Raw genomic sequence first — 72,089 nt, 5'->3', positions numbered from 1 at the left:
ATTTATTTCTTAATTGCAACAGCTACTGTAGCTTCATGACTCTAGAACAGTAAAGCTTCTCGACAACTGAGATTTGTGACTAGGAAGAAACACTATGATTGATTAAAGGGAGGGCTAAACAGTCCAATTTTCACCTACTACTATGAAGGGTAAACACCACTTTTTTTTAGTAGCTTTATGAAATAAGGGAGTATAGCAATGGGAGGATAATTTGCCAGATGGTCCACTGATAAAGACATATTTTTCAATAGTGGTCTTATCTAAAACAGCATCTAAAGAATGGTTCGCTATATGGGTATGTTTGTGATTTGTCACATATAGATTGAAAGTAGGCATATTTTTAAAAAAACTCCAACACAAGTTCTTAGGGATGTTCCAGTCAAAAATGAAAATCCCCTAGCACAAGAACATGATGGTCACTGATACTAAAGTAACATATTTTAAAGGAACAAGGGTCCCTTGCATATGGCATTCATTAATGTTTCTGTGGTTGTTTGAAAGGGACGACAGACTAAACAGATATTGAAAAGAAACAATCCCCATTTTACTTTCCAACATGCACATTCTCCTGGTTTCACATCACTGAACGCTAGTGGGTCTGATGTTAAAACATTTCTAGTTTCAAGTTACTGTGACGCAACCTCTCGTTTGTTTGAGGGGCCCTTCCATATAATTGAGTAATTAGGTAGAACTAATGATTCAAGGGTGTACTCTGCTGTGTTGTGTAGTCAAATCTTAGTGAGGAATGGTAAATCTGAATTAAGTGTTTTAAAACAAATTAACAATCTCTGTCCTATACTTAAGCACAGATCTAGCACTGCAATGTAAGGCATTAATAACATTGTCTGAGTGTTTGGTGATTACTCGATTTTTAATGGGTAGGAATGAAGTGGTTACTGAAGGCTTACCGGTACACAGAGGATAGTATTAATGAAGACACTTTAAACTTGAAGGACTTAGTGCATAAGACTGTGTTAAAAAGGCAGCAGTTCTGATGAGCTACAGGGTGTGACTGGTGCTGAGTCTGATGAAGGAACACCTAAAATTGAAACTACTTAGGTTGGTAAAGGGTAAAGTAATGAAAGGACAATGTCCTCCTAATGGGTCACATCATTTCAGATTCCAGCACATTAGCTCTTTTACCATAGATCTGTCTGAACCCAGCCAATAGAAACTAGCTAACGGTGTGATAAAAGTGATAGCAGGAGCATCCAAATGCCACCACAACTCCCCTTTCCTCCAGACCCAGCACTGGTTCCCTATTAGAGCAAGAGTAGTGTTCAGAGACAACACATTGATGCGGAGATGTCTCCAGAAAACAGAGTCATATCACTGGATCAATGTCTTGATATCGCATACTTCCAATTGGAATTCAAGAGCCTCAGGAACACACAAGGCTCTAGCCCAGAGCCACTTTCGTCAGCAAATAGGAGGCAAACCTGTGGTGGCTGTCAGCCATAAATTATGGAAAAATTTGCTACTGTCTTTATGGTAAGGAATACATTATTGAACAATTTGCTTCTGTCTTATGGTAAGGATTAAATATCCGGCAAGTTAAGAGGTGTGTACAAACAGATCCATGACCTAATGACTCCTGGTTGACAAACCACATCTACCATGATGCATTTGAGTAAGGCACTATGCAAATGACTTTAGATTGGACAAGATCAAACTAAACTTTCATAACCACGTCAAAATAGAGCAATGTAATCAGCGTATAATTACATTTTAGACACAACCACTCATTGGCAAAAGACAAGGGACCTTATTTAAAGGTTAGTAGAGCAGGAGCCATGAACTGTAGTTCATTTGCCCTATTTCGAGTCAGGTGAATGGCCCTATTTAAACTAATGGAACACCCGCTGGTCTGGCTTGTGTAAACCTCTGGCAGTTCATCCTCCAAGGAGCCGCAAGCTTACGATGACGTGGTTCAACCCTTCTAAGGGTGCGGAAATCATCACTCATTTCCCTGCTCGTATCCACCAAACTTGGCATGGGTAATGTTGAGTGACCTCCACAAGCAGGGAAAAACGCCTACGCTTCAGGCCATTTGTTTTTGAATTAAGAAAACAACATCCTGCTTTCGGAGTTTATTTTCTCAATGTAAAAATGTCTGCGGAGTGAGTGTTTTAAACATAGCACTACTTCAGCAGAGATGTTCAGTGCTGTTAAGGGAGCTGGCACAATGGCAGCGATCACCACAGCACAGCGATCCCCTCAAGGCAAGTGTGGATCTCTGAAACACCTCCACCCACCCAGGGCACCCACAGACTGTCATCTAAGGTCTGAGCCTCAAAATTTCCACATTAGACGTAATCTTCGAGGTCTCCAAAAAAGTCTTGATTTTTTCCCAGAATCCCTCTCCAAGTTCATCTTTGAAGGGATGGCATAGAGATAATTAGAATGAATGAACCCAGCACAGACAGGTGTTAGTCCTGGCCTCTGTTTAGCAGTCACATATTAAGTCTGTTGTACAAACTCTTTGTGAGCAACTTTGAATGACAATTTAATTACTGAATAAAAACATAATTCATGGTCTACATCTTGATTCTAAATTACACATGCGCATTTCTCTAGTATGGGGAGAGCATATTTTGTGGTAATACCCCATCCAAGATGTGGAACAATCCTGGGGCTTATAAACAATGGACCATCCAGTACATCTTCTACTCAAGACTCCCATAAGGGCCTTGCACCTTCCCATGTGATAACCGCTTTATGACATGATCAATCTCCTTTTAGTTACATTTTGTTTCATTTTTATTGCTGACTCCCTGCCTGAAACTCCTGAATTGCTAAGAGGTAACAAACAGATTTTCATGATACATTTTCTCTAAATGGTTGTAAAACCCCTTCTTGGTCCTGCCTTAACTTGACTGGCCAATTGCAATTGCCATTCCTACCCTTTTTGGCCTGGTCACTTTTTATGTGGCAGGCCAATAACATGTCACTTGTTCCTCACCTTCAAAGCACTTCAGAGGATCGGATGCTTAATAACGCTTAGATCCTGATGGCTCTGCAGCTCCAGACCTTAAATTCCACCCCATGTGTCCCTAATTTCCAAACAATGGGCCCTCGCATAGAGATAACACTTCCCATAACTTTGGACCTGTGGTTGTAATTCCTTCAATCTTCTTCAGTCATTCTAGTTGAGCTCAAATATTCCACAGTGTGACATCTTAAAATTGCCATACTATAAACAAGGTTCCTAGTTTTCTTTTGTTTTAAAGATTTTTGTAGATAAATACAGGAAGAATACAATCTATTTTCCTGTCTGTATTTATTTTTGAAATGGATAAAAACATAAATTAGTTTGTTTTTGAATGATTCTAAATGCTGTCAGTCACGAATGCCAGACCAATCAATAGCTGTGTGGATTGACTGGTAAGGGAGTCCAAAAATAGATAAAGTTTCATAATGAAATATGAAAAACCATATCAGCAATGTGTGTAAGAGAGCTAACCACTTGATGAGGACACTTAGAAACATCAAACCATTCCTTCCACAAACTGATTTCAAGCAGGTGGTCCAAGCACTTGTCTTGCTGAGACTAGACTACGGCAGTGCTACCTTCTGTGGCCTTCCCAAATACACCCTGGCTCCACTAAGGTCATCACTGAATGTGGCATCTAGATTGGTTACAGGCACCAAAAGAAATGAGCACACATCCCCAGTCCTAAAATCTCTTAAATGGTTGCCCTACGAAGCTCGAATCCAGTTAAAGATTGCCGTTCTGGCGCACAAAGCCCTTCACCTCAAAACTCCCAGGTACCTATCACAAAAGCTTGAATTATCCTGTGGTGGTAGAGCCTCAAGAAGCGCTAACACTGTCCTCTTGAAACCACTAATCCTTTGCAAAAAGAGAACTTGTCACCGAGCCTTCTCCGGCGCTACCGCAAAGATATGGAACTCTCTTCCACCAGAAGTATGCAGAATCTCCTCAACAACTGCTTTCAAACTGAAAGCCAAAAGATTCCTAATGAATACATTCTTAACTTAATTGAGCTAAGTTTACCTACTCAAAGTTATCGATCCTACAACCATTCTACCATCATTTGATATTGCTCGTTTCTACAGCATAGTGTGCTCCCCTTCGCAGCCCGCTATATACTTGTTTACTGTATTGCTCGCCGTGACTCAATTGTCCTGTATTTATGTGATCATTCTCGTTTCTTATTATTACTTGTTATCGTTATAGCATTTATGTCCTTCCTTTCACCCTATTGTAAAGCGCTCTGATATCCTTCGGGATCATGTTCACGCTATATAAAACGTTATAAATAAATAAATAAATGAGGCTTAAACAGCAGTAGATGTGTACAAGGATGATACTAAAATGTACATGGTTTCATACAAGTGTATCTATTTATCATTCATGGTTGTTCATATATTTGAAACCTTTAAGGTGTTCAAGTATGCATGTGCATTTCTTGGTTTAATAAATGTGGAAATGCACAAGTTTTAGCTTATCTTTTCACAAAACCCAAAATAAATATGATAAATACAGATAAAATAATCAACAAGCATTGGCATAGCCAATAGGTCTCGCTTTTGGGACCTTATAAGTATTTAGTTATGCAGCACAATATCCTTGGTACAATAACATCAACTGTTGCGTTGCTAAAAACTTATAAGGTCCAAAAGCGAGACCTATTGGCTATGGCAATTCCTATTTTTAGAAGCCTGGCATGCAGTTTTAAATGTAGGCTTGTAAGATAGGTGCCAACCCGAGGGGCAAGGTCTAGAGAGAAATAAGATAGGAAGAGAGGTGAGTTATAATGAGATAGCACAAATAGAAAGGTGAAGCACAGAATGACAGGTCAGGTAAACAAAGTAGCTAGACAGAGATGCAGGTAGAGCCGGTGGGATGAAAAATAGAAAGATATGAGAAGTAGAGAGAAAACAGGTGCAGATGAGGTAGAGAGATGGGGCTAATACAGAGGAAGGGTGAGGGAGAAGTAGAGAATGATGAAATAGACAGAGTTAAGACAGATGTATTAAACGGGCGAGACATTGTAAGCAGAGAGAGTGAACGGAAACAGTTAAGGAGATAGAAAGAGAGATGAAAGCAGAGGGAGTGATAGATGGAGTGGAAGAGGTAGAGAGAGCATTGTAGAGAAAAATAAATAAAATAATGGGAAAGGTGAGGGAAAGAGGACGTCAATCAATCAATCATAGAATTTGTAAAGCGCACTACATACCCGTGGGGGTCTCAAGGTGCTGGGGGGGGGGGGGGGGTCGAGAAGCTGCTACTGTTCTAAGAGCCAGATCTAGAGAAGTCTTCTGAAGGTCAGAAGGTCTTCAGTCTGCCGCAGGTTGATGGGAGAATGATCTGCTGCCGGCGGTCACTCTTCAGATGCGGGGGACGGTGGCGAGGGCGCGGTCTGCGGAGCGGAGCTGGCGGGTGGGTGTGTAGAGGCTGAGTCTCAATAAAAAGAGAGCCATAGAAGGCCAATAGGTGAGGTCAATTGAGAGGCTAGATAGTGTATGAGAAGTGGGGAAGAGAGAGATGAGGCAGTGAGTTGTGAGGCAGAGAGAGAAATGAAAGAGAGAATGGTGAGGTAGAAAGAGGCATGCGAGAGGTAGAGAAAGGTAAGGTATAGATGGCAAAAATGATAGAAAGGGTAAGATAAAGAGAGATGAAATTAAGAGGGAGGTGAAGTAAATGGAAGAGAAATGAAGGGGGATGAGATGCATACAGAGCAGCAAGATGCAGAAAGATGAGAAAGTAGAGAGAGAGAGAGTGAGAGAGAGAGAGGCACTTGAGGAGAAGAGAGGGGCAGAGAGCTAGAGATCCAGAGGTAGGATCGGAGAGAGGTGGCAAGCTGAGGTCATGAGAGGTAAGTGCTGTGGGGCACTGAGGTTTACTGAAAGAGAGGTGTGACGTATAGAGCGAGTTTAAAGGTAGAGCAATAGTGTGGTAGGTATGTAGCCATGTATAAATAGACAACTAAAAAGGGAGTGTTTAGGTAAAGGAATGAGACATGGGACAGAAAGGTGTGACAGAGAAAGAACTGTATTGGGTGGTATAGAGAAGTGACATCTAGTCACAGAGTGTGGTATGTAGATAAGTAAGTTAGAGAGAAGGACAGGGATTTAGTCTCTGGTCAGGTAAAGAGAGTTACCTTACAACAAGGGAGGAAGAGGGAGAGATGAAGGAGGGAAATGTGAGTAGAGGTAGGAGGTAGAGAGGCGTGTCGTTGGTGTAATGTATGCATTTGCCTCAGAAGAGGGTGTCTAACTTGTCACTCTGCTAAAGTACAGTGCTATAGAATCAGCTGAATAGAGATAAAAAAATTGATAAGAGAAAGGGAGGAGCATTATAAGAGAATGAACTGAAGGGCACCTTGTAAAGACGAGCCACAGAATAAACAACAGCACGGGGAGGAGGGGGGGCAGAGAAACAATGGGGTGAGAGAAGCAGGAGAAAGGGAGTAAGGACAGGGACGTGCATGGACTTGGAAGGAGGGTGAGCGAGTGAGGGAAAAACAGAAAAGACAGAGAAAGGGAGGAAGCTCACCAAAAGGGTGAGAGAGTCGGTTACAGGAAGGTAGAGAGGGAAGACAGGCAGGAGGGCGAGAGGGAAAGAGAATGGGGGGCAAGAACAGATGAGGCAGAAAGATGGAGTACAGTGAAGGAGTGTGGGAGACAGAGGCACAAGGTTGGAGGAATGAGAACAGAGAGCCAGGAGAGATAAAGATGGGGGGAGGGGATGCGGAGGCTGACCGGGAGGAAGAAAGGGGTGGGGGCGCTGGAGGGGCAGAGAGACGGAAGAAAGAAACACAGTATCCATCTTGCACGCGCGGCTGCTCAGAGGTGTAGTCTGACTGCAGACAGTGGTTGCTGGTGGAACGTAGCATCATGGTAAGGGAGATAACAATGTCACATAGAAATGGTAGAGGCAGTAGTAATGTGTAGTCTTACACTGGCTGAAGTCCTTGTGACCTTTGCATTTTAGGCAGTAAGGAGTTGGCTTACTTCAAGTCTGGCCCTGAGAAGTTGTTTGACCCCAAGGCACTTCAGGCTGTTGGAAGCAGCCCGGAATACCAGGTTGTACGAAACAGTCTTACACGGAGAAGTCGTGATTGGGAGAAGCAGATTGAGGACAAATCAAGCTAATAACAAAGACCTCCTTTACAATGAGGAAAAAAACAATCAATGGACCATTTGGCTGTGAGAAGTCGGGTGACCTTAAGGCGAGTGCGTCTGTAATAAGCAGCCCTGAATCAAAAAGTGTGAGAAACAGTTTGACAGAAAGAACCCCCCTCTATAAGAAGCAGATTGAAAACAAATCTGATTGTGAACGGCAGACTGACACCAGAACACCTCTTACTGGTGGGAGTAATGCTGACGCCACAGCACCCCTAGAGGGGAGAAGCAAGCTAACTTCAAAGCTAGCTGTGAGAAGCAGGTTGACACCAAAGCAGGTTGTGTGAAACAGGCTGTCAGCAAAGTTGGTTGTGAGGACGAGGCTGAGGCTAAGACTGGCTTCCAGGGGCAGAGGGGCTCCGTGTACATCTGCAAGAATTAAGCTGGCAACAGCGTACCCTCGACAGCGAGATGCAAACCAACGCAAAATACTGCCTGGTTGTGGGAAGGACCCTGACACAAGGTACGTCCTGGTTATGGGAAGCAGTTTTACATCAGAGCTGGCTGCGAAAAAAAGGTCTGTGTCCAGGCTAGCTGTGAGAAGAAGGACTAGCCGCACGGCAGTAAAAGTAACGCCGCGCGGCCGTGAAAGCGAAAGTGATCGCAATGACGCGCTCTGTGCAAAGCACGCGAGGGATGCTGGGGCGCGTGACCGCAAGCTGGTGGGTGCTTTGGTAGCACTTTGAAAAGCGCTTACTAAATGTCTCGCCAGCGCAGTGCATGCGCTGGCTCAGGCGAGACCTAAAAATCAAATATGGATAAATACAGATGGAAATGTAAAAAATACTATAAAACCAGGAGCCCTAACTTTAAATCACTGTGCCTTGCTTTGATTAACTGCAGAATTTCACTTATGTTAGATTCTATGAACGCTGTTAAAATAGATCACCTGGTAAAAACTCCTACCAAATATTGACATAGTTCTACTGATGGGGAAAAATCAAGAGATGAACACAGCAGAGTGGTAAATAATGTATCAGAAGCGTTACTAAATAAATTAAAATCAAGTCATACTGAAGCCTAGATAAGTGCCTATTTGCTCCTATTTAGAAATCAATCTCTTCTTCCCAAGAAAGTTTGCGACTCAGATGTCAGTTACGTTCTAATCTGACCCCGATTGCTGGATAGCTGTGCTTACCAGTGACAGCCAAGCCAAGATAGTCCTTGCTATTTTGCTCAGTGTCACCAAAGGGGAGCTAATTAATTGGGCCAATAACCAGAGTAACTCACAAAGGCAAAATAGGTTATACAGGTTTAGCCCATAAGTGGACGTGTAGTCAGGTAAGCGTTTCACCTGTTATACTTTGCTAAAGGCCATTTGACTTTCCAATCTAAAATATATCTGGTAATTCTGAAATTACTAGCAGAACTTATCACCCTTGCTATAGAGGACCATATTTCTCATAATGAAAGGAGTGAGGAACTTCGATTTCCGATCGCGATCGAATCGACCCGCCATTTTGTGCTCCGCCGCCATTTTGTGTTGCCATCACTCAGGCAGCACGGCGAGCAAAGTCTATTCTGCTTTTTCTGCAGCTTCGTGTTAAAACAGCCCTTCTGCCTCTATTTGCAAAGCTGGTGTTAGGACTGGCCGAGTACACTAATCCCCGTCTGGTTTTCTAATCCCCGTCTCAACTATCTGTTGGTTCACACTATTCTTTTCTGACTTTATCTTATTGTCTGGCCTTCACTGTCCTCTGCTAGCATTCTCTCGTTTCACAACTGTCCTCCAACACACACAAATGTATCTCGCCACCTGCAAGTTAGTTACGAATCCGTTAATAAATTAGTTTGAGGGAGGGGTGACAAACATAGTTGGAGGAGAGGTTTCTTCGAGTCATCTGACACTTTGTTTTCCAATCTCTCCTATTGGTTCTGTCCTGTTTTCCAACTTTCCTTATTGGCTCTTTCTTGTATGTTCTGGGTGTATACTTGGTTAATGTATATGTTTCTATATGGTATAAAAGATTGTACGCCACAGAGTGAAGTGGCAGTCTCCTGAGAACCTACCTTGTGTACTTCTGGGATAACTGTACTAGCTGCAGCTAATAAATCTGATCTTCTAACGCCTAACAGAGTGTCCCGTGTCTCTGTGTAGCTGAGCAGGAGAATCCAGGAGATTAAGGCGTACCCTGCGCCGCCAGGCCCAAAAGGTTCTGGTTCTTCAACTGGCGCCCACGTGGGGCGGCTTCAGTGGTACCGGTTCTGCCCGAAGGTCGTGAGGAACCCCGCAAGAAAATTCTGAAGGGTTCGCGAGCCACGTTAAGCGACCCCTGTATGTCGAAAGTGGTCCGAAGGTCTTTTGCAGCGTGGTCACTCCTTCCTAACGGCTACTGACGACCGCTGCGCTGACTGCCGCCCTGCCTTGGCCCTTTCTTTGATGATGTATGGTAAGGCGAGACGATAGACGGGCCTCTGTTGGTGTAAGAAGACGTCTTTAGTTAAGTATCTTCGTGGGTCGCGCCCACAATTTTTGTCCTTTGTTTTCTTAGTATTTGTGGTCCTTAGATTCGACTATTGCAATAGCCGAAGCCGAGGGTAAGTGCATTTGTGCTGCGTAAACTGAGTTTTACCCCCTTGAAGTTTGTGAACAGTCCGGTGAAATCACGAGATGCCTGGTCTGACTAAGTTTGGAAAGTTTTGTTGTTTTGGTTGAAATAGGGATTCCCGACTTGAGGACTCTTGTCCGATTCCTTCGGTTGGAACTCCCACATATGAGCTCTATTCGAAACATGGTATTAGCCCCATTGCCTTTAACGAGGCATGGACCCGATACACAAAGAAAGATGGTGTTTTAAAATTGCCAGAAAATGGTAATTTTGATCCTGAAGTGTTAGACAATTTAGAAACAGTCTTGTTCAAAAGAAAAGCACGGCCGGCAATGTTTGACTCTTTCCGCCTTTGGCGTAAGGAAGCCAAACAGAAAGAAATTAAGCAAGTAAAACGAGCTAGAAAAGCACAGGGTATGACAATTATACAGGCTGCCCAACAATTCAAAGATGATGAAATTGATAATGCGACTGAAATTTCAGAGAGACAGCATCGCATTACGATAGCTAAATGCTATCCGGTTTTGCCTGTTTCCCCTTCTGAAAACAAGAAAGATATAGAAGAAGATCCCCTAATGTCCCATTTATTGAGGTTGCCTCCGCCCTATGCACAAAGTGCCAATGCACCCCAATTGTTACAGCCTGTTCAGCCGCCAGCGGTACCTCCGCCTGTTCCGGCTCTTCCGCATTTGCCTCCTCCAGTATTACCGCCTTTGCCGGTTTTACCATTAACTTCGACTTCTTTGCCCTCATCTCCTGATCTTAGATCTCCTTTGCCTTCTGCTCCTCCTGCAATTATCGGCTCTCCTCCTGTCAGTTCTCCTAATACTTTCTCTCCAATTCTTATGTCTAATTCTCCGTCTGTGCGTAAACGTCTCACAGACACTGTCACTGGTATTCTATCTCCTTTCTTTGGAGCTTTAAATGTGTCTCCGGCTTTTGCTCGAAGACAGTCTCGTAGTCAGTTCCCAGATTTTGAAGAACGAGAAAGGTTGGACTCTCTCGCACGTAAATGGATCAAAAAGGGTCCTCAATACAGTGTACTTGATATTATGTCTACTTTTTCACAATGGAATGCGCCTACACAAAGATATGTTTTTAATGCAATGTGCAATACTCTCATTAAAGAATGGGAAGATGTAAATTCGAGTCCGATCCCACAAGATCTGTTAGATGTTCAGACTGATTTTGATAAAGGACTTATTGTGGGTTCTAAGGTTGAGGAAGCTGTAAGGACACTTATTTCTTATAGATCCTTATTGTCCTCTCAGGCTTTCCTTCATTCTGATCCGTCGGTTAGGCTAACACTGAAAAATTATCCCATGAGAGAGGTTCCTCCAGTATGGAAGGAAGAGGTTCCAGCAGCAGGTAACGTATCACTTATTCCTGCTCATTTTCAACGTATATGGGTACATGTCCCTTGGAAGAGATCTGAAGTTTTGGCCCTTAAACAGACTCTACCGGATCCTCGTAAGAACCCTGCAGGTTATTATAAAGAATTATCACAGACAGTTGATGCTTGCATCATGAACCTAGCTGATATCGATATGTTAATGGGAAATGTAGTCCCACAGACAATATGGGCTAAGATTCGTAAGGAGAATCACGCACAGGAATTAGGAGCTACTTGGGATGTTATAACTGCCACAGATAGAGACCAAGTGGGTGGTGCAAAGCCTGACGTTTTGATTTCAGAACTCCCCGGTAGGATTATTACATTAATGAAAAGGATGATGCCTGCATTGAGAGTTAACTGGGATAAACTAGCAGCATGCAAACAAAAGAAAGATGAAAGTGTCTCTGATTTCTTCACTCGTTTCGAGGAGACATTTATTGATCACAGTGGTCAAGACATGGCTACAGAGGGTGGACAGCGATTATTTGTGGACAAATTCGTATTTAATTTGCTTCCCGAGCTGTCACACAAATTGAAAGATTCTGAAAGTTCATGGGCTGTTTCTTCTTCTGCCCAGATATTGGCTACTGCACAATATTATGAAAACAGGGATAAAGAAGAAAAAGAAAAGCAAGAGAAAAAGACGAAAGAATTAAAAACGAAGGTTCTCTTGCAACAAGCTTATCCTCCTCGTTATGCTCAGCCTCAGTTACAGCAGCCTCCGCAGTTTCAGAGGTTGTATCAAAAACCTGAGCCATACATTCCATGACCTTTGTTAGGACCTAATCAATGTGCCTATTGTAGAGAGGAAGGTCATTTTAAGAATAGTTGTCCGGTTTTATTGCAGCGCAATGGATCATTATCTGCTCCACGAGGTCGAGCTGGCCTCCAGTCAGCAAACAGAGGTAGAGGTCGAGGTGTGATGACTCAAGAACAGCGTGCCCTTCCTTCTCCCAATTCCATGAACTACTTTGATCAGCAAAATGTTAGGTCTACTCAGTACTACAATGAAGACCATTATATTGAAAACGGAAATGAAAGTCTTCATATCAACTAGGACAGCCATGGACAAAGTAAGGGAGTTGTATCGGTTTCAGTAGATCAGAGTGGTCCTTATGTTAACGTCACTACAATGGGTGTTTTAGAGCGATTTCTTCTAGATACTGGGGCGATGAGAAGTTCTATCATTCATTCCAAACTCCCTGGGGCACCTTTGTCTGGCTTAACGAACGTTTCTGTAGGATTTTCTGGCGCCCCTGTTCGCAATCCAGTTTCTTGCCCTTTGCCTATTTCAATTGGCCCTTATGATTTGGAAGCTCCACTTCTGTTGACGAATGGTTGCGGTGAGAATCTGTTGGGTCCAGACCTATTGAAAAGAATGCATGCTACGATATATTGTTCCCCTTCTGGTGTACATCTTACTTTTGGACAGAAATTGATTTCTCCAATGTATTTGTCCAAAGATCAGTTTCCACCTGAATTGCTTTCTCTTCCAGCAATGCTTTGGGCCACGGGTCCGAATGATGTGGGTTGTCTTGAAATTCCACCTTATGTTGTCACTCTCAAGCCCAATGTTGAATTACCGCCCATCCCACAGTATAGAATTTCCACTGAAGGTGAAAAAGCGCTTTTGGAATTCATTCAAGATTTGATTCAGAAGGGTGTGGTTGAGGAAACAAGAGGTAACACATGCAATAGTCCTATTCTTACTGTTCTTAAACGCACTGATCCTTCTCAGCCACCTGTATATCGTTTCGTAATTGATCTGCGGGAGGTAAACAAGATTGTTGTACCACAATTTCCTGTTGTTCCAGATATCACTGCTTTGTTGATGATGATACCTTCCACAGCGACTTGGTTCTCTGTTATTGATCTAAAGAATGCCTTCTTTAGTATTCCCATTGCAGAAGAGAGTAGAGACATTTTTGGCTTCTCTCTTGGAGGCTGAAGCTTCCGGTTTAAGCGCGCACCTCAGGGCTATTGTGAAAGTCCCTCCATTTACAGCCAAGCTTTAAAATGTCATCTTGATACTTTTTATTTGCCGTCTGGTGCAGCTCTTATCCAATACATGGATGACTTGTTAGTCGCTGCTGATTCAGAAGATGTTTGCAAAAATGTCACTGTTGCATTGTTACGCCATTTGTTTAATCTGAATCATAAGGTTTCACCTTCCAAATTACAATATGTCTGTAGAGAGGTTACCTACTTGGGTCATCTCCTATCAAAGGAGGCACGACGATTAACCCCAGAACGAATTCAGGCGATTACGCAAATGTCTGTGCCAACCACACAAAGGGAGGTACGTGCCTTTCTGGGTATCACCCCTTACTGTAGGCAGTGGATCCCTAACTTCTCTCTGTTGGCCAAGCCTTTGCTGGCACTTACTTTGAAAGATACGCCTCAGCCCCTTCCATGGACTGATGAGTGCCAAAAGAGTTTTACAGACTTACGTACTGCTCTGTGTTCTGCTCCTGTATTGGGTACTCCTGATTACAGTAAGCCTTTTACGCTCTATGTTCATGAGAAAGAAGGTTGTGCTTTGTCAGTTTTAACACAGCAATTCGGAGACAAACAGCGGCCATGTGCCTATTTTTCGGCTACATTAGATCCTGTAGCTAAAGCATTGCCTAGTTGCCTCAAAGCGACAGCAGCAGCAGCAATTTCTATTCGACAGTCTGCTGGAGTGGTATTGGATAACACTCTCATTGTCATGGTACCACATGCAGTGGATACTTTACTAAACAGAACGAAAACGCAGCATCTTACGAGTGCTCGTCTAACTGGATACGAGCTGACTCTTTTGGCTAGTCACGTACACATCAAACGATGTAATACCCTAAATCCAGCTACTCTGTTGCCCCTTCCAGATGAGAAAAGTGTTGAGGAGCAACATGATTGTTTCTTTCGTACTGAGGAAGAGACAAAAGGAAGAATTGATTTGAAAGACACACCGCTAGAGAATCCGGATGGAAATCTATGGGTAGACGGTTCTTGTTTTAAAATGCCTAATGGAGATACAGTTTCAGCCTATGCTGTCACTACTTTACATACAGTCGTGGAAACAGCACGTATTAGACATAATTCAGCTCAAGCAGCAGAATTGATAGCATTAACGAGAGCATGTGTACTGTCAAAAGGGAAGAGAGTGAACGTGTACACCGACAGCCAATATGCCTTTGGTGTAGCGTTTAATTTTGGACGTCTTTGGAAGGAAAGGGGATTCCTCACTTCTCATGGCCCTAAAATACAACATGGTCAGTTAGTGATTGATCTTCTTGAATCACTTGCCTTACCCACCCAAATAGCAATTGTGAAGTGTAGTGCGCACAAAAAGATTACAGATGATGTTGGTCGAGGAAATGCATTTGCAGATGAAGTAGCGAAAAAGACAGCGAGAGATGCAACAAGTCGAATGTATGTGGCGGGTCCTGCAAATTGGGTTAGAGAGAGAGGAATGTATGAGGATACAGTGGAAAGTGTAAGAGCGATTCAGAAAGAGGCTTCAGAGAAAGAGTTGAGCAAGTGGAGAGAAAGTACGGGAATGTTGGATGAGATGGGTTGTTGGGTGGAATTGTCCGAGCACCAGCGTTGGCTGTTACCAGATGCCTATGTACTGCCAGTGGTTACTATGGCGCATGGTCCACCCACTTAAGTGCAAAAGGTATATGCAAACTTCTGGCTCCAGTGTGGCAAAATGAACAAATCCCAAAATGCGCAGACAATATAGTGAAACATTGTATTGTTTGTTTAATGTACAATCCAGGAAAGGGTACCCCAACTCCAGCGGGTCACTTTGCTCCTCCGACATATCCATTTGAGGTGTTGCAGATCGATTATATTCATATGGAGCGATGCAATAACCTCAAATATGTTCTGGTGGTAGTATGCGCCTTTTCAAGATGGATAGAAGCATACCCTTTAAAAGACAACACAGCCTTATCCACAGCTAAAGTTCTATTAAAAGAATTCTTCCCCAGGTTTGGTTTGCCGCGCATTGTCTGGAGTGACAATGGGAGCGAATATGTTGGCCAAGTCATGCAAAAAGTTTGTGCAGGTCTTGGTATCAAGCAAAAGTTCCATGCAGCAAATCATCCACAGTCAGCGGGTTTAGTAGAATGCTACAACGGAACCTTAAAGTTAAAACTAGCGAAGGTACAGGCTAGTACAGGACTCAATTGGCCCGATGCCTTACCATTAGCTCTGCTGTCCACCAGAACTGCAGTACACTCTCGTTTGGGACTTAGCCCTTACAACGTGGTTTTTGGACACCCGGCTAATGTATGGGGAGTCCCTCGCCCTAAGAAATACTCAGACTTGCCATATCCAATGTTAATTGACTACTTGCATGACCTTACGACTAAATTGCGTGTTCTCCATCAACAGGTTCAGAGTGCTTTACCGGAGGCCTCCACAGACCCAGGTCATTCCATCCGACCAGGTGACTGGGTCTGTACCAAGAGTTTCCAAAGGACGAGAAATGTGGAACCCAGGTGGAGAGAGCCCCGAATGGTTTTGCTCACCACGAGAACAGCAGTTAAAGTCGAAGGAAAGAAAAATTGGATTCACGGCGTGCATTGTAAGAAAGTGCCTTTGCCTTTACCTTATGATCAATGGGTGCGCAGGGGCATTGGTGACACTGAGAGTGAGAAGGTTCCACGATTCGTACCTTTTAGTGATGCACGCCTGAATGGGACACTGTCTGAGAAAGAGGACAACGACATTCTGCAGGAAGCAATACCATCACATCGTCGCTTGGATACGACTAATCCACGAACATTGTTCCAAGATCAAACCACACCTGGAAAAGAACACTATAATCTAAGACCTAGAACAAAGAACACTTAAGATTTTTCTCTCTTGTGTAGTATTCTGTCCCGGTTGCAGGGTCACGGTAGGAGTCTTAATTGTGACCTGAGTAGTGGCAATAGGCCTGCAGGACTTGCAGTGTCATAGGACGGCAGATAATCATAATTGAGTGATCGAGGAAGATTGCCGTGAGCATCCATTAGAAAGATGGAAACTACACAAAGCAAAAGAGGGAGAAAGGATGAAATGAAGAAAGAATCCTTTAAACTAATGTACAGTCGTTTTAATATAACCTTATGTATTATTATATTATTGTGTATTGCTTTGGCGTTTATAGGTTGGATTATTTATGCTCTGCAGCAAAAAGTTGTCTCTCCTTCTTCCTCTTCGTCTTCTTCTACTGTCTCTCCACATCTCTTTCAAACCCTTCCTCAACATGAACTCATTAGAAGAACTGAATATTATAACAATTCCTTTGTCCAGTTGTTACATCAACACCAGTTAGTGGTCAATACGACTGACTGTTGGGTATGTGGACTTATGCCACATACCACAGAGAAGGGAATGCCATATTTAGTTCTCCCGTTTTCTTATGAGGGTTCTGCTTGGGCTTATTTTGTCATCTTCTCTAATGCCTAGCAAAGCAAATTCAGACGATCCGTTAGTTCACATGTTAGTGATCCGGATTTTAGTCATAGTTCGTTGATTAAGGGAATGGTAGCTATGGCTAAAATCATGGAAAATAGTAAGATCTCCATTGACGAAAAAAGGCGTACACTAACTGGAACGTCACCCAATATGTCATTAGCCTTAGTGATAAAGCTAAGAAAGGAAAGTCTCCACCAATTTGGACGATTCCTCATCAGGGAATTTTCTGTCTGCAAATTAACGATCGCTCTTCTGACACCATACAAAGAAATAGTTGTTCCCATACATATGTCTACTCCTCTCAAAACTCGCCTCCTCTAGTGCCGTCTCAAGGCACATATTTCATTTGTTATAATAGGGCTTATACGTGGTTGCCAACGGGTTTCTCCGGTACATGCTATATAGCTTTCCTTCTTCCCCCTACTTACACCGCTTCCGCAAATCATCATCGAAACAGATATGGCAGAGGGATTATTGATTCGAAGGACACAGCAGGACAAGAGGGAGGAGATTTCCTAAAAGGATTTCTTCCTTTTTGGGGTCCAATGGCTAACAGCAGAAATATAAGGCAACTGGTTTGTGTCGTAGAAACTACAATAGACATCACTGTAGGAGCCTTAAGTAATATCACGGCAGAACTACAGGCGGATCGTTTTATGACCTTACAGAATCGAGTTGCCTTAGATTTTGTTCTTGTAGATCGTGGTGGAGTGTGCAAATTGATCGGGTCAAGTTGCTGTATTTTCATACCTAATGACGCTCCAACAGTATACCAAGCTATCTCCAAGTTGCATATAATCTCTGAGTCGATTCATCAGGACGAAGGAGATTGGTCTTTTACGGAGTGGTTTTGGGGACTACTGTCCAAATGGGGTTGGAAAGCATTGACATTTCTTGGAATAATATTGACCATTATTTTCTCCTGTTGCCTTTGTATGCACTGTGGTCACGCCATCTGTGACCTTTGTGCTACTATGTGCATCCCTAAACCCAAACCACAAGTAACAGAAAACATTAGAATGATGTTACAGCAACAGCTCGATGACCTCATGGCTATCAACATTGACTCAGATTAACATGAGTCTATCTTGCCTGAGTTCTGGCAAAAGGAGGGTCTGAGGAACTTCGATTTCCGATCGCGATCGAATCGATCCGCCATTTTGTGCTCCGCCGCCATTTTGTGTTGCCATCACTCAGGCAGCACGGCGAGCAAAGTCTATTCTACTTTTTCTGCAGCTTCGTGTTAAAACAGCCCTTCTGCCTCTATTTGCAAAGCTGGTGTTAGGACTGGCCGAGTACACTCATCCCCGTCTGGTTTTCTAATCCCCGTCTCAACTATCTTCACACTATTCTTTTCTGACTTTTTCTTATCGTCTGGCCTTCACTGTCCTCTGCTAGCATTCTCTCGTTTCACAACTGTCCTCCAACACACACAAACGTATCTCGCCACCTGCAAGTTAGTTACGAATCCGTTATTAAATTAGTTTGAGGGAGGGGTGACAAACATAGTTGGAGGAGAGGTTTCTTCGAGTCATCTGACACTTTGTTTTCCAATCTCTCCTATTGGTTCTGTCCTGTTTTCCAACTTTCCTTATTGGCTCTTTCTTGTATGTTCTGGGTGTATACTTGGTTAATGTATATGTTTCTATATGGTATAAAAGATTGTGCGCCACAGAGTGAAGTGGCAGTCTCCTGAGAACCTACCTTGTGTACTTCTGGGATAACTTTACTAGCTGCAGCTAATAAATCTGATCTTCTAACACCTAACAGAGTGTCCCGTGTCTCTGTGTAGCTGAGCAGGAGAATCCAGGAGATTAAGGCGTACCCTGCGCCGCCAGGCCCAAAAGGTTCTGGTTCTTCAGGAGGTTACCATTAAGTGTAAAGGTTAGTATAAGTGTTAGAACTCCACTAGTTTCTAAAAGTTATACCACTGAAAAAACATGTACCACTTCCCTCTAAATTCACACCTGTGCTTTCAACATTTCAGGAACTGTAATTCCTCCATAGCAATACTTTGGAGCTGGCTACGAGAGGGCAAATGCCCAGGAAATAACGCACCCTCAACTGCTTTAATGTATTTGATATTTCTGACAATATTTTACAGTTTCATATTTTACTTCCCAGCCAGCATCTGTGCAAACATTTAAGCCATTATTAAACTTGGGTTTGCCATTTATCTATCCCAAAAATGATGGGCCTGATTTTCAAAAGACACTTGTCGCAGCACACTTTTTTAATTACTCTGAAAACTGCCTTCACCTATGCCGTGCAAGGGATGTTCAAAACCCTTGCACCATTAAGGGACTTTTAGATCAGAGTCGTACATTTCCTGCTTCATAAATATTAATGAGGCATGAATATTTGGATGGAGGCTTGCACTGGCCAAAATCCTCCATTCTAGCATTCAAAAACATTAAGGGCCTATTCACAAGCTGCATTTTGTAGTAGGCATAGTAATACTTCAATAGTACTAGTAACACAATTCAAAATTCTGTTCACTAAGTCACATGTTGAGGTCCGCCTCTCCTATCTTTTAAGTTCAGAGATGTCCACCCCAACCGTGGAGATCTCCACACATGTAAGTATACGTTTTAGTAGTAAATGTGATAGGGACAGGCAACTGGATGGAAAATGGAGAATACTTACTATTAAAGTGGAGGTGTTCCTTGAGTAGTAGGAGGTTTTAAGGAGAGGAGTTGGCCTAACGGCTAGGGCGGCCAACCTCGAATCTGGGGAACTGGGTTCAAGCCTCGGCAATGACGCTGAACATTCTGTGATTCTGGGCAAATCACTTAATCTCACCGTGCCTAACAAAAATGAATGTGTCCTCATGTAATGCAACTGTTGCTATGTAAAGCGCTCTGATACCCGACTCGGGTCAAGTTCGCGCTATATAATACTCTGTAAAAAAAAAAAAGGTAGAGAGCGGTTTTTGGAGGCACATATACCCATCCTCAAAAGAATAAGACCATTGCAATTTCACAAACTGCACTTCTATAGTTACTACTGCCAAAAGGACCCAATACAGTGTACTCAAGCAAAGAGCTGGAGTAAATCTAGCACCATCCATGACCATTTGCAGGTAGGGCCACACTCTCCCACAGAAAATAAAACACCCATGAGAAACAATTTTAAAATAAGGTAAATTATTTATACTTTAAAAAATATATTTTCATTTATTTTAGTGTTAAAAAAATACAAAATAAATTGTAGATAGATATTTTATTAAAATAGTTTAGTAACCCTTTTCAATTTAAAAAACAAAAATTAATGTAACTTTTTTAATCAAAAGAAATTAATTTTAATGAATTCTACACAACTTTTAGTAACTTTTAATACATAATATATATAAACATTTTACTTTAGGTGGGTGTAATTTTTTTTTAACTAAATCTTCATAAAACAATGTTAGATTAATTCGATATTCTTAAATTAATTACAATTAGAATTTAGTTACTATTGATGTAGTATTTAGTCTACATTTTAAATATATATTTCAAATTATCTTACATTAAAATTTCCGTACAAATATTTAAATTTTTTTAAAACTTGGATTTTCTTTTCAAACTTTTCCTGTACTTTACCATAGGGATATCTCTACCCCAATTGCTGAGGTCTCGGCCGGGTGTGAAGAATGTCAAATACGGTCATAAAGTCACTACTAGTAGTAACTTTACAGTCACAGTCATGTATGATGTTTTTACTGACTCCACCCCCTGTTTCAGAGGTAGGGGACATGCAAGTTTACACTTTTGAGAAACTTTATAATCGTGAAGGGTAAACAGCAAAAACTAGTAAAGTTACTCTAAAGTGTAAAAGTAACTTACAAGTGTGGATTTACTAATGTGTAACTTTACCTTTGTGTGTACACTTCCTAATGTTTTTACATTGTGGCTCCTGCGCCATAAGGGGATATGCTCCATAATAGTACACTGTGATTTAAACATCAGGGAGAACATGCAGTGGTCCGTATGACCTCTGTCTGCTCTGCCTGCGGAAGCAGAGTGTAAGCTGTAAAATTCAGGCAGATTATACTTTGAGACTGCTTAATGCCTGCCCTTGATTGGTGCTAATAACGGTTATAAGGCATTAGTGCATAACTTTGTGAACCACTTGTGAGGGTGGACACCACTGTTTCCCCTTTCCATTGCAATTCACATGAAATCACCATGTATATTTTCCAGTTTTCTATGCTGCCGGCATAGAGTCACGTACATGGACTTCAAATTGTTTTTTTCTGTTTTAAAAAAAAGTCTTGGAAAAAATGAAGGAAGAATTTGGTTTTAAAGTTGATAAAACAGAGGTGCATTTTCGAGATATCCATGCCTCACCCAGTAAACATGAAACTAATCAAGTACAGATTGAGGGTAGGCCCTACAAAAATTATAAAATTGATGCATAATGAATAATTTAAGACTTGTGGGTACTACTGAAGACACTGAGACAGGGAAAGACTTCAGACAGTTTCTGAATTATTTCTTTTAGCTACTGTATTGTGGTATTACAAAGGTATAAACATAGTTGTTTAGATAAAGAGATTTTTGCTTCCACCAAAGACCATCTAACTTGTCATCAAAGGTCTCTGCGATGACAGAGAATGCAACGGCAGCACTGACACAGCTCTTAGAGAGACGCTGTGAGTACAGCCAAGAGTGTTTAGGAGGATGATAGGCATGAGTGGAAGGATGCCTGGTACTTCATATTTTTAAATGTTTTAATTGGGGTTGTTGAGGTTGTGTTTGGGGCATTGGAGAGGGTGGGAGAACACTGGGTCCTGCTTTTTTCAATATCAGATAGAATGAGGCAAAGTGATTTGAGGGTGGTGTACAATGGTGGCAGAATGACAGGTTTTGAGGTCTTCTATATTTACTGGGATTAGGCAGGACCTGGTATTTGGAGAGTGGTTTGGAAGGATGGAAGGACACCAAAGTTAATTTTTTTTGTTTTTAAGAGTGTCTGTAATGTCCAACAGCATTGATGTCCCATGAACTTGCAAAAGGACCTTGAGTGGCAATGTCAATGAATGAGATTCTGAAAACATAAGGAATTTGAGTAATCTTTCTAGGGCCCAAAATCCGGTAAGGCAACTCTTCCCTAAAGAACATAATCAAGTAAAGGGTAGGCAGTAATGCTGACAGCACAATAGTTCCTTTTAGTTCTGTGAGAAGAAGAATGTAGTTGCAGTTACTGAACCATAGAAGATAGTGTTAAACTTTCATGAAGATATTGTTCATCCACCATCAGCAAAATAATAATCAACATTGTAAGCCACAAAAGGAATGGTATTATTGCATCAACAATCCAAATTGTGTGCCTTGGAGTGTGGATATGGCTTTCATGGCCTCAGGTAAAGTTCAGAATCAATCTGTAGCATCAACTATTTGCATAAGTGAATGTTTCCTTTTTTGGAGAGGCGACTGGAAAGCAGCTCACATTTCAGGATCTGGATTACGCTCATTTCTTGCATTGGTATCATTTCAAATGATGTAGATTCTTTTGCGGAGCTCTCTTCTTGTGGTATTTCTACAATAGGGATAGGATGTAGTAGACCAGCTTGGAAGCACTTTGGTGGCGAGCCACTGAACAGAGTAGCTAATCCATGGATCACAAGTCATCCTTATCCTGGGCAGGATGTCATATGAACACCTACAAACCCACGCCCACGTCGCATGTTATGGATGACTTCGACGAGAAACTGGCGCGCTCCCTTGATGCAGAAAAAGCGTTTGACCAGGTGGAGTGGTGCTATCTCTACCAAGTGATGGCCAAGATGCACTTAGGAGGCGACTCCATATCCAAGGTCCTACTCATCTACAACACACCTACAGAGTGGGGGCTTCCTTTTCGAGTATGTTTAGAATCCATAGAGGCACTCAACATGAAGTGCCCTCTCTCCCCCCTTCCTGTTACTTCTAGCTCTCGAACCACTGTCCCTGGCCATCTCCTGAACGATGAAGGTGTAGTGAATAACCATGGGAGAAACTATGGTTAAAGTAAACTGTCTTTCCCCTTCTTTCCCACATTGACTTCGCTGACAGCAGCAATGTCCATCAGCGACCGCTTCTCAGATATCTTAGGGTATAAGATCAACTGGGCAAAATGCGTGGCCCTCCCATTATCCAAAGGAACCAACAAAGCATGCCTTCGTGGCTGAAACATGAGATGGCTGTTGAAGGGGCTCCCATATCCTGGCATTCGGGTGAATGGCAGCTTCCACCAGATGGTGAAGGACACATTACTCCACCTTCGGGTACAGTCCAAACTAGACTTCCTCAACCGGCAACACTTAAATCTCTCCCTCTCGGTAAAAATCCCAAACAGTGAAGATGGCATTGGCACCTAGATATATCTAAATCTTCAGAATGCCGCCTTTGAGGATCCACTGCACGCTCCTACTGTGGATAGAAGTGTACATCAGGTCATATATATGGAGCGGACGCTGACCCCTGCCTGTGAGCTGCAGTACTTGGGTCCGCCACAGAGATTGAAAGTCTCCATTTACCCCACATGACTTACTACAAACTAGTCCTCCACTTCTCCCGACTTGCACCCTATCTATGCTCCAATGAAGAAAACGCTAACATGGGTGCAAATTGAATGGCACCTAACGAGCACAGCATATCCATTGCTCCTAAGCTATCACTGCCCCACAACCCCAGAGGGGACAACCCTGTACTACCCGCCACACACAGGGCATGAGACGTGGCTCATAAACGTTTGAGGAATAACCCCCGCCTTCACAGCATGGCACTGGTGTGGCATAACACAGCCCTGCGTATTGACGGCAAACCATTCCACTGGAAGGCCTGAAGCACGAAGGTTCTGCTCTATATTGTCTATTTTCTAAGTAAGGGAATGTTCAACCGTTCCCTGCGCTGAGAGAAGAATTCTTCCTCTCTCTGACTGACTACTGGAGACACCGCCAACTGACACATTGCCTCTGCTTGGCACTAGGACTCCTCCCTGTGGAACTTCCAACCTCACCGCTCCTACAGTAGCTACAGCTGTGGGCTAATTATAAGGGACTTGTCTCAGGCCTCTACTGAGTCCTTATCAAGACCATGAACTTGGATCAGACGCATACCCGCAACTACATCCTGTTGCAAACAACCCTGGACAGAGAATACACCCTGGAAGACTGGATGGCACTCCAAGGCTTTTACTGGACCCCAAGTAGGCTCTGCTGGATGAGATTACTGCCACACAGCTCTTTCTGGTGGAACTTAGAAGACAACAGTGACCTATATCACATGCTATTGGCCTACAAGGATATACAACCTCACTGAAGGCCCTATGGGCACATATACAACTCCATCACCATGCTGTGCTGCCCTTGGTCCTCTTGCAATCCTCCATGACACCACAAAAGCCCAGACCTGGTCACACACATGCATTGATGGGTAGCCACATTATCAGTGGCAAAAATATGCATCCTCCATCACTGGTGTCAACCTGCTTGTCCCACGTGACAAATAGACTGTAGAACTGCATAAAGTGGCATACACGAAAAATGTACGTACAAGCTTGTGGACAAATCAGAAGCATTCAAGAGGGCCTGGGGTCCCTTCCTGGCAGACTTCCCTGATCTTCCTTTGTCTGGATTGACCCGCACACCCCGTCTCCACCCTAGAAACTGCATACCCGCCATGCACCCCTACACCATACCCTGAAATAGAACATGGATATCTACCTGCATAGCTGCTTGTTGAGATGTCGCAGGACCACCCCCTGCTTGGTGATCACTGGACCCTAGTTGATACCGTTCCAGAAGCTTACCTTCTATCATCCCACTGTTTTCGCTGCTGCCCACTTTCACCCCCCAATTGAAAACATGTAGACCCTGCATTTTCCTCCGCTTCTCTTAACTTGCAAGCTATCTGTGCTAAACTACAGAAACACCAACATGGGTGCAAACTGAACGACACCTAATAGGCACATAGCATCCGTTGCTCCCATGCTATCACCGCTCCACACCCCGGGTAGGGTCAACCCTGTACCAGCTGCCACACACAGGGAAAGGGAGATAGCTCATAAACTTTTGAGGATTAACCACCGCCTTCACGGCATGGCACTGGTGTGGCATAACATAGCCATGTGCATAGGCAGCAAACCATTCCATTGGAAGGCCAGGAGCATGAAGGGTCTGCTCTATATCGACCATTTTCTCAGTGAGGGCATGCCCAAACTGTTCATGGCACTGAGAGAGCAATTCTCCCTCTCTCCAACTGACTACTGACACTGCCTACTGACACATTGCCTCAGCTTTGCACTAGGAGCCCTCCCTGTGGAACTTCTGAATGTGCCGCTCCTACAATAGCTACAGCTGTGGGGTAGTTATAAGGGACTTGTCTCAGGCCTCTACTGAGTCCTTAACAAGAACATGAACTTGGGTCATACTCAAACTCACACCCACATCTCATGACAGCCAACGCCCCTCATGATCACTGGACCCTTGCTGATACTACCCTCCCACTCCCCCCCCCCCCCCCCGGTTGAGAACAGACGGATCCTGCATTTACCTCAGAATGCAACTACTGACGATATGGCTGGACAAGACCCCAGGTTTGTTTCATCCAACTACGGTCTTTACATTACACGAGACTGCAACCCCAATGTCTGTGCAGGGTGCAGGGGAGCAGACCACTGACTCTCCACAACAGGGACAGTGGAGCCCAGCCACCCAGCAGATAATAACTACCACCAAACCCAAAACCTCTTTATTCTCATGACCACTAGCGTACTGCTTCACCCTTCCCCCTGGCCTACATATACAGGTACAGAACATACCTGCTCCTATTCCCCTGCCTTCCCCTCTCCCCACTACTCCCCACGCTTCTTTCCTCTCCACCTCTTAGACATTTTCAGATGCCACTAGAGATCAGCTCCCTCACTTGGATATTCCCTCACGGCACCACATGAGGAAGGGATAGCCAGCTTTGCTCCCAGGGCTCAGATGCCCCATGACCCAAGCCGGTAGACCCAAGCTCAAGCAAAAAAAAATGCTGGAACCCCTAATTGTATATCGATTGTTACCTGCTGTTATTTTCCTTTGTAATTATGTAACAATAAACGTTGTTTGTGGTACTATTTGTTGGAAATATCAATAAACAAATGATGCAAAAAACCAATGGCTGTTGGCAGCAGGGCAATATGTTGAAGGAAAAGATGCAGAATGTTTGGGGGGATAATGCAAGGGGATTAGGTGCTGGTTTTACGGCAATAGAATGCTTCATCTGTTGGCAAATGTTACATTGTTTTACATATTTATTTGCAGTCTTCTGTAAATAAGGCCACTCATATTGTTGCTGTATCAGGCATAATATGACATGGCAAAGTGTTTCGAGGTTTATGCCCAGCAGTGAGGCAAGGCGCTCCCGCTCCCTCTGTCCTCGCCAGATTTCAGTGCCACATATATTTCAAAGTGGGCCCATATATCTCTGGTCTAATTACAGCTTCATCAGGAGCCAGTATTCCATTAGCTGCTTCTGCCCATACACAACGTTAGTGATCCAGCTGTCGATTCTGGGTATGGCAGCACGCACCCAGTGCATGGCCACTTGTAATTTCACTAGCAGCATCATAGTGATAAGTTTGCACTTGGTGGATGGAATTTCTTTCATGTAGCCCAGAAGGGCCACAATGGGGGTTTTAGGTACCACAGTGTCAATGACTTCTTCAATATGTATAAAGACACTACTCCAATAGTCACTATTTTCATACACTGCCATGCTAGGAGAAGGGAGTCTGTGCATTCCACAGCACAACGCGCACATCTGATGCCATTTGTGAGACCCTCTTTGTACAGCTGAAAGGGTGTGTGGTACAACCTATGTAGAAATGTAATGTGTGTGAGGCGTAGCCTTTAATTTGGAGATAACGCACTGGTATGGGCCACAGCATTAGCCCCATGGACAGTTTGAGATGTCAGTGCTCAGCTTTCGCTGTCAGTGTGCACACGCCCTGGGAGTTGTAACAGGTGTGTTCGTTATTCCCCCAGCCATGGACAGGGGCAGCCTATCCAGCACATAATTTGCTCCTTTAACCAACCCACAGCCTGACCATAGTTCTCACAGCACAATCCCCACACATCTCCACTTAACCAAACCCCCAATTATTTGATAGGCCTGGGCGGAGTTCACAGAGTCATACTGTGTGGAACTCCACGAAGTGTAGAAAAAACTCCCCCACGCTCTGCGGAGTTCTGCGATCAACAGAGTCCAATACGTTCGCACTGAATTTTAGTGCCAAGGATTTCTCCCATGTTGTTAAATCAGCACGAACGGCATAATTTCATTGGCTATGTTAATCAGCAACTACTGCCTATATGAATCTCAGTGATTAGCAGGTTTGAGTACAGAAAACAGGAGTGTTACACTTACCATTGGGTACAGGTACATCGGCATATCTATGCTAGGTCCAGACCAACATCACTGTTGTGTGATCCAACAATGTGCGAGACATATGGTCCACTTCCCTGACCCAGACGGCATCCCTATTGACCAGCTAATAGGCAATGCGCGACCAGGCACCATGAGAGGTCGTGATACATAAGCCTTCAGTCCTCCTGCCATGACTTTCATTTCAGACATTAAGCAGCTCCAGATCAGACATAATTGCTGTTTTGCACACAAGTGCAGCCTACGCCCGATCTCAACTTTGTACCATTATGGGATCTAGTACCATATAAATGATTAATGTCTTCTTCCCAGATAATTATAGAACAAGAAAGACTAAAAATCTTGTGCCATACCAAAAAAAGAGGTCAGGGCAATCAGAGCTGGAGCCATATATGCCGAATAGGATGACACTCCTACCCTCCAGAATACCATGCAGGATGAGATACCATCCCTCACAGTCACCAATTCCCTGGAGAGCACACCTTTTCCTGATGACAATTGAAATCCCCTAACATAAGCAGAGTATGTGGTGACATGTGCCACACCAATTCAGCAATCAAATCCAATCATGCATTCCCCGCCATATGCTTAAGGCCATACCAGGACAGCATAACAAAGGGATCCCTTCCAGGATGCATAATGACATTATTAACAACAACAAAACCTCTCCATCTGCCACCCACTCCAACTCCCTCAACCCATTGAAGGGAGTCTCCATCCCATGCATCCTTGGAAATAAATTGAAGTTATCCAACAATAGAACCAGTGAGGCCCATATGGGAACCATCCTGGGGAGCAAGAGAGTCAGGTGAGTCTCCTGCCTCACATATGGGACTGTTGGCAGGGACTGTCTGGTAGTGACACCTTGAAATTTATGCAGCATAAAAGTTTCCAATGAGGAGGACCAAGGCCACTCCGCAGCCCTCATCCTACTCGACCTATCAGCGGCCTTTGACACCGTCTCCCACCACACACAAGTCGCCAGACTACACGACGCAGGCATACAAGGAACAGCCATGGACTGGATCCAATTATTCCTCACTGGAAGAAGCCAAAGGATCAGACTCCCACCCTTCCTCTCCAACCCCACAAAAATCACCTGCGGAGTCCCACAGGGTTCATCCCTGAGCCCCACCCTCTTCAACATCTACATGGCCCCCCTCGCAGCCATCGTCCGACAACACGGCCTCAACATCGTATTCTACGCCGACGACACCCCGCCCATCCTCTCCCTCACCAAAGACCCCACCACTGCCAAACTCAACTTCCAGAAAGGAATGCAAGACGTCGCAGTCTGGATGACCAACAGCTGCCTGAAGCTCAACGCTGAGAAAACAGAAGTCCTCGTCCTAGGTACCACCCCTTCTGCATGGGGCAGCACCTGGTGGCCGACTGCCCTCGGAAGCTCACCTACCTCCTCAGACCACGCAAAGAACCTTGGCATTGTACTCGACTCATCACTCACCATGAACCGACAGGTCAGTGCCGTCACCTCCAGCTGCTTCAACACCCTCCGCATCCTCCGCAAGACCTTCAAGTGGATCCCCTGTGAGTCAAGGAAGACAGTCACCCACGCACTCATCACCAGCAGACTGGACTATGGAAACACACTCTATGCCGGCATCAACAAGTCCCTACTCTGCAATCTCCAGACAATACAGAACACCAGCGCCAGACTAGTCCTCGGCATCCCCCGCCACAAACACATCAGTCAACACCTACGAAGTCTCCACTGGCTCCCCGTGGAGAAAAGAATCACTTTCAAAATCCTCACTCACACCTTCAAATGCCTACACAACAACGGACCGAAATACCTCAATGACAGAATCAACTTCCACGTACCCAAAAGAAACCTCCAATCGTCCAACCTCGCACTGGCCGAAACCCCGCGCATCCACAGAGCCAGAGCAGGCAGAAGCTCCTTCTCTCACATTGCAGCCAAGACCTGGAATGAGCTACCCACAGACGCGCCCCCCTCCCTGAACACCTTCAGGAAGAACCTCAAGACCTGACTCTTCGGCTAAACAGATCTGCGACCCCCCCCCCCCCCGCAGCGCCTTGAGACCCTCACGGGTGAGTAGCACGCTAACAATTCCCTGATTGATTGATTGATTAGTTGAAGAAGTTAAGAAGTTACAGCACCATTCCGTCAATAAGAATTATTGTAACTATGATCATTTCTATGATCATCAGTGTTTGACCCACCTCCGGCTGTAGATTTTTGGATTTGCTTGTGTCCAAATTTCGGTGCTAGCTTAGGGTTAGTTTGAAAAATGTTTCTTTCCATGTGCGACAACCCATAGCCTGACAGGGTACATGAGGGCATAGGGTAATCATGCCTTCATTTTAAAGTCACTTTGCAGTAAGGAAATCCCTGCAAGCACTCTGGAGTGTCAGCAAGAAATCTATGTAAATTGAAAGCTTGTTGCCTTGGTAACGGTGTTGGATATCTCCCATCTCCCTTGAGAGCTACAGTATTGTTTCACAATCCCTATAGTCAAGCAATGATTGGTCATGTCGGGGTCAAGGCAACAGACGATGTCCCAATCAATGATGGGCTCACTCGATTAAAAAGAGGCTGGTGAGCTGTTCACCGAAAAGGGAACGTGGTAGGTTTTCAACATAGATCTCAATTTTACCAATTGCAGTGGACTCCATCAAGCCAAGGATCCTAATGTTGTTGTTCCCGGAGAGAGTCTCCAGGTTCTCATTCTTGGACCTGATCACCTCCTGCAACTTTTCCATCTTCAGCAGTTTTGTTTATTGTGGGTGGCATCATCATGATCATCATCATCAGACATCCTTTGCTCAATTTGGTTAAGGGGGCACTCATGCTTCTACAGATTATTGCTCATCCTGTCAAGCTGGTTGGTAAAAGTGTCTGTTTTGAAGTCAATTGTGCTCAGGTTGTTGGGCCTGAGCAGAATAGCAAGCCCACCCACAGTATCACCCACGGCCAACAGCAGAGAGAAGTGTGGGTGCACTGCACAGAGTTTTAGCAAGAATTATCTAGGCCCATAGTTCCAGGGATCTACCAGTCAGAGCTGATGACCAATCACTCCAGCAGAGGAAGAGGAAGGACAGCCCAGACCACAGGCCATGCCTTGTGCAATAGATAATCAGGCAGCACCAATTCATTGAGCTCAGGACAAGCATGTGCCTTTTCAGTGTCCACTCAGGGGTGGCTCTTGAGTGCCTGATGCCATTTAAGCAGGCAGTGCTTCTTCACCCTGAGTCCCTGTGGCATGAGCAGACCAAATTCTCCCTCAAATTAGGCCTTCAGTGGTGCCATCAGAGAGCATCAGTTCATCCAGGGCTGACCAGCTCAAAGTGCCCTAGGAGTTACAGGACCGTCAGGGCTGACCTCCTCCCGGCAATCATCTCAGTGACAAGTGGTTACGTGGCAGTCAAGGAGTATGCCCCACTCCTAGAGTCCTTGGCCACAATTCAAGGGGCAGAGGAACAAGGGTTGGATCTCTGACCCCAACAGTGAGGGCACGATCCAATCAGCTGATCGGTAGGCTGCCTCTGACCTGCATGTGGGTCAGGAGCTGAGTCTGTGCAGCATGGGCCCTTGCAGGGGCACCAGCAGGGGACACAGTTGCACTAGGACACTCATATCACGTCCAACATACACGGATCAGTACCAGGAGAGGGATCCACCATAGCCTCTCCTATGTGGAATTCAGTTGCCTCCCCTGTGCCTCCAGTTGCTCAGGCAGCTTCCGCAACCTCATGGCCCAAGAACCAGGCCACAAAGATGGCAGCGGCTGCAATGGGGATCTCTATCACAGGCAGAACATCACAGAGTGGCCTGCCTACATGGATCAACTACAGTGGGCCCTCCCAGGTACAGACAGTTCATCACTGGGAGGTTCAGGTCCCAGGCCACAGGAACAACTGCGACCTCCACCCCTCACAGGCAGCAACCAAGCAGACAGCAGTTATAGAAGCACCCGCTCCTCAGGTATACATTGTGCCCAAATGCGAAGAAATTGGTGGTGATTTAGACAGATTGATGGTGGATAAACAGCCTGGCCAAAAGAGAATCACTCCATGTTGGCCATCTTGCGGCCCAGCTCTCCATAGGCCCCAGCCCTAGTGCCAACTTCAGAATAATTTAATGCATGCATTGTGATTTTTTTTTTAATAAAGAGACACACACTTCATTAAATCCAGGAGTACACTTTGGTTAAAATGATCCTATCTTGGGTGGTTTATCTAGTTTTGATCTTCATTGACCTGTCCTAATATTAATGTGATCTCATCTCCCTTCCCGTTTCCCCATTTCACCTCACAGAACACCGCACACCTCACATGATGCTATGTTTTCTGGTGGCTAATTTCCATCATGGAATCCGTGCTTTTGCAAGGGTGGCCAAATTCTAAGGCTGCCTAGCCTTAATTCCACCTAGTCCTTTCTTCCAGCACTTTCCGCTTCCTGTTTCTTTATCTCACTCTTGCAAGTACGTTTTCCCATCTTCCTCTTCCTCCTCTTTCTCCGCTTTTCTCCCTTTTACTCCCCATTGCTCTAGGTAAAAATATGATGATGAAGCATATGTCACGGATCCAACAAGCACTGTCAAAGACAATAGGTATAGAGTTGTCTGCTTACTTTTGGTTTTGCCAGTTTAAAATATATATATATATTATTGTTTTATGGAGCTGCTGGACCCAAAACAACCTTAAAAAAATTAGATAAAAACAAAAATATGTTCCATTTCGTTGGACTGACCGGTATCATACATCCCTGAAAACTCAAGTCATGCAGCTGTCCCACAGAGAAGTGTGCTTTTCTTGTATCTAGCCATAGCCATTGGAATGACGAGATAATGGAAGGCCAATTTATGTGGCAAGGAAACTAAATTATAATGTAAAGAAAGGATTATTATACGGCATAGTGTGGCACATTCTTTGGCAGTATCAATTTGTTACTTTGTTATTTTAAAACTTATTAATACTATCTGGGCAAAAAGGTCACCCAAAAAGGTCACATAATGAGAAGTAGTTTAATACTTGAACAAAGCAATCAGCAAATCAAGGGTGAGCACTTAACCTTTGTGAATAGCCACTGAGCGGTAGAACTCTTGGCAGTTTTTGTAACTTTTTGTTCCTGTAAACTCTTTTGTTGAAATCTGCAAATTATGCAACAGATGGTAGATTATGTAGTAAGTGCAGTAAATCCATATTTATACGAAAAAGGAGGCGGCCACAGCATCTCGTGCCTCCCGTGGCCCTGTGCAGAGCTCCCGTTTGACAATACACAACTTGGGTTGTGTATGCGATGCCGGCAGGGTGTTGCACACCCCCTCCTGTTTCTCAGCATTTGCTGTTTAATCAGTTCCAGATGTTTTGCTGTCATGTGCTAAGTCTTTCATTTCCATGTTGTTTTCTTTCTATTTTTGCAGTTCATTTCCTTCACATATATTGTAGGCACTTGCCCTATTTTTAATGGAGTCGCAGTGGCGAGGGAGCGAGCAGCGGAGGAGTTCGCCAGCAGATCCCGTGCCAGGAACCTCCGCCAGCAGATGAAAGGACTGAGTCATGTTCCTGCTGCGATTTTTGTGGGGTGGCAAAAGTCATGGCCGCTGCGAACACATCACGAGACCACAACAAAGCACGTGAGCACAAACAACCGGGCCCTAACCTCAAAGCAAAGCACTGAACCTATGGGAGGTGATAGGCAGCAGCGAGCGCGCGCAGCCGAAGTACCCCGAATATTACTCAACTGCAAACCTTGATTAACCACATCAAAGGGAGCCTGGTGCACTGTGGAACGGGATGAGTGGTCCGCTCAGCCAAAAGGGGTGTGCTATTGCTTCTCAGCGAGTTGCGAACATTGAAACAGCTCTAGGCTAGGGCTGGTTGAGGTGAGGCAGCTGAACTCCTGCGTCAGACAATCATGTTTCTGATATTGGGGTCCTGAGTATCTGGTGAGCATCTACATGAAGCGGTGACACTTTCAGCCTTAAGGTGGCGCCATAACATTGCCACATCCATTGGCATGTTGACGGTGGGCCAGCCAATCATATTACTTGGAAAGAGCTGGAGCATTTGTTCTTGGGGTCTGGAGTGTGGTTGGTCCTGTGACTATGCTAGCTATCTAGTTGTCATAGAAGAAAGACTCTGAAATACGTCTTTGAACTGCAAATGCTTTATTAACAACATGGATGATGACAATACAATGTTTACCATTACACTGAATGCCGTTGATAATTCATACTGTGATTAATGGTTTTAATGGTGGTGCATTATTGAAACATGAGGTGCATTAGATTTTCTAATGTGGTAACACCCTGTAAAGGCCAGTAAGCCCAACGTATTTGCACTGCTTTAAAATGACACCCCCTCACATTGTGATGTTTCACCTGGTGTAGGTGAAGAGTATTATAGTTATACGGTTCAGGACCCACTATGGGTGTAATATAATTTGAGAGTGTCACGAAAGGTATTTCCATCAACTTTCTTACAGATATATAAATCTATATAAAGCATGGGCCTCAGGATGCATGCTTTCCTCCTTCAAGCAGTAAGAACTGCATCAGCATCGCTAATGCAGCCCATAATGGGCTTCAGCAGTGTAAGTATCTCTCATGGTAAAGAACGCGAATGTCAGTAGTGTACACTGATATAAAAGGGACAGCATGGGAATCGGCAGTGTACACTTTTCCATGCAACAAAACTTGCAGTCTATGGGCAAGCTTCCCTTCTCCACAGAACAGACACAACATGAGCATCAGTGGGTCATGCTTGTCTCCTGCGCAACGTTCATGGGAATCTGCAGTGCAAGCTTCTCTTACTAATAGAACAATGAGGCTTGTGTATCACTAATACACATTTCTTCCTTCACTGAACAGGTAAAGCAACAACATCAGTAGAGCAAGCTTCCTTCACTGGTAGAGACAAGTGCATTGTGGGCATTAGTAGCACATGCTGTTGTTCCTCACAGGTAATTCAGCCAGAGTATTTACCATCTTATGACATATGCCCATATGTGGGTCAAGGGCTCACTGTGCCATAGAAATCAACCTATACCTCACTGATGAGACCTAAGTTGGCCAGATACGGTGAAGGGGTTGCTTATGTTTTCAGCTGGAGGAGACCTGGCCTGACAGTTTGGGCTGAACTGTTCCTAATAAATCAGAACCCAGGCTGATTTTCATATGGCTGATTTCTGTCTAGAGTGGCATAGTGGGCAAAAGATGAACTGGAATGTGTACCAGAGTAATAGTGCCTGAAATTAATTCACGCGTTCCACGGCCACCATTACCTTTTTGTTTTCCTCAGTGTGACTCCCTGGCAGACATAGCATGCTCACTAGCACTGCAAGCGTTTTCTCACATGAGCAGAAAGGAAATTACCTGGACACTATCAGTTCAGGTGTCTCAGCATCACAGGATGGGTTAGCACGGCATCAGCATCGCAAGCTTACCTCCCCCACAGAATGGGTACCACATGGACATCAGCAGTGCCAGCTTCCCTTGCACACTGCACAGGTCCTGCATTGAAGCAGTAGTGAAAGATTCCTGTATGACTGAACAAGAACAGCATGGCTACAGCAGTGTAAACTTCCCTTATTCACAGAAGAGGTACAGCACAGATATCGCTAGTGAATTTTGGCCTCCGTCGTAGAACAAGAATAGCACGCCATCAGCAGTGCAAGCTTCTTTTCCACACAGAAAAGATAGATCAGGACATGACAAGAGTTCAAGGAGATAGAAGCAGGAGAAGAACACGTTTTTCACTTGAACACACACAGACACACATACTTACACCAGGTACAATGCATGTATCCTCAGTCGTGCACATACGTTTCCTTACACTGCCATGTTGGGAAGAGTAGGACCTTTTGTGATCTCCTCTGTCACGACCAGACCAGGGGCACTAGGACCATGGGGCAAAGGGCAGAGGCCAGAGGACACCGGACACCAGGTCCGGTGAGGGGAGGGGACAAAGGGGACAAGGGGCGGTCGAGGACACGAGGGGACGGAGAAGGACGTGGGAACAAGAGCGCTGTACAGAAAGCAAATAAAGAAACGTTACACACCATACCTGACTACTGTGGTCCATGCAGAACATGACAACTGGCAATCGAAGGTTGGATGTATGAACGACAGGAAGCAGCTGCGACGAATCAGAAGCTCACGTGGTCCGCGAGCTGACCGGAGAGAAACAGCGACGATCAGTGATCATCGCGCCGATTTCCCCAAACTGAAAAGCCAGGAGCCCACCCTGGTCTGAGGGAGTAAAACTGAAGCGACACGGGAGCCCACCCCGGCTGTGGAAGAAGTACAGAGCGGTAAGAGCGCAAGCAGCAAGGCAAAAGAAATAAATTAAGCGCACCGCCTATAAAGCGAAGAGCGCGAAGCACCGAAGCGTGCAAGAACCGAACTGAAAGTAAATAGACAAGCGCGAGGGATTCAAATAAACTCTTGCGAGGTTACGGCGGCCATCTTAAAGTCAGGCAAAACGGGCCAATAGGAAGAAAAAACCGCGGGCGGCCATTTTTAAGTCAGGCAGCACCCTGATTGGAGGAAAAGCACCACGAGACCACCGGCGGCCATTTTGAAATCAGGCAAAATAGACCAATAGGAGGACAGAACAGCGCGACAGCCATTTTGAGGTCAGGCAAAGGGAAAAGTGCCAAATAAAACAGCAAAAGGAGAAAACAAGCATTGGCAAAGACAAAAAAAAAGGGCCCGAAAGGACCAAACAAGCATTGGCAAAGACAAAAATAAATAAAGAAAGAAAGAAAGAAAGAAAGAAATAAAGAAATAAATAAAGGGCCAGGAGTGACCAAACAAGCATTGGCAAAGACAAAAAAAAAAGGCTACAACAAAAGAAAAGGATGGCAGAAAGACAAAGTGCGCAATATCGCAGACCATTACCATTTAACTTATCAGAGCCACAAGCAGGAATACGGTGGGAGAAGTGGATCAGGCGGTTTGAAAGATACACTGAAGCGACAGATGTGACATCAGAAAAGCAACTAGGGCTATTTCTAAACCTAGTTGGAGATGAGGTTGAAGACCTACTAGTGACACTGCCAAAAGAAGAGACCACCACCTACGACAAACTAAAGGCGTGCCTGACAAACAAATTTGACCCACAAAGAAATGTCGATTTTGAGCGATACACCTTCACGATTGCCTTCCAACAACAAGATGAAACGCTAGATGATTTCGCAACGAGACTGCGAAAGCTCGTAACGCACTGTGAGTTTGACAAATTTGACAACGAACAAGCAATCAGACTGCGCATCATTGAGGGCTGCCGTGACACGGAATTTCACGCGAGAATTCTAAAAGAACCAACGTCGCTAGACAACATCCTATCACGAGCAAGAGCAGAAGCAAGAGCGACAGCACAAGCAAAGGAAATGGAACGAGGAAAGGAACGATCAGTGGGCCAAGTGCACCGGATGACAAACAACAGCGGCCCAAGTGGATGGAAAAAAGACAGAAACGACCAGACAGTGAAGAGATGACCAGAAGGAAAGTGCTACAGGTGCGGACTTGAATTTCCACATCGAGGTCCATGCCTGGCATTTGGTCAGACATGTCGGAAATGCAATGGGAGAAATCACTATGCCAGTGTGTGTCAAGGAATGCAATTCAGGAACGATAGTGGAAGACCAGGACGACCACAAGCATCAGCAAGCAGACATGTCCGACATGTTGAAACAGGAACAAGGAGCTCCTCAATAGAATCTGAAGAAGCAGAAGAAAGAGAAGAGGCACCGACGGGACGACTATATCTCATGTCGGATGTCACTACCGAACATGCTGAGGAGGGTGAAAGCAGAGAATGCATATGCCTACTAGACAAAAGCAAGATGAAAAAGACAGAATCGGTAACAATAGGTGTAGGGTCACACAAAGCAAGGTTTGTCCTAGACAGTGGCGCAACATGTAACATCATGTGTGTATCGGAATACGAAAAAATGAAAACAAAGCCAAGCCTGAGGCCGTCCCGAGTTGAAGTATTCACCTGGGGGTCCCGTACGCCAGTAACAAACATGGGGAAGTTTACAGAAGAACTGACATACAAAGAGAAAAAGACAATGGAAGAAATCCATGTGTTAAAGGGCGACATCCCAGTGCCATGCCTATTGAGCAACATCACGGCCCAGATGATGGGTCTTTTTGAAATGACTTACAATGTATCAGACAAAGGAAGCATCCTGAACGAATACCCCAAACTACTGCAAGGACTAGGGAAGCTAAAGGGGCGGCAAATAACACTACACATTGATGAAACAGTAAGACCGGTAGCGCAACATCATCGGAGAGTACCAATACACCTGCAGCCGCAGGTAGAAGACGAACTGGACGCATTACTAAAGCAAGACATCATAGAACCGGCAGAAGGACCAACGCCTTGGGTGTCACCGATCGTGGCCGTACCAAAGAAAGATACGTCAAAAATAAGAATATGTGTTGACATGAGGATACCAAACAAAGCAATTGAACGCGAGAGACATCCCGGACCGCACATTGATGATATGATCAGCTGTTTAACAGGCATGAGGCGATTTTCTACACTAGACTTGCGAAAGGGATACCACCAGCTAGAACTAGATCCTCAGTCTCGATACATCACAACGTTTTCCACACACTTAGGCCTGTTCAGATACAAACGCTTGAGTTTTGGTGTATCATCGGCTGCAGAAATATTTCAAGAGACAATACGACAAGTAATAAGGCCGGTAAAAAACAGCCTGAACTACAGCGATGACATCCTGGTGTTTGGAAAGTCAAACGAGGAGCACGACAAAACACTAAGAGAGGTATGCTCTCACTTAGAGCAGGCGGGTCTGACACTAAATGAAGAGAAATGTGAGCTGGAGCGAGACGAACTAGTATTCTTTGGCCACATCTTCTCCAAGAAAGGAATGCGGCCGGATCGCAACAAGGTAAAAACGCTGGAAAGAGCACAACAACCAAGCGATGTGGCAGAAGTGAGGTCATTTCTTGGCCTGGCAAGCTACTGTGCAAGGTACATTCAAGACTTCGCTACTGTCAGTTCACCGCTGAGGGAACTAACAAAACAAGGACAAAGCTTCACATGGACTGAAAAATGCAGCAAAGCATTTGAGGAGATAAGAAACGCCGTAACGGCAGTAGATCACCTAGCATACTTTGATCCGAGGCTGTGCACTGAACTAACAGTAGATGCTAGCCCAGTAGAGCTAGGGGCAATACTGGCACAAAATCAACCAGGAAAAGACTCCCCAAGACATGTAGTAGCCTATGGAAGCAAAAGCCTATCGGATGTCGAAAAAGGATACTCCCAGCCAGAAAAAGAGAGCTTGGCGGTAGTATGGGCATGTGAACACTACCACATGTTCATTTACGGAAAACCTTTCACACTAATAACAGACCACCAAGCACTGATAACAATATACGGAAATCCAAATGCAAAAATACCACCCAGAATAGAGAGGTGGGGAATACGGCTAATGGACTACAATTTCAAGATAATACACAAACCAGGGAAGGAACACAATCCGGCTGATTATGTGTCAAGGCACCCCCTGCCACAAGCATCTCAAGTAACAACCATGGCGGAGGAGTACCTAAACTTCGCACTCAAACACAACACACCAGCAGCGATATCAATGGAAGAATTGGAACAGGAGACAAGGAAAGACATCACCATGCAAGCAATAATGAAAGTGACGAAACAGCAAAGGTGGAGGCACGTCAACAACAACAACAGCTGGGAGGACGGAGTGAGAAAAGAAGAACTGCTTGCATTCAAAAATGTTGGAGGGAGGACCACCGGGGAGTCGGGGGGACTGCTCCAGCCACCTCCCTTCCGCAAAGTTATAACCGAGCGCCGCTGAGAAGCCTCCTAAGAGAGGTCCTTCTCCTGAGATCGTACTAGGCCCAGTAACACCACCACACCGGACTCTGTAGCAGTTGCTTATCTTGGTTCTTTATCAAAGGTAGCACATTCAATATTTACAGTGGGATCGAGTGATCCAAAAAGAGTCTCAATGTCTTTAGGGGGATAGGGCAGCGGGTCAGTCTCAGTACCAGCAAGGGACGGGGAGGCTCTGCGCCAGGCCTTGCGTGCTGGTCTCGAAGTAGCTTGGACGGGGAGAGCCGCGACAGCGTCTGCAGGGCTCGGGTGGTAGTTCCGCTTGGGTCGAGCCGCGACACAGTCAGCAGGGCTCCGGTGGTAGGTCCTCTTTGGTCGAGCCGTGACGAGGTCAGCTGGGCTCTGATGGCTAGTCCAACAAGGTCGGGCCGCGACAGCGTCAGCAGGGCCCCAAAGGTTCGTGAAGGTCTTCAAGCACGGTGGAGCCGCGACGTCGTCAGCAGGGCTCAGGGTGTAGGTTCAGGATAAGTCTTTCTCCGTAGGGTCAGCCACGATCCGATCAGCAGGGCTCTTGACTCCGGGATACAACGGTTGTCTTGTTGCCGGGTCGCCCCAGATATAGGACTGGAGCCCTTTGATGTCCGGACCCTTGCGCCCGGGGGGCGGAGAGGCCGGGTAGGGAGCGGCCAGACGCCCAGCAGGAGAGGCGCCAGGCCCCAGAGAGCTGTGGGGCGCTCGCACCTAGGTGTGGAAGGACGGTTGGGGGTCCCATCGATACTGCCCTCCGCCGGGAGTGGGAAGGGTTCACGTGGTATCCCCCGGGCCAGGGGTTGGCGCCTCGATGTCGGGCTTCGCTGAGACCGAGGCCGGGTGGAGCGGGGTCACGTCGGTGGTCACGTGGAGTGACGTATAATCCAAAATGGAGGAGCCCCGAGGTGCATGGGACCTCGTGCGGCTTAGCGAGGGGGAACAGGACCACGCCACGAGGCCGGCTCCAACACGCGTCCCCCCCAGCTGAAGGCAGGGAGAGTCACCCATCTCCTTGGGGGTTCTCCTCGCCGAGGCGGAAGAATCTGGACAGGCCGTCCGCATTGGCGTGGTCGTTGCCGGGCCGGTGCTCCACGGTGAAGTCCATCCCTTGCAGCGAGATGGACCATCGCAACAGCTTGGGGTTCTCGCCCCGCATTTGCATTAGCCACCGCAAGGGCCGGTGGTCAGTTTGGACTCTGAAGTGGGTGCCGAAAAGGTAGGGCCGGAGCTTCTTGAGAGCCCATACCACAGCGAAGGCTTCCCGCTCGATGGTGCTCCACCTCTGTTCTCGTGGCAGCAGTCGGCGGCTGATAAAGGCCACAGGTCGGTCGAGGCCCCCGGCGTCCATCTGGGAGAGGACCGCCCCGACACCGTACTCTGATGCATCGGTCTGAACCACAAATTCCTTGCTGTAGTCAGGGGCCTGTAGCACAGGGGCAGCACACATGGCCGCCTTGAGGGCTTCAAAAGCGGTCTGACAGCGGGGCGTCCAGTGCACCACCTTGGGCTGTTTCTTGGAAGTGAGCTCCGTAAGGGGCCCCACAATGCTGCCATAATCTTTAATGAATCGCCGGTAGTAGCCTGTGAGGCCCAAGAAGGCCCGGACAGCGGTTTGGGTTGCGGGGGGCTCCCACGCCTGGATGGCATCGACCTTTAACTGAAGGGGCGCCACCTGGCCACTCCCCACCTGGTGGCCCAGATAGGTCACAGATCCTTGACCTATCTGGCATTTGCTGGCCTTAATTGTGAGCCCGGCCCTTTGGAGAGCGGCCAGGACTTCTCGGAGGTGTCCTAGGTGGTTGCTGAAGACGGCAATGTCGTCGAGGTAGGCCGCGCTGAAAGCTTCTAGCCCGGCCAGGACCTTGTTCACCAGCCTCTGGAAGGTCGCTGGGGCATTCTTCATCCCGAAGGGCATCACCCGAAAGTGGTAGTGCCCATCAGGGGTGGAAAAGGCGGATCGTTCCTGGGCGCCGGGAGTGAGCTTGATCTGCCAGAACCCAGCGGTGAGATCAAAGGTGCTTAGGTAGCGAGCGGCCCCTAAGCGATCGATCAGCTCGTCTGCCCGTGGCAGGGGGTGGGCATCGGTCTTGGTGACTGCGTTCAGGCCCCGGTAGTCTACACAAAATCTGAGTTCCGGGGAGGTGCCGGGGGCAGCGGCCTTCGGCACCAGGACCACTGGGCTGGCCCACGGGCTGTCTGATGGCTCGATGACTCAGAGGGCGAGCATCTTGGAGACCTCGGTCTGTATGCAGGCTCGGACTCGGTCGGGTACTCTGTAGGCGCGGTGCCGCACCGGGGGGCTGTCCCCGGTGTCCACGTCGTGGACGCACCAGGGGGTCACCCCGGGCGTGAGAGAGAAGAGGGCAGCGAAGGGTTGCAGCAGCTTCCGGCAGTCATGGCGCTGTTCTGGGGTCAGGGTGGCGGAGAGGTGGACGCCCTCCACGGAGCCGTCTTGGCCCGAGGACCCCAGGAGGTCTGGTAGGGGCTCGGAGTCGTTTTCGCCCCCATCGTCGGTAGCCAGCAGCAGGCTTAGTTCAGTTCGGGCAAAGTGGGGCTTGAGCCGGTTGGCGTGTAGGACCCGGAGGGGGTTCCTCGGGGCCTCCATGTCGACCAGGTAGGTGACGGGGCTCTTCCTCTCAACCACCTTGAAGGGCCCGGTCCACTTGTCCTGCAGGGCGCAGGGGTCCACGGGCGACATGACCCAGACTTGCTGGCCCGGCTCGAACTCGATGGTCGAGGCATTCTCGTCATACCAGCGTTTCATGTCTTCTTGGCTGGCTTCGAGGTTGGCTTCTGCCAGGGCCCGGAACCTCCGAGTCTGGTTCCGCAGGGTCAGGAGGTACCGGTAGACATCGGGGGGGGCATCTTGGACGTTCGCCTCCCAGCCCTCCTTGACCAGGCTGAGGGGCCCTCGGACGGGGTGCCCATACAATAGTTCGAAGGGGCTGAAGCCCAGGGATTTTTGTGGTACCTCTCAAAAGGCGAACAGGAGGCAGGGCAGCAGGACGTCCCATCTCCTCCTCAGGGGCTCTTCCAGACCCTTGATCATTCCCTTCAGGGTTCTGTTGAACCGCTCGACCAGTCCGTTCCCCTGGGGGTGGTAAGGAGTGGTGAATTTGTAGGTGACCCCACATTGTTGCCAGAGGGATTTCATGTATTTTGAAATAAAGTTCGTACCCCTGTCGCTCACCACTTCTCGGGGGAACCCCACTCTGGAGAAGATGCCCATCAGGGCCCGGCCCACCACTGGAGCTGTCACAGTGCGGAGTGGGATGGCCTCGGGGTATTGGGTGGCGTGGTCGACCAGTACCAGGATGAAGCGGTGTCCCAGGGCGGTCCGGGGGTCGAGGGGCCCCATGATGTCGATCCCTACTCGTTCGAACGGGGTGTGGGCGGCTGGAAATGGTTGGAGGGGGGCCTTAACTCGACCCCCAGTCTTTCCGCTAGCCTGGCAGGTCTGGCAGGACCGGCAGTGATGGTCCACGTCTCTCCGCATTCGGGGCCAATAGAAATGGGTCACTAGGCGGCTGTAAGTTTTGTCTCGCCCGAGGTGTCCGGCGAGGGGTACGTCGTGCGCCAAGTTCAGGAGGAACTCTCGGAATCGGAGGGGAACCACCAACACCCGGCCGGCTCCTAGTTCGGCGACTTTCTGCTCGCTGTACAATAAGTCATTGTCCCAATAGATCCAGTGGGTTCCTGTGGGGTCCCCCGAGGCCTGGGCGGCCGCTTGCTGTCTGGCCCCCTCGAGGGACGGGCAGGCCATTTGCTCTTGCTGGAATTGTTCGCGGGTGGGGCCCCCGTCGTGGCGCCACTGGGCCAGCTCGGGGATCTCGCTGAGGGAGGCGGCCTCGTCGGGAGGAAGTTCGGATGGCCCGGCCTCATCGTCAGGTTCCTCCGTGCCGGAGGAGGGTGATAGTTCTGGGCCCGTAGGCTCGTCGGGGGCCGCGGCGGCGGCAGGTTGGGCGGTCATGGACCGGGTGGTGGCGCAGGCCCACTCGGGCAGCCCTAGCATCCCCAGATGCTCTCGGCGCTCCACCTGGGCCCAGGGGGAGCTCTCTAGGTCATTCCCCAGGAGGCAGTCCACCGGGGCGTCGTCGCGGACAGTTACTTTGAGGGTGCCTGACACTCCTCCCCACTCGAAGGGGATCCTGGCCATCTGGCACATGCTTTCGGTGTTGTCCGCGGTCCGGACAGGGCATAGGACATGCGGCAGGATTTGTTCGGGGGTCACCAGGTGGCAGCGGACAGCGGTCACGCTGGCCCCAGTGTCCCGGAGAGCTTCGGCCCATTGTCAATTGATGGTGACCCACTGCTGGTACTTCTGGGTGTTGCTTGGGATGGCAGCCCGGGGCACCATTTCGCGGGGGCCCAGGCATACGAGTGACATGGCAGCTGGTTCCCACTCGGGGGACCCGTCCTCGCGGTTTTCCTCCTCTTCCTCCCCTTCTCCCAGGGCTGCGGCGGCTATTTGTCGGGAAGGGGGCCCAGCGGTCCCGCTCCGCCGGTTCACAGGGCAGGCCGGGTCGCTCGCATAGTGGCCGGTCTGTTGGCAGCCGAAGCAGGTCACTGTTGGTCGGGGTCCAGGCCTGGCGATGGGGGTCCCCCTTCGGACCAGGGTCGGGGACGTGTGGTTGGCGGCTTGGCCTCGTGGCGGGCTTCTGGGCAGCCCAGTCGGGAAGTCTCGACTGCGGTGGGACCCCCCTCCTCCACCCCGCTGGCGAGGAGGTCCCGTGGTACTCCGTTGGTAGTCCCCCACGGGGTTCCGGGGGACCCGGGTGTTGACCCATCGGTCGGCTTCGGCGGCGAGCTTCCGGGGCTCGGTCAGCTTACTGTCCAGGAGGTGTTGCCTTAGTTCCACAAAGCAATTGTTGGCGAGGTGCTCCCAGACAATGAGGTCGAACAGTTCGTTGTACGAGGTGACCTTGCTCCCTTTTATCCACCCTTCAAAGGCCCGGCTGAAGAAGTCCACGTATTCGACCCATGTGGTGCCGGGGAGCTTCTTACAGTCCCGGAAGCGCTGGCGGTACATCTCGGCTGATAGTCCGTAGCGTGTGAGTAGGGCTTCTTTCATGTGGTCGTATGAGGTCATCACCGCGTCGGGGAGTTGCAGCAGGGTATCCCGGCCCTCGCTGAGGAACCTCCCCCATAGGCCGGCACCCCAATCCTTCCGGGGTACCCGATGGGAGGTCATGGCTACCTCGTAGGCTCGGAACCACTGCTGGATGTCGTCGTTTTTGTAGTATTCCTTGACGACATCCTTGGGGATATGAACCTTCGGCTCGGTTAGTGGCAGAGCGTCCCGGGCCCCGGGGGTGCCGGTCTCCCCCGTTTTGGATTTCAGTTTGAGTGCCTTGAGGCCCCTCTCGTGTTCGAGGGTTAGCCGTTTCTCTTCTAGTTCTCGCTGCCGTTTCTTTTCTTCGATTTCCTCCTGCAGCCGGAGTTGCTCCAAGGCTAGTTTCTTCTCTGCCAGCAGGAGTTCACCGTCCAGCCGGAGTCGGGCGAGGTCCATTTCGTGTGTCCGGACCCTCTCCCGTTCTTGCATCTCCTCGTGGGACAGGCCGGCTTCCAGGATGCTTCGTCCCCCATCTGTCGGGGTTATGGTCGGTGGCAGGTTTCCGCCCCGGGCCGCGGTTCCCTTGGCTCGGGGGGGAGTGGTCTCGGATTCTGCCCAGGTTTTCAGGGCTTTCTGCATTTCTTCCTTGGTGCCCAATCCTGTGGTTGGGATCCCTTTGTCCTTGCAGAATTGTTTCAGTTCTTTGTGGGTGTACTCTTCCAGCTTTTCCAGTTGGAAGGTTGCGGAGATGGTTGCTTCTTGGTCGTTCATGGTTCCCTTCTTTCCGTCTGGTTAGGTAGTGGTTGCGTTACTTGCTTGTACGATTGCGTCTGGCTCGGATCCCGTCGCTGGCCACCAAATGTTGGAGGGAGGACCACCGGGGAGTCAGGGGGACTGCTCCAGCCACCTCCCTTCCGCAAAGTTATAGCCGAGCGCCGCTGAGAAGCCTCCTAAGAGAGGTCCTTCTCCTGAGATCGTACTAGGCCCAGTAACACCACCACACCGGACTCTGTAGCAGTTGCTTATCTTGGTTCTTTATCAAAGGTAGCACATTCAATATTTACAGTGGGATCGAGTGATCCAAAAAGAGTCTCAATGTCTTTAAGGGGATAGGGCAGCGGGTCAGTCTCAGTACCAGCCAGGTACGGGGAGGCTCTGCGCCAGGCCTTGCGTGCTGGTCTCGAAGTAGCTCGGACGGGGAGAGCCGCGACGGCGTCTGCAGGGCTCGGGTGGTAGTTCCGCTTGGGTCGAGCCGCGACACAGTCAGCAGGGCTCCGGTGGTAGGTCCGCTTTGGTCGAGCCGCGACGAGGTCAGCTGGGCTCTGATGGCTAGTCCAACAAGGTCGGGCCGCGACAGTGTCAGCAGGGCCCCAAAGGTTCGTGAAGGTCTTCAAGCACGGTGGAGCCGCGACGTCGTCAGCAGGGCTCAGGGTGTAGGTTCAGGATAAGTCTTTCTCCGTAGGGTCAGCCGCGATCCGATCAGCAGGGCTCTTGACTCCGGGATACAACGGTTATCTTGTTGCCGGGTCGCCCCAGATATAGGACTGGAGCCCTTTGATGTCCGGACCCTTGCACCTGGGGGGGCGGAGAGGCCGGGTAGGGAGCAGCCAGACGCCCAGCAGGAGAGGCGCCAGGCCCCAGAGAGCTGTGGGGCGCTCGCACCTAGGTGTGGAAGGACGGTTGGGGGTCCCATCGATACTGCCCTCCGCCGGGAGTGGGAAGGGTTCACGTGGTATCCCCCGGGCCAGGGGTTGGCGCCTCGATGTCGGGCTTCGCTGGGACCGAGGCCGGGTGGAGCGGGGTCACGTCGGTGGTCACGTGGAGTGACGTATAATCCAAAATGGAGGAGCCCCGAGGTGCATGGGACCTCGTGCGGCTTAGCGAGGGGGAACAGGACCACGCCACGAGGCCGGCTCCAACAAAAAAGATCAGCGAAGAGCTCTCAGAAAGCGAAAATGGAATAATGATGAGAAGCACCCGAATTGTAATACCACGAACTCTGAGGAGAAAGACAGTAGAAATAGCACATGAGTCACATCGAGGGATTGTGGCAACAAAAAAAATGCTACGAGAAAAAGTGTGGTTCCCGGGACTGGACGACATGGTGGAAAGCACCGTGATGCACTGTCACATCTGCCAAGTAACAGGGCCCCCATCAAAGCCGGAACCACTGCAAATGTCCAAACTACCAAAGGCAGTGTGGACAGAACTGGCAGCTGACTTCTATGGACCTCTGGAGACAGGAAACTACTTGCTGGTAATAATAGACGAATTCTCCAGATTCCCAATAGTGAGGCAGGTGGCGTCAACGTCAGCAAACGCAACACTGCCAGTCTTGGATGACGTATTCGCAGCATGGGGCTCACCACAGACACTGAAGACGGACAATGGGCCCCCATTCTCAGGCGAAGAATTCAAAAGGTTCATGGAATACCTCGGAATCAATCATCGGCGAATAACTCCCCTATGGCCACAAGCAAATGGGATGGCAGAAAGGTTCATTGGAACAATAAAAAAGGCAATACAAAGAGCAAAGTTGACGCAGATCTCAATAGGACAAGCCCTGTGCCAGGTCCTAAGGGACTATCGAAACACCCCCCACAGCTCCACAGGAGGGTGCCCCGCAGAACTGGTGTTGGGGCGGTCGAGCAGGACGAGGTTGCCACAAGTGAAAGAAGAGGAAAGCATGGAGCGACAAGACATAGCAACGAGAGACACCGAAGCGAAAGAAAAGATGAAGGCATATGCCGATCGGAGAAGACACGCGGCAAGCTCAAAGATAGAAGAAGGGGACACGGTGGTAGTACGGCAGAAACAAGTGCGAAAATCAGACAGTGTTTTCTCAAGAGACCCATTGACAGTGACAAAAGTAAAAGGGCCAATGATAACGGCGTCAGCAGGGCCATACCACATTACTCGCAACAGCTCGCACTTCAGAGAACTGAAATCAAAAGAAGAGGAGCTGCCAATACATGGACTGAAGGAAGAGACACACGAGGAAACAGTTCCAGCAGATATAAGAACACAACGACCAAGAAGAGAATGCAAGAAAACAAAAAGACTAATTGAAGAGATGTGAGGTGACAGAAGTCTGTAGAAACTATCTCTCTCTCTCTCTCTCTCTCTCTCTCTCTCTCTCCAACTGAAAAAAAATAAAATAAATGTGTTCGCAACAAAGGGGGAGATGTCACGACCAGACCAGGGGCACTAGGACCATGGGGCAAAGGGCAGAGGCCAGAGGACACCGGACACCAGGTCCGGTGAGAGGAGGGGACAAAGGGGACAAGGGGCGGTCGAGGACACGAGGGGACGGAGAAGGATGTGGTAACAAGAGCGCTGTACAGAAAGCAAATAAAGAAACGTTACACACCATACCTTCTTGGTCTTTCTCAGCCTATGCACCTCTCTGAGCTGTCATTTCATTGTCATTGTACAAGAAACTGTTTTTTAGTGGGAGGGAATTGGCAAGCAGTAAAAACAGGAACCAAGCTTCAGCATCATAGGAGGGATGCGGAGAGCTGTGGAACCTCTCCCTAGGGCTGCTAGCATTGTACCGACGAAGGAAGAGGGTGGCAGTTCAGGCAGACACCTGCACTGGCAAAGGGCAAAAGATCTACTGTTCCTGCCATACTTAGCAAAGGAAAAGGGAGCAGAGTGGACGAGCAGGGTGTGCAAAGATTGCCCAGCCTACCAGTGCAAGATGGCAAAGAAATGAACTGTATAACGAGGAAAGGAATTGTCCAACTATGAATGTTTCACTGTCCATGGATTGCAATGCAAGCTCTTGCCTGGAAGAGTAAGGATATGCCATGGAATGTAAGGAATTTGTGATGATTCAACTGGTACTTTCCGTTAATGAGTTCATATCTTAAAAGGCATGCTGTAAACGTTTCTGCAAAGTGAGGTTAAGTACATATATACACAAAAATAATGAGTTTGGACAGAAGCTTGAAAATGTGTCCCAGAAGCGCAGGGGATGTAATTCAGAGGCTGGCAGAATGGGACATATGCCGTTGCAGAGAGTCTCTTTCCTTTAAATCCATTGTTCCTTCATCTCAGTTAGTGACAGTGTAACCATGTCCTTTGCTCGCTCGCATTGAAAAGCTGGAGTCTGTTGCCAGTCCACCTTGGGAACAGGTTTCAAAGAGCATCGGAAGGTTTGACATACATCGGTAGGCTTTTCGATGCTCAAGAGCCAGCAGCCATGTCATGGCGGCAGTGGTGTAGCTAGACCTTGGGGCGCCCATGGCGTCCCCTGCGTTTGCCACATTGAAGAGCGGTAGGGGGGCGTTTGCCTCCCGAGACGGCAGGTAAGAGCGGGGGGGCCGCCACCCCCAAAACTCATGCCATCTGTGGCAGACCACTCCCCTCTTGCTACGCAATGGCATGGTGGGCTGCTTGGCATATATTGTTTTTAATTTAGAAAACAAAGCTGGCTTAGAGTGGCTTCCTTGGCAAAAAGACTTCTGAGACAGTCATTAAATTTCAGGTCACTGGGCATATTTTGTTCTATTTCAAAAGCAAACCCCCACTTTAGGTCAAAATGCTCCTCCAGGGAAGCAGGGTTGTCATAAGGAGGTGGGAGTGCTGGTAGGGCACGAAGACGTGCGGCTTCTAAAACCAAGCAGGTTGATGACTTACAGCGACTCTCAGATACTTCAGATAAAGAGATGCAAGATGTAAATACGTGGGATGTGAGTTTGTGATGGTGAAGAACCTCAGATAATGAGAGAATTGCTAGAAATTACAATTTGGTGAGATCCACCAGCCTAAACAATACAAACTCAGCATGCTGCAGTGGGATCTGTAATGATTTAATTGAAATATGGAATGAGACATCAACTGATTGCCTGCAATACAATGACAACAATACCATATTGAAACAGTTTTAAAGAATATTATATCATGTCATCATATTCCACCAAGGATCTCCGGTTACATCACATGAACTGTTGATGAAGTCTATGTTAGTATTACTATGAGCAAAGAAGTGGGGAACATTTAAAATTTCTGTGCCGATAACCTCTGGATTGTTACTTTGTGTAAGTCCCTCTGTCTTTGTCACAAAAGCATCACTTCCTAATAGTATCCAGTCCTGCCAACTCGCATGGAGCCATTGTGTATGATATGATGTCAAATCTGTTCATACAATTTACCAGCGAAGAGCCAATATTATACAATGGGAGGCAATATAAGCTGGAAACCCCTGTGCATACTGCATTTCCAACTCTTGTGCAGAGGCTGTGCATAGCTGATGTCCTTCGAATTTATTTGCAACATCTGCAGGGCATCAGAAGAGGCCTAAAAAGTTTTTTTTTTTTGGTGGGGGTGCGTAGAGTTGCTCTTCGACTGTGCTTGGCACAAAGCCCTGCCCTTCTCATTGGACCCCTTCATGGGTGGTGAGAGAAATGGGTAAAGGTCCCTACATGTCCAGACACCTGCCCCACTGAGCCCCCCTTCTCTCACACAATGTGATGTTTTTCAACGTATGCTGGACTGGTTATGATAGTTCTTTAGGCTTTGACTTGGAGACAAACGAAAGAGCACCAGGTCTAGGAAAATGTAGCTAAGTTTGTTGACCCCCCCCATTCCCTTCATGTAACATACGCTGATTGGCTTCCCCTTCACAAATTTGCAATTGGTGGCCATGCTCACTGGCGGTCCTTTTGGGGATCTCCCCCAAGCACTGATCATGCAGCACCAACAGTGCCAGGGCTTGCTGGTGGAAGTGAAGAAACACTACTTTCCATAAGGGGCAACAGCTGTGCCTTGCCCAGCTCTGGAGGAAGCAGGGGCAGTCCTTCCTCGGACCCCGAGAATCAGTCCCGCATTCAGTGCCTCTGACTGACCTCTTTAACCAGATCATGGGTGCTCCTACTGTCTGTAAGTGAATTAAATAACTGAGTGAGAGATAATACAACATAAAAAAACACAATTATTTGATCTTGACAATGCATGGATTCAACCCTGCAGATCACTGATAAGCTTGTATGTTGTCTAGCTGCCCACTGCTGAGCTGAAAAGTAGAATTTTTATAGATGATATTCAGGAATGGTACAAAAATCATTGGCGCTAGAGACAATACTGTTTTTATGCGTTATGCGGTACTTTTATGCTGCACCTACTCTGGTCATAATTTAACCACACATCATGGTAGTAGTCTGAGAAAACTGTGTGAAGGACACTTACAGAGGTGTGCCATACTGAACCTGTTCTCTGTGAGGAGCATTACAGTGCATCTGCCTGCTTTATAACCTGCTTTATGCCTGCTCTGTGTGTGAGTAACCTTGAACTGCTTATCAGTGCTGTACTTGTTTTGTGTGTGCATGACGTTTTCCATTCTGCTCTGTCCCCTTCAGTGAAAAGTGCACTGATGATTGTGTAAGTGCTACCTGTTTTATTGCTGCATTTACAACTACATTTTGATGGAAGTGTTGAAATGATCTGTATCAGTGCTTAATTAGTGCAGATAGTTGCAAGTGGTGGGTACTAGTATGCATTGTATTTCAACATCAGAGTTTGACCCAGAGCTAAAGAGAGAAAGACAGAAAATGGAGGAAGGCGGGGGAAGAGAAACATAGGAATATAGGGAGAAAGCTGGAATGGAAAGACCCTGCAAGAGTGACATAAAAGACAGGAAGAGTAGGGTAGCGGAAGAAAGAGGCATGAGACGTAGTCAAGGCTGGGCAGGCTTCGCAATTGGAAAATCCAGATTCAGAAGGTAGGGGGAGTTCTTCTATAAAAATAAAATGGCCCCTTCAGTAATACATTCACACATTACAGACTCATACCCTTTTAAATTTAGGCAGCTAAAAACAGATGGAATCTCATGTGAAACTCCAACCTAAAATGAGGAATTACTGGAAGAATTGGACCTGAAATTACTGATTCACCTGGTAATTCCTCATTTCTTATTGAACCTTCACGGGCCAATTCGTAATAGGCTGGAATTTCTCTACCCCAGGTATCAGTAACTGTTGGGGGTGGGCAAAATCCAGCCAGTTTACCAGGCAACTTGAAACGAGGCACACGGGTCTTATTTAGAGTTTGGTGAATAGGACTTTTCCTCAGAAACATGTTGGCTTTCCTGCTTGCCATATTAGAAGTGTCTTAGGCTATAATGCACTTGGAATACGGTAGATGGGATATCTAACACGTTTAGGATAGTGTATCCTGTCCGCCAAACTTTAAATAAGGCCCTTTCTTCTCAGTACCTCAGGCAAAGAGGTCATAAAGACCTATGGAGGAGACTCCACTGGGAAGGAGGCCTAGGACTGAAGGGGTAAAAAGGAATAGATATTGTGATAAAGAAAGCGAATTAGTGAAAATGAGAGAAAGAAGAATGGATTATGCAGCCAAGTAAACAAGATAGAAAGAGTAACAGTAGATGTGAAAGGAGTAAATATCATTCTGTTGAAGACTGTCCAACTTTCAAGTAAGTCACTGAGTCTGTTCTGAAATGCCTTAAAATATGCAGTTGGCCTTTCTACCTGGAGTTTGAAGGATTAGTCTAGATTCATTTTTGTGTCTTAGATTTCCTCTCCTTCTAAGGGTAACTTTTTTTTATCTCGGCTTTCTTCATTTTTTTTATATCAGTACAAAGAAGCTGGATTGAAGTTTCAATGAAAGTTTGCATTATAAAAAGGGAAAATCAAATCCTATTAAAACAACAATCTGTTGTTTAGACTATACAGTCCCATTAATTTTCAGGCCCAGTTAATTAGCTAGGATTCAACACTGCGACCTGTAATACACACTAACACTAAAATATTAGACATAGTTCTAAAAATACAGGTAACGGTGAACTGCCTTCAAAATGATAAAAGGCCTGACCTATATGCAACCAACCCTAGGAAAGACCTACTATGACAGATACTGTCCCTGGAACCCTTCTTTACCTCTTCTGTACCTTAGTGACAGCACCTACCATAGTGTGGAGAGAAGTGCCTATCATGGTATGAACAATTAAAGGTGGTGTAACCTGTACTTGTAAACAGAAGTCAATTATCCAGTGCTTGAAAGGTATCGAGATCAATAGACTGCGGTTGTCCTGTGCGATGCCCCCCCACATGTCTACCCATGAGTCAAAACATGCGTCATCTTTCACAGTGTCTCCATTTTGTATAAGGATAACACAAAGCCAAAGATCCTTCACAATAAAGACATGTGTTCAAATCTGGGTACCAGATAATTTAGTTGCTGAACTATGTCACACCATACTGAATGCAGTAACCTTTCACAAGAGAAAGAATGGACCATTTATTTTGGGAAATTGTTGCCCCTTCCCGCCCTTTAGAACAGATTGAATCATAATGGACTTATATCATAATTTCAGGTGGATGCCGCCCACGTGCAATATTCTGGGTGGACCTAACGGTCTCTCATTATAGTTAGAGTAAGTGTGCCATTGGTTACCCTTAACAAAGTGCTACCCTACAGACAAAGACCATTACAGACTACCTCTTAATCAAGCTTTCACTATACGGTAATGTTGCCATCCCGTTCCTAATTACTGGGACAACCTTAATGGCAATGGGGTTGTGCCAAGGAATCCAACACTTGTGAGTTAGTAATGGTGGATTGATTTACTTCTTCACCCCTAACTGCAAGTGGATCCATCTAGATTGGCAGGAGCCCTGTGCTAAAGGCTTCAAGTGATATGTTAACCCTGCACTATTGCTTATGGACCATGCACCCACCCTAGAAATACGTATAGGGATTTCAGAGACACCCTAATCCACCAACAGGGTGTATTTAGCAATTTGTGTCTCACCCAAGCCATCCTTGCCCTTCTGTTGAGGTGATTCGAAGATACACTTATAAGAGGACACGCATTTAACACCCAATCTTATAACCTCTCACGCTTTTATATTTTCACCTCACTTACCCACTAAGCCCGCTGCCACATCAACACCCAAGAGATATGACGAGGATCTATTTGTTGCGTTTTTATCAGTTTTAACAGCCAACCTGTGGTTCTGCCTCCATACACCTGTGTTCACTGGCTCAATCATTTTCTGTTATCAAAAAATAACGTTTTCCTTCTATACAAGACAGACAACACAGATAAAAAAGGAGTTCTGAAATTAAAATTCTGCTTTTATTGGGGTTCATGCCATTGAAGATGATTACATTTCTTGGCAATCACTCCAATCCCTCAACTGGCATTCCCCAAACTAGATGTAGATGTTAGGCTGTGGTTTTTGCTTGGTGGAAGGCATTTATTGTGACACAATACAAAAGAACTGAATCAAATAAAACAACATAACATCATAACACATCTTCCTCAACCAGGCCTACCTCCTGGTTTCGAAATAAAAGGAATTGCACACTCAGGGTCTCTCTTACACACTGAAACAATGTAATATTATGAATCCATATCTGTGCTGTGCACTTTAGTTATTAATATGGGCTCGTAGTGATAGGGACTGCTGGGGTGGAAGGTTACTCGTGGTTTGGAGCGTCTCCACAGTCTAAAGTCTGAGAGATTATATGAATGTATTGCTTGCTGTGTCGCGTGGCACATATTGAGAAAAACTAACTTGTAACAGCAGAAAATCAGCATTGATTTTTGATTGAGAAGTAATAGAGGTGCAGGTGTTTGGATACTAAATTGTTGTCATTTCTGCTAGATGTGAAGCTGCGGGGGCCCTATCACACATTGGGCTCATGTTCCCTGTTTGAGCCACAGCTCACATAAAAACAGATGCGCCGGGCGCAAACAGGGAAAGTACACCCTATTACATTGAATGAGCAGCCCCCAGGGCAGCCGCAAAGTCATGCTGCCCTGGGGGCCGTGCAGTCAAGTGAAAAACTAAGTTGCTTTGAAGCAGCTGTTCCGTGTTTCACTGTGCAGGCGGCAACCCACTTGCAATTTTAAGGGGAGCGAGAGATCCCCTTGCAGGCGGGTGCAGCGAGTGACTGTACCTGCCTGGAACGGGATGTCTGGCAGGTCCATAGGACCTGCTTTCCACCTTCAGATGGCTGCCACCTTTTAGGAGGTGCACTGTCATTGCACCTCCTGACAGCTTCTTTGCCTCTGTGCCTGCGTCTATAATACGACGTGGGTGCAGAGGTAAAGGACTCATTTGCATGGGGCCACGCCCCTATGCAAATGAGGCGGCACCCTCTGGTGATAGTATTGGCACTATATATGCACCAGCACTAGCTGTTTTACAAAAAAGCTGCACAAGTGTCTGTGGCCCTTTCTGTAATACCCAAGTGCCCTAGGGGTGTGCAAAGAGGGTGCAAATACCAGTTGCACCCCCAGGGCACTTTCGATAATACGGGCCTAGGTAAGAAGAAAATACTATGGTTGAATACATCTATCTGTAAGCTTAAAATAGCTATATTCTTCAAAGATGTACCCATTTTGCAGAGATTAAATGGACTAAGAATTTCATGTTCTTATATCTTTGTACCATGGTGATCGGAACTATTGGTTGAAATAGAATGCATCCGAAGCTCAGATCAGAACTTTGAAAAACATATTGTATTTTGGTACACTAACTATACCGTTCAGTTCAGTTCATTTCATTAAGTCTTTATTTGGATTATAAAACCATAAAAGACATTACAATCAATTAAAATTAAGCAAGTTAAAAATACAGTTAGTAGTAATAATTTTAGTTTCTAAATAATAAGGCAAAGCCTTATCCATATGCATGGAATCCTTAGGCATAGCGAGATAAGGTACAACAGATATATAGCATATGAATAATGTGCATAGAACATTTAGGTGTTTTTAGAAAAATTTGATTGTTATTCCAGTTTACGGGGTAGTTGCAGGATGCGTTGTACCGACTGAATGCATAGTAGTTTTTCATACTTTAAAAATGTTTTATAAACTACTTTTTGAGATTGCTATGAATTGTGGATATGTATACCTGATATTGTATCAAGACTGGGGAATAAGCGGGTCAAATACTCCAGTATGCGGATGACATTGTAATAATGGACCACACGAGAACCGTCTTACAGAAGGCCCTAAAAGCTTTGCACGGATATAATAAACAGAACAAACTCCTGGTGAATCAGGAGAGGACCAGGATACTTATATTCGGGAAGTACCCACGAAAGAAGACCATATACTGGCGACTTGGCGCTCTGCAAATCAAAACAAGTATAAGCTACAACTATTTGGGCTTCTGGCTATCAGAAGGGGCAAAATCTATAGCCCACCTGAAACATTTGAGAAGGAAAGCGTCAGGCATCTTTTTTTCCTTAAAAAGCCTTAACCAGCGACTTCACAGTCCAACTGCTGAACCTATTCTGAAAGTTCTTAAGGAAAAATTAGTGCCCTCTCTTAATTATGGCCATTTCGTTTTTCCCGGTGCCTTCAATAAGTTCCTTGCGAACCTTCAAATTTTGGCATATAAAAAGGCCCTAGCTCTCCCTAGACAGGCCAGGAGAGCAAGAGTAAGGCTGGAGCTGGGTCTCACCAGTCCGACATTTCTTGCTCAGGTGATTTAATAAAATACTATATCAGGACTACGCGAGCCCCAGAATTGTCATTAAAAAGGCAAATTAAAACGTTCTTTGAAGAGGAGGGTTCACCATGGCAGGAACACTTGGCAGCAACCACTAGATTACTGGATATTGATGTCCAAAATCTGCACAACCCTGACATCCCAATAATAGCCTGGAGGAACACAGTGAATACTCAGGCCAAGAGAATATCTTTTGAAAGGGACCTGGAAAGCCTGCATCACCAATTCAATTTTTCCACACTGGACTCCTCATACATCATGGGAAAACCGCAGCCCTACCTTGGGCAAGCTCTGACAGTCCTGGCTTGGGGAAGAATCACCTACATGAGACTCCTCGCTCTGCCCATCACGGATTTTAACTCAACTTGGGCCCGGCATGACAATTCAGTGGCCTGCCGACTCTGCAACTACCACCGTGAATCTTGGCTCCACCTGTTCTGCTGCTGCCCAAAGTTAGTCAGTGAGTGGCAGCGCTTGGTTCTCCCCATCTGTAGGTTGCATGGCCTTCAAAGTTGCAGAGAAGTTTCAGACCTGTGCTTCTCCGCTAAAACAACTCAAATTGTGGCCCGACTAGGCAAATTCGCAGACGCAATCCGGGTCGCACTGAAACTGAAAACTGAGACATAAAAGCATTCAGTCAGCCATCAAGCAAGAGAGACTATGATAAAACTTTACCTCAAGTCCCATGTACAGCACCTTACTGCTAGATAGGACAATCGTTCTAGGAATAGTCTTTTCACTATTTTAATCGTTTTAAATGTTTTTTCATTCTTATCTTATTGTGTGAGATTTTAAACAAGCTTTTGTCTATTGATTGAATATTGAAACAATTTTAATTAATTGAACAATAAAGATTCATTCATTTATTCAACCTGATATTGTATGTGTATGTTCAATGGATTATTTTTATCCAAATAAATGTATTTTGACTTGACTTGTTAGCCTGCTTGGCCAGTGACAAAGAAACATCTGACAGTGTCCCAGATGTTCTTTCATGATAAGCCAAGAAAAGGTGCTGTAAGTGAGTTGCATGTTTAACACTAAAAACACAGAAAAAATGTACTTCCCTCATCCTCCGCTATTAATCCATTCAGACTCATTCACACCCTATAAATCTACAATGAATATTAACAGTCCATTTGACTCCTATATGATGCTTTCCTCCTTCATAACCTCTGTTGCTACCACCACAACTTCAGCAGCTCAACATTTAGAAAAATCATCCACGTAGCTCCTTCAACCCAGCCGAATTCCTAATCAACGCCCTTTTTATGGACAAGCTAAACAACTGTAATAGCCTCCAAGTCTGCCTCCTCCTTACTCTTTCTCCCCTCTTGACCATATCATCATCTTTGCCTTCCTCACACTTTTCAACTTATCCAGACACATCCCACTCCCTTTCCCACTGGAGGCTGCTTGGCCATCAGCAAACCCAGGGCATTCTTCAACCTCCTCTCTATGGGTTCTAAAGTCTGTGTGGCACCTTCTCCCACCAGTATCTCTCCAACACCCTCTCCCACAAAATCTTGACTCTTGCACTGTGCTTTTCGAATTACCTTTCCATTCCGAACCACCTACCACCCGATACCTCTTCTAAAATCATGTCGTTTACGTTGCTGACACCCCAGCACTTGAAAGCTCTTGCCAGCGAAGTTGCTTTCCATCTTCATATCGGCCCTCAAAGCTGGCCTCAGAAGTGTGAAGGACCTTCTAGTTGAGCTCACGAGGAGAGGGCTGTATCTCATGTTGTTGTGTTTCTGAAGCAGGATAAGTGTTGTATTATTGTCTCAGGATCGTCATAGTGCTTGCCTGTCTCATGCTGGTTACACATGCGTGTAGTTGTGGTTTGAGTGCGAAAGGAGCTCTCCTAGAGTGCATAGAACCAGTCCAGGCGGCGTGGGGAGCCACTGTAAAACGAGTCCAGATTAGAGAAAGAATTTCCTTAAACCTTTGCGGTGTTCGCCTCTTGATAGACCGGCATGTAAATCGGCGTGCATAAAAAAAACCTGTTATAACCACAGTCAAGAATGTGTGGTTGCATGTGTTAATCATCTAGCTATGTAAGCATTATGCAACATATTACCTTATGCATCTCTTAATGACTAAGTAAGGTATTTCTTGCTGAATGCTTCTTTTCATAAGTAAACAATAAATTTTCTATGAAAAAAACACTGATGAGTAGATCCCAACTTGTTGAGCACCATTTTTCCAAACTAGAGAGTCTGCCAAGGGCTGAGATAAATGAAATAATAGAATGGTTCAAAGAATCTATTTCGCTTATTTATGGAGGACAACACTGTCTCAGCCTACAATAGCTTCCAAATAACAAAAACAGTTTGAGACTGAGCTCTGTGTGTGTGTGGTGTGTGTGTGTGTAATTGTCTCTGTGAAGAGGATCTGTGTTTGCATCTTTTTTTGGTGCTTGCCTGTCTGATGGTGGTTACACATGCATGTGTATGTAGTTGTGGTTTGAGGGTGAGAGGAGCTCTCCTAGAGTGTGTAGAAGAATGGCGTGAAAGAACCGTCGTAGAGGGCGTGAGGAGATAGTGCAAGACGAGCTCAGATTAGAGAAAGAATTTCCATATACCTTTGCGGTGTTCACCTCTCCTTGATAGATAGGTATGTCATATTAGTGTGCATACAAAACTGTTACAACTGTAGTCAAGAATGCGTTTGTTCATGTCCTAGCTATGTAAGCATTATGCAACCTATTACCTTACACATCTCTTAGGTATGTCTTGCTGAATGCTTCTTTGCATAAGTAATGCTATTTTATCCTGTACTTTATGGATATGTTGTTTTTATCCGAATAAAGTTCATATTGATTGATTGATTGATAAGTAAACAATCATTTAGCTATAAAAACACAGATGAATAGATGCACAACTGAGCACCATTTTCCAAACTAGAGAAGTCTGCCAAGGCCTGTGCTAAATGACATTAAAGAATGGCTCAAAGAATCTATTTCACTCAATTAAGGAGTACAATGCTATCTCAGCCTACCACAGCTTCCTAATAACAAAGGTAGTTTTTGAGAGACAGCTAGACAGAGGGAGAAAGAGAGAGAGAGTGTGTGTGTCTGTGTGTGTGAGATTGTGCATGCACATGTGTAGGGTGTGTGCTTTTGATGCGAAAAACAACATGGCCCTGTAGTCTACAAAATTATATAATTTTAAATCCTAAAAGCCCCAGTGCAATGTTAACCAATGTCTGCTCACATAGCAGCACCCTTCACCCTCGCACCAGCACATTATGTTCAACATAAAATGCAACAAATGTCTTGCCCGGGCTAAATTGTTCAAAAGTTAAGATCTTCTCGACGATTCATTTATAAATTCTGTCCTGTTTGATTCAGCCCCTAACAGAGGGGTCTAAATGGACCATCTCTCACCATCACCAAAAAGTGTAAGAGGTGCACCATAGAAATGTTACCACTCTCTCTGACCATGCCTTATGACTTTCGGACACCACACACCCTGGCCTGTGTACACTGGGGGCGTGGACGTTGACGCAGCAGTGCAACTGACCATTTTATGTAACCTACTCGGTCAGAATCATTAAAGGACTGATTTACAAAGCTTTTACTTTTGACAGTCGAGACTCTATGAAGCTAGGAAAGAGAGCCGTGATGTATGAAGAGTTTTGTCATTACTTAAGACAGTCTTAAGACAATTTAGAGACTGCCCCTCAATTGCTTAAAACAGTCCTAAAACGAATGGGGCCCTATTAGCAACAGAGATTTGTTGATTTACATCTGTTTTACACCAGTGAAGAGGAGTATCTCACACTTACAAAAGGTACACCATATTTGTGAAGCTCAAGATCTAGTATAAGTTAGTGTGTAACCAAAATTTGCATTATTTGCCCATCTGTATGTTTTCTCTAACTTTTCAACTGTCTTCAAATACATGTCCAAGAGAGATTTACTCACACATTTGTTTTTGGGTGAAAGACAGTGGGTATTTTCAAACATTTTGTTATAGTATTTCCCATATTTAGCTGTACAAATAAGTGACAACTGAAAGGCCCAAATTTAATAGCCGTGGGTAGTGTGGGTAGGAGCACCAACAGTGGCGGCTCCTCCGCTAAGGCATAGGAGTGTCGCCCCACTGTTTTCAGCAGGGTAATAAAGGGAACATAAAATGATAGTAACTTGATGTTATTATCATTTTATGTTTTCCTGCTGCGGAAGCTTTGCAGGCGAGGCGGGGCTGGGCTGCTCACACAGGAGCAGGAGGAGGAGTGGTTTGCCCACTCCAAGTGTGCAGGAATGTTTGGCCGGCTGTCCCGGGCCGGCCAAACAGTCATGCGCACTTTACATGTTCTCTGCCCAGGCTCTATTATAGCCTGGGTGGAGAACATGCCCAGGCTCCCACTGCCTTTCTGAGCACTGAACTACGGAGCTCGGACCAATCACAACGCTTCATTACAGCGTTGTGATTGGCTATGGGGAGCCTGTGCTTCCTGCTCCCTGATCTGGCTGGGAGAGACGACAGAGGGATGACGGAGGAAAGACGCGGTAATCAGGTAATTTTTTCCTTTTTTTTACACCCCCTCACACCCCACCCGGCCACTGATCGGTGTCGGCTGCCAATGAGCACCAATCGCCCCACTTTTCCTGGGGGCGGTGGTAGAAGAAATGAGATGTTAAAGAAAATAGGTTTAAGTGAGAGACAAAAGGATTTCTGATGTTATGAAAAAATAATGTGTCAAATTTCAAAATCGTAATCTACTGTATTTTACTCAGTGTGAATCATCCAACCTAGAGAAATAGTTTTAAGTGTGTTTTTTTAGTATCAGTCATACACTTCAAACTGTTCCTTACATGTCATATGTTACATTCATTTGGAAAGGTAAGTTTATTTCAACCACCTGGTTTAAAGCAAGGTGTAGATAGTCTTAAAACTACTATAAGTTATGTTGATTTTAGAACCTTGATTTCTGCCTTTTTTTTTAAGCCAGTAGAAAACCCAGATTTACTTAGGGTTTTCTCCCCAAATCAATGCTGTGGCTAAGGGTCTGAATACGCAGCTCTCTCTCCTGCAACAAATCCTATAATTTCTCAACATTTACCACAGAGTGGAGCTAATTAAATTTCTAGATTTCGCTCTATTTAGCATGTCTCCACTACTGCAATATCATCCGTTTTGGTCTTTTCAAAAAAAGTCACTGCAAGATGTAGTGTCTTGAGAGTTTTATGACGGAACCCTTTTGGCTCCTGATGGACTCCATAGAGCTTTGATGTAGGCTTGTTTTAGAATGCTGAATTTCCTGTTACACACAGACAAATAAAGACGTGTAATATTAAGCTCCGTGTGTGGTGTAGTCATTGTCGGGTACCCAGGCTAGCGAACACGCCACACAAGGCTCCTTAGGGTACAGAAAGAAGCTGCCAGACTGCCTTCCCACATTATAGAACTTCATTGACTGCTGATTGACACTTGAATCAAATATTTTAAAATTTAATGAGAAAAAATTGCCAATTAACTATGCCACAAGCGGATTTGTTTGACGTCCGCCCATCGGATCAACCAACAATCATTCAAGAGAATGAAACACGAAGGGACATTGCTGGGTCAGCATGTACCTGGACTTTAAAATCCCCGCCGCCCAAAATGGAGATCTGAATTTGAAATTAAAAATATTCAGCTTTTCTCTTTATTGAAGTGAGCACAGGACAGGGTTTGGGATCAAATCAATTGTAGATATGGTTACTCACCTGCTTGACTGCACTTTAAACTACCATTCCTAAGCCCTGACATTTTTTCATTTATGTGTGAAGCTCTCTGAAGTAAACAAGAGGAGACACTTCAGGCTTTTTGTTTGCACTCAATATATCACTTCTCCCCGCACTCATTACGTAATAGGACTCTGCACTGACAGTTCTGGAAGAGTCTGCCAAAGGAGTATTCAGTGAAGAGAAAAGGGGCCTGATTTAGAAACCTACTGCCCATGTAAATTTGGTGTGCACGTGCAAGTGGCGCTTTATGCGAGTACAAAACATCTTAGGATCATAAAACTTACTTTTTGCACTAGTCAAAGAATTTACTCACATGCAGATTTTTGCGTGAGTATACCTCTCCCAAGGGCAAGAAGTGGACATTCCGGGCACCTGGAGGAATGACCCGAACAAGTTTGTTGGCATTCACAAAGTCCTCTTTCTGACCCATTCCTACACTAGAAAATGTCAGCGGTTCAGGTCTTACAAGGGCAGGTGCAAATCTATTTCAAACCTGGTTGGGATACAAGACATGGGGGTTTCTCCTCAAGAAAAGTTAATTTCCCTATGGGGAGAAAACACCTTTGCGCAAATGTGATGGCATTTCCCCTTGGGGTTGTTACCAAAACGGGTAAACACAAAATACGACACTGGGACCTGGGTATGAGACAGTACAATACAAGATTGGTCCCAATAGAAAATTATTCAACAACAACACAACATAAAAAGAATTAAAAACATAATAGAACAAACACGTTGTATGCTTAGAGGTCCAATGTTATTTAATCACACTGAGCACTACATTGGCTTTTGTATATGTGATTGTATCAAAACAATGCCAGACGCAAGTGACCCAAAAGGGGGAGAAGAACAGGGAGGGGGTGATAGGAAGGGTATGGTGATTTGAGTGAGGATAAGAGGGCATATAGAAAAGATATCATGCACATCACATGATTGATTGCATGAGAAAATGGCTCATCCTTAAGCCACATAAATCAAAACAACATCCAAAAATGCGTTGCCATGATTGGAAGCAATATCACAGTGAAGAATCGCTGTTGATCAAACTGGCGAACAGTAAGAATTTTGAAGTTTCGAGCCCTAAAGAAATGTAGGCTTCTTAATTCCCTACGGGGGGTCTTCCTCGGGACTGGAGTGAAGGGGAAGAAGGGGCACCATAGACCATCCCTGACCGGGTATTGGTATAGAACTCGTTGGGCGCGCATGCTCCAGGTGAAAGAGAATGGAAATTAGGCACTAAAAAGAATAGATATCTAGTATGTCACTCCCAAAAACTTGTCGGACCGAGCCAAATTAGTTAGCTGGACCATTGAATTACATAAAGCACGTTGGATTAATCTTAAGGATTCCTGGGACGCACGAGCAGCCCGCTCGGTTCACAATCACTGCTCAGAAAGTCATCTCTGTCCACTGGGCAATTGTGCATTATTTGCAATCGCACATGAGAAATGCCTCCGCATAGACACAACTGCAGATTCAGAAATGTTTTCCATGAGTATGCATGGAAACCTGAGCCTGTAACAGGGTCCCATGCCTAACCTGGGAACTCTTTGTGTATCTCAAACTGACCAGATTTGCACCTCTGCTAGATTATAATCCTCCGGGTGCAGTGGCGGCCAGTATGGCTTGTGGGTGGCAGGCGAATCGCGCCGGGCTTGCACAGGGTGGAGGTGTTGCGTGGGGGTCACGCAATAATTGTTTTTGTTTTTGTTAACTGGGATTTGTAGAGCGCATAATAACCGGCAGGTCTCTTAGCGCTTCCAGAGAGTGGCTAAATCCCACCAGCAGTCATAGATACAACACTCGGAGGGGCTTTATGCTGTATCCAGAGCCTCCCTAAACAGAAGAGTCTTGAGTCATTTCCTGAAAGGGAAGAGTGGGGGTTCCTTGCGTAGGTTTTCAGGTAGCCGATTCCATAGTTGAGGAATTAAAATAGAGAAGGCTCTGCCGCCTTTAGATGTAGTTTAGAACCGTGGATAGGCCAGAAGGCCTGCCTCGGATGACCGGAGAGTATGTCCTGGCACATAGTTCCCTAAGATATATACTGGGGCCTGGCCGTGAATGGCTTTATGGGTGATGCAGAGATCTTTGAACCTTGCTCTCTATTTAATGGGGAGCCAGTGCAGCTGCTGCAGCTGGGGGGTAGCGTGAGCCCATCTTGGAAGCCTGAAGATCAGCCTAGCTGCATCGTTCATGGTCACTTGTAGCTTACTGATCAGTTTCTGGGGGAGACCAATGTATAAGGTATTACCGTAATCCAGCCTAGACACAATCATTGCCGACACAACCATCTGTAGTGTGGCAAATGAGAGGAGAGGGGCAAGTTTCCGCAGTTGTCTCATTAAGCCCACACAGGTTCCGACCACAGTAGAGACTTGGTTTACCCTGGAGAGTTTGGCATCAATTTTGATGCCTAAGCTTTTTACAACCCGGACTGGCGTTGGGGTGGTGCCAAGCTCTTGTGGACAGAAAAGGTAATTCCAGGGATTGTTTTGGGAGAAAATGACGAGGAACTCAGTTTTATCGGGGCTGATGTTTAGCGAGTTAGCTGTCATCCAGTTGACCGTGTATCTAAGTATGTTTTGCATTCGGGCGTGGGCCTGAGGTGAATTATCGATCTGGAGGATTAATTGTGTGCTGTCCACATAGTTAAACACTTGGCAGCCCATGCGGACCAGTGCAGCCACAAGTGGCTGGAGGTAGATGTTGAAAAGGAGAGGGGATGGCGCTGAGCCTTGGGGGACACCATAGGTGAGTGTGCAGATGTTCAACACCTGCTCGCCTAGTTGGACCCTTTGGGACCGACCTGACAGGAAGGATGCAATCCATTTGTGTGCCAGCCCATGGATACCCAAATCGGAGATCCGGGCCAGAAGTTGTGCGTGATTGACCGTATCGAACACCGCTGACAGATTTAATAGGACCAGGGTGCTCGGCTTCCTGTTGTCGGCCATTAACCTAAGTTCGTCCAGCACTGCCAGCATCACCAGTTCTGTGCTATGATGGGCCATAAAGCCAGCCTGCCTCACCTGGAGTTGCTGTTGTTCCTCAATGAACAGCAAAAGTGTTTTGAGAACATGTTGTTCCACTACTTTCACCAGGAAGGGGAGCTGGGAGATTGCCCTATAGATCTTAAGACTGGCTACATCTGCCCCCGGTTTTTTCAGTAGGGGGATGATCCTGGCTTCCTTCAGGCTAGCGGGCATACAACCTGTCTCCAGAGATTGATTAAGTAGGTCAAGGATCTCCCTCTCTTCTCCAGGAAGGGCCATTCCAAATACCATTGCTGGACAGGGGTCCGCTGTTGAGCCTAACTTGACACGGTTCATCAGGAGGGACAGGGAGGCTTGGTCTAAACTTGGGAGGGAGATGAATTGCTTATCCCGTTCCAGGGGGCACTGGTTAGTTGGTGTATTATCAATATCTGCTAAAATGTCTCTGACTTTATGAAGAAAGAAGGCCTGAAACTTGTTGCAGTCTGCCGGCTTGGGTGTGGATTTCTGCTCTAGTTTCTGACTGAGTTCTTTCAGGATTCTGAAAGTCTCTTTCTGTTTGTTAGCGGGCTCCGTAGTTCTCGCCTCATAGTATTCAGCTTTCCTGGTCATGATGGCTTTTTTGTATGTGGCCAGCATGGTTTTGTAGCTTGCGAGCGCAGCTGGATCATATGATTTGCGCCATAGCATCTCATATTGGCAAAGGGTTTGCTTTTTTCCCGTCAGGTCCTCATTGAACCAGGGGGTCCCTTTGCCCTTGTTCCTAACTCTTGTCCTCCGGGCAGGTGTCACCTGATCTATGACCTCTCTCAAGAAGCCAGTGAGAGCCTCATTCTCCTGGTCAAGGTTGCTTTTCATGTATCTTTTAGGTGGGATACTATGCAAAGTACCCACTAGTTTGCCTGCCTTGATTTTATTCCAGCCTCGCCCCACTCTCCACTCCGGGGGTGGTTGTGCTGGTCGGCTGGCCACCAGGACCCAGCACCTGATTAGTGAATGGTCTGACCAGGGGCAGGGACTAATGTCTGTCAGGCTAGCCAGTGGCTGAGTGGTCCAAATGAGGTTGAGGATGTGTCCCTTGTCGTGGGTTGGGGAGTCAACCAGTTGTTGGAGCCCCATCGTGGTCATAGCTTCCTCTAATTGACTGGCAAGCAACTCTCTAGTAATTAAAGTCCCCCACCACCAGGAGTCTTTGGTTCCGTGAGTGTAGATCACTGACAAGTTTCGAGAATAGCTCATTGAACCTGGGGGTCGATTGTGGAGGGCAATACACCACCAGGAGTGTCACCACCAGGAGTGTCAAGCAAGAGGATTTGGAGCGTATTTTTACCTCCAAAATAGACACACTTTCAAGGCTCTCTGCAGCTATCTTATCTACAGCTATCGGTTTATTATAAAATATAGCTACGCCCCCTCCTCTAGTCTTTTCCTGCCTGTTATGCCATAGGACATCTAAATCCCCGGGAAGGGCCGCCACAACGTCCAGGATTGAGGTGTCCTGAAGCCAAGTTTCTGTAACCGTCAGGATGTCCATAGTGCCACCCTGGAGGAGCGAGAAGATTTCAAGCCTGTGCTTCTGCAGTGAGCGCGTATTTCGAACCGCAACCTTTGGTCCTAGTGAATTGCCAGGCTCTGTGTTTTTGTGGGGAGGTGGCCCCACCTCCCCATAAAAACAAAATATAAAAAAATAAAATAAAATTACCTTGCCTCCGGATCCCGCGTCTCTGCTCCTGATCTCCTCGTGGAACTCGAGGAACAGGAAGCAGGCCCCACTGACAAATCACAATGCTGAAATGCAGCATTGTGATTGGTAAGCGCCCAGGCTCCCCTGACCAATCACAATGCTGCAGTGCAGCATTGTGATTGGTTTTGAGCATCCTGGTTCGACACTCAACCAGGGATTGGGGGCCTGGGCTTGTTCTCCACAGGCTGTAATGCAGAACAGGGAAAGTGTGCATGACTGGTTTGGGCGACCCGAGAGAGCCCACTAAACAATCATTGCGCACTCAGGAGTGGGCAAACCACTCCTCCCCTGCTCTGCTCCGAGAGCTGAGCAGCCCCTCCCACCCGCCCGCACACATGCAAAGCAGCACAAAGCATAAAATGACAATAACTATTAAGTTATCATCATTTTATGTTTCGTCTTCCTTGCACTGATTAAAAGCAGTGGGGTGACGCTCCTCCGCCATAGCCGAGGAGCCGCCGCTGTCTGGGTGTAGATTTACTCCACCGAGTAAAAGAATCGGCTGGAGTGTGCTCGTCTGGCCCACTACAGTCAGTGATCGTGTGTAACTCATCAGATTTACAAGTTGAACGGTCACCCTCCTTGACCTTATGGGCTTATATATAATGCAGCCGTGAGCAATCAGGATGTGTCAGGTTGCTCCGGATCCAAAACAAAAGTCAGCAGACTTTGAGACTATTTTTAACACACCCGCCCACAGGCTAGAGCTGCACAAATTTGCTGAACTTTTTTTCCCCTCAAAAGGCGAAAATGACGTTCCATTTTCTTTTTTTTTTTGCTGGTGTCAATTTTCTAAGGCTAAGCGTAAATGCTGCCAACAGGAGATGATTTTATCGGGCTGTGGAGCTGAAGGACTCCTGTGCTTGATGTGGGCTAAAGGGTTGCACCTTGTAAATAGCATGAAGGCGAGGGCACATGAAGTCATGGGAGCGGCAGGCAGGCCTCGATGCCCACATGCACACAGCCAGCAGAGAGCTGGCCTGGTGCCCTTGCCCGATCCGGCTCTCAAGTCTATTTTTTATACAATGGTTTTCAAAGCAGCACAGACAGATTCTGCCCACCTGATGAGGTCCCTGGTAGCAGGTCAAGGGCACAATGGAGTTCCAAGCAGCAGAAGCAGTTCTAAGGGCCTGAGTTAGATTTTTCCGGAAGGGTTACCACGTCACAAAGTGACAGATATCTTGTATTCCTTATTACTAGTGTCAAAGAATATAATATTGCACTTGTAATAAGGCAGATGGAGTACCCATCATGTTGTGATGGAGTCACAAGTCTGTGAAACTCTAAGGGGCATATTATCAAGACAAGCTCAGGTTAGATGTCCTTCACATCTAACATGGGCTTCAATTGGAATTCCATAGAGCATATTATCAAGCCCATTATCGACGTTTTAGCGGCAGTTTTCTGCCGCTAACGCGGCGATAATTTTATCGCCTGTCTTGATAATATGCCCCTAAGTCAGGACCTAAATATGTTTTTGAAATTTTGTGCTCCAGATCGAGTGTTAGATACATTACTGGTTACACTGCTTCATAGCGCTTTATGGGGAGGAGACCCAATAAGTTATACACTTGTGTGAGCACTAGAGGTTGGCAAGCCAGCATTATCATAGAGAGAGCCAGAGCCGAGCCAAGGGTCCGATTTGGCCAGAGCCAAAGCAAGAGCAGAGTCATCCAGAAATCGGCACATAAATGATAAAATAAATGCAAAGTGAATGATAAAACCTCTTTACAATTTAAAAGATGGTGATTTGTTTAAGTGTATGAATTAAATCATTAGACTATATCAGTGCACAACTTCGAAACCTTCAAAAATATCTCTGTACCCTGAGTACTTGCCACGAGGCCACCAAGAATGGTATCTCTTTTAAATTATACTACAAATACACCCAATGTTATTTTTATATGTGAAGTGACATTATTGCATTGAAAACCATACAGGAATGACATTTTTGTAAAGCGAAAATCCTGAAAAGAATTACTTCAGAGCATTCTCACATTAGTCGCTCAAAAAAATAAGACACTGTGAAGTCAAAAGATTTGCCAAGGGTCACACAACTGTTTAAGAGAAAAACCAGGGCTTTCAGCCCAGGTTTTCTGGATTAACATTCTGCAATTGAAACTCTAGGTGGATATCTCTTTCAGCCTCCCATTTAGCAAAAAGCGTTTCGTTCTTTTATGAGTTAAGTTTGTACACTATGGGGCATATGTAAAAGCCCCTATTGCCACCACAACGTCACTTTTACGGCCGTTGTGGTGGCGATAGGGGCTGCACCGTATGTACAACGCAGCGTTAAGCCACTTAACGTGGCCTAACGCTGCCTTGTACATAAGGCAACCTTTCATGCCATGGTTAGCGTGAAAGGGGCGTGCAGTGGGTGTTGTGGTGGGCGTTCCACCGCAACACCCATTGTATTTGACGCTGCCCCTTATGTACAAGGGTGGAATACATAGGAGGCAGCGCCAAAATTAAGACCAGGAAAATACTGGCCTTAAGTTGGCTAAACGAGGAGAAATGCATTATTTCTCTTCGTTTTTGCTTTCTCCATGTGTGCTGCCTTAGCATACATGGCAAAAGCAAAATGCCATGGTTTGTTTTTGTACCTTCCTGTACATAAACAGACCTTTTAAAAAATGCCAGTTTGCAACTTTCATTTGTGCTGCATGAAGCAGGACACATGACATTACAAATTGGCATTTTAGGATTGTTGATGTGCAGGAACAGACACCTTCCTACACATAAACAATCCTCCCCTGCACGCAGACCTCTGCGTTTGCGCTAAGTTGTTAAACTTAGCACTATCGCAGGGGGAAATGCAAGGCTGCACCACATTCTTGTAAATATGGTGCAGCCTTGCGTTTCAGAAGTGGCGGAGCATGTTGTTAAGCCAAGGAGGCTAACGACACGCTCCGCCACTTCCTAGTACATATCCCCCTATGTTTCATAAGTAAAAAAATCAAATAAGGTCTATTTGACAGCATATATGTTAAAGAAGGGCTGGTCACAAATTTATAAATAGAGTTGCATCGCTCTTGCACCATGCAACGTTGTGCAAGCACAACGAATATCCAAAATGCAATTTATTATCACGCAAGTGGCTTCATACATCTGGAGTAACACAACGCAGCACAAACCACTGCATTGCTGGTAAGGCATTCCATGGGTGTTGTGTGGCTGTTCCCACGTTTCTCCCATGGTTTTTGACGCATTCCCAGATTTACCAAACGTGGTAGATCTGGGAAAACGGCAAAAAGATCCAACTTTCTAGGGGAGGTGTAACGAAGAGAAATATCTTAATTTCTCCTCGCTACTTCCTCTTTCTATCTGTGCTGCATTCTGTAGCACACACAGAAAGAAGAATCTGCCTCTCAGGATAGTTTTTGTGCATGAAGGTGCCCTTTCCTGCACAAAAAAGTCCTGCCTGCATGCAACACAGGCACCCTTGCACCATGGTGCAAGGGTTCCTGTGTTGGTGGTAGGCAGGTAAAACAGCGCCAGCGCAGGCACAATGGCAGGAATGTACTGTATTTTCTTTTTAAATGCATTCCTGCCCTTTCCCTGTAATGCAGCGCAGCAAGGTAACTTATTGCGCAGTGTTGCGTAACTTGGCCAAAAATATGGCCCTAAAAGTTTGGCTGTTGTAAATGGACAGCCACACTTGCTGTTCCAACCTCTATAAGCAAAGTTGCGGGGTAGTGACAGGTTTCTCTCATCCAGTGGTTAATTTGTAAACTAAAAAGTGCAGGGGCTCTCCTCAGGAGGCAGTGCTAACAGGAGAAATGTGCTGGTGCAAACTGCCTCCTGACTAGAGCCCCGGCACTTATTAATTTGGTGAGGACTTGGCCTAATGGCTAGGACTGCCGATTTTGAAACTAGGGAACCGGGTTCGAGTCTCGGTGTGATTCAAACTCCTGTGATTCTGTGGAACATCAAGTGTCTTTCAAATGAGTGAGTCCTTAACTGGTCCTATTAGGACCGGTGCTGAGGATTAGGTGCCGGTGCTGAGCACCGGAAAGCACCTGCTCAAATTAAGCACTGCTCTCATCAAAGCCTCAGCTGGCACCACTGGTGGAAACCTATGACGGAGGCCCTTCTGCCACAGGTCATTGCTCACCTCAGGACTTCTACCATATTTAGGGTGGTGGTTCTGACATATTTTTCCTGCTGGGACCAGCTTTGAAAACTTGGCTGTCCCAAACAGGTAAGAAGAGAAATGACCTCGTGCTCAGAGCATCAGGCCCATTAAAGAAGTGATACGTTTGTTTTCAAAATACAAAACTTTGCCAAGTGGAAGCATTAAACATGGCGCCCATTTTACAAGTCGACAGTGCCTTCCGCTGTGCCGTGACGTCATTGTTTCTGCTGAAGCACCCGAGATTCACATCTCCCTGGTGGGGAGCTCTATAGATGGCAGGTGATCCTGGTTAGAAGAGTGGAGGTCATCGCCTCCACTGACCTGGTGGACTTCATACTCTAAATGAAGCTTTTTGGGGTTTTATGTGCAAAATAACTGACTTCCCCTGACTTACCTTAAAATACTATTTTAAGTGTGGCTCAATACGTCAGTGATGATAATTGAATAAATCAGCAAACAAAGCATCCTGGGAGATCCTACAAAGAGTGCATTGAGTTAGGGGGCTTCATAAAATACATGTGAAGGGAAATGGCTGCAAAGTGACATTCCTATACATGTTCTGCTTTTAGTTGAAGATAAAAAAAAGTCTTATATACCCTCTCAACTGTCCTGCAAGAACTGTATTTGTGTTACAAAAACTTCATTGGAAATGTAGGGCGGAAGTGCTTGGGGTGTGTGTCTTGGGTCTGTTTTGGGGCCACTTCCCAAGGGACAAAGGCCAGGCCAGACATTTGGCAGACACCTTGCTTAGCTCTCCTAGCCTAATAAACACAAGGATCACCCAGGACCGATTGTGCAAAATCTGTTTTGTTTGGTTTAACTCTCTCAGTTTAGTGAGTTCGATCTTGTGGCTTTTGTTGTGGTGGGAAAAATGACTAAATTGGCCATTCTAATGGCCTCTCTGGATAGGAGGGGTCAATTTTCATCTTAAGCCGAGAAAATGGTCAACAAAGTAGCACTAAGGTGGCAAATATTTACACCATTTTGCAAGTATCAAGAAACAGTTCATTTGAGGAAGTCTTTCATATAAATAAACATATTTATTTTTAATATAGTTCTTTATTTCACACGTTTGCCAGGTCTAAGAACATTAAATAACATGTCATAATATTCACCAGTTTAATGCTACACAGAGTACCAATTTTGAAGAGACGAAAGGCTGATTTAGCCTTGCTGGGAGTCAGCCGCGGCCCGTGGAGGGAGTTCCGTGGGGCGGTAAGGCGGGGCGGGGGAGGGGCAGGGTGGGGGTTCTAAAACCGGAATATGGATAATTGCAGGTAAGTAAACAATTAAATAAATAAAACGAATTTCGTAGCTCGCGCTGCATCTAAAAATGTGATGCAGCACGCGCTACGAAATTCGTTTTATTTATTTGTTTACTTACCTCCGTTCATCCATATTCCGGTTTTTAGAACCCCCCACCCTGCCCCTCCCCCGCCCCGCCTTACCGCCCCACGGAACTCCCTCCATGGGCCGTGGCTGCTGGGATTCAAATTCCTGACCGGCAAGTCACAACAGATGTCAGCAGTGAGCGCTTATATCACTGTGCTGGTTTGCTGGATAAGGGTGAACTTCTATTTCACCGACAGCGCTTTGAAGCCGCGCTTGGGTAGTGTAAAGTCCCTTTCAGAAAATATTGTGATTTGGCTAGCAGAGGAAATATTTGGATGACTGTCACATCAAGTACCCATTGATGTGACCTAGGACACTGCATTCCATCCTTCCAGAATTCTGAGACATATGCATTGACAGCGTTCTATTTTTTATAGCATGAACATGGTTCAAAGGTATTAAAGAGCTTTACAAATGTAAATGTTTAGCCCATTGGAGATTTAGGGCCTTATTTATGGGGTTTTAAAGTACAGCAGTCATCGTGAAGCACTTCCCTACATCCTAGTGAAAGGGCATGAATGCACTGTATTTATCCAATATGGCGTAGTCCTGTCCTTTCCCCCTAGGCTAGCTCCGCTTTGGCTGCTAGCGCCGACTTAGGCACCCTTGCTCCATAGTGTAAGGGTGTCTGTGTTGTTGGCAGGATTGTTTTTGTGCACGAAGGGGAACCTTCCTGCACAAATAGAATCCTGGGACACTTTTTCCTCTTTCCATGTGCGCTACAGCACACATGGAGAGAGGA

This window comes from Triturus cristatus, chromosome 7, assembly GCF_964204655.1.
Source record: "Triturus cristatus chromosome 7, aTriCri1.1, whole genome shotgun sequence".
In the NCBI taxonomy this organism is placed as follows: domain Eukaryota; kingdom Metazoa; phylum Chordata; class Amphibia; order Caudata; family Salamandridae; genus Triturus; species Triturus cristatus.
This window is presented reverse-complemented; position numbering follows the sequence as displayed.